A 72,089-nucleotide genomic window follows, 5' to 3' on the forward strand; every position below is an offset into this window, starting at 1 on the left:
AAAGACACCTGTCAGCTTGAACTGGATGTTTTTGTAAATTTCTTTTAAGAATAACATCCACATTTAGGAAGAAAGAATGGCATAGATGGTGGAGCTTTCTTCATCCCTCAGGAGACCAAATCAAAGTCATGAGAGAAACATGGAGAAACAGTAAACAAAGTCCCCTGATATTGAAATGAAGAAGCCCTACAACACTGGAGACAAATAAGAAATCACCCTGCAAAGGGAGAGTTAGGATGGGGCGAGGACATGAGGCTGTCTTGTCTCGAGCAGCTGACTGAGAAGGAGTGTGCAGCACCTGGCAGCTGCATACCTGCTAACAGGGCCATGTCTGTAAGCAGACTTTTCCTGCTCCACTTGAGCACCAGCACTGAGTCAGCTCTGTGGCAGACACTAGGGACGTAGAGGGAGACAGAGAGCTTTCGGAGTGTAGGCCAGAGGCGAAGCTCTCTTGAAGACAGAAATATGTGGATGTAGCACCTCCAACGCTGAGATTTTATCAAACAGAATAACATCGCTCGCTCTTCAGGGGACTTCTTGAAACTCTGCATCCCCCAATTTGTGGCCCCACCCAAGCCACATACAGTTGTGTCCTCAGCAAATTAGGAGTTTATTGCTCAGCAGGGCCAAGTCTCACACAAGTAGCACCTAGTCTTGGTTTCTGGTATGTTTTCTTGAGGCAACTATCAGCACAGCGTCTGTTGATTGCTTGCTGAATCTTAACAGGTGACCATGGATGGGTCCCAAGTTCAGCTGGAGCTAAACTTGGCCTGAAGCAGAAACCCTCTCAGGACTATGCCATGGGACATCTACCATACAAAGCCATTCTGATAATACCAGGACACTTAAGAGCTTTGCTTAGTACAGAGAGACAGACACAGAAAGGCAGCCAAAATGGGAAGACAAATAAGCAAACCATATGAAAGAACAGAGCAGAACTCCAGGAACAATGGAGTGAAGCCATCTAACAGATGCAGACTTCCATACACTGGTTATAAAGATGCTCAATGAACTTAGGGGTAGTGTAGATGCATTTACCAGGAACTTTAACAAAGTAATAAAAAAACATAAACATGGTAATGGAAATTATAAAATGGAACCAGTCATAAATGAAAAACACATTGTCTGAGATGAAGTGTTTATTAGGGAGAATAAACAGAGTGCATAAAGAAGAGGGTCAAAGCACCAACACAGAGGATGGAGAAGCCAAGGACACTCAGTTAGAATGGCGAAAAAAAGGAGCCAAGTCTATAATAATCTATGGATCCTATGAGACACAATTAAATGTAAAATTATGCGTGCCATGGGGGTAACTGAAGGAAAACAGAATTTGAAGAGCTATTTGAAGAAGTAGTTATGGAAAACTGTACTAACATGGTGAAGGAAATAGACATACAAGCCAGGAAGCTCAGAGAATCTCAAGAAACAGGGATCCAAAGAGGCGCACCCCAAGACATATCCTAATTAAAATGACAATGGTTAAATATAAAGAGAAAATTTTAAACGTAGCAAAAGAAAAGCAGTTACTGACCTATAAGGGAGTACACAGAAGACTGGCAGCTGATTTCTCAGAAGAAACTATGCAGGACAGAAGGGCTTGGCACAAAATATTTGACATGATGAAACCCCAGGATCTACAACCAAGAAAACTTGATCAAGCAAATCTGTCATTTAGAGTCGAAGAACAGATAAAGAGCTTCCTAGTAAAACAAACAAACAAACAAACAAACAAACAAAACCAAACAAACAAACAAACAAAACCCTAAAGAAATGTATCAACACCAAGCCAGTATTACACAAAATGTTGGAGAGACTTTTTTAAGATGAAAAACATGTATCAAAAACAGAAATGGTGATAACCACATTCCTACTAATAAGTATCTCAAATGGAAAAAAATAAAAGTAAGTGTTCCAACGAAAGATAGAGTGCCTGAATAGATAAGAAAACAAGATCCTTACATGGGCTACCCACAAGAGACTTACTTCACATTAAAAGACACACAGTCTAAAGAGAAGGGGAAAGGAAAAGATATTGCTTTCATGAACCTAGAGGGTATTGCACCAAGTGAAATGGGTCAAATAAAGACAATCATCACATGATTTCAAGTACATGTGGAGTCTAAGGAACAAAATAAACAGTAACAAATAAAACAGTAATAAACTCATAGAATTTGAGGGCGACTAGATTCAAGGGGGCTTGGAAGGACAGAAAAAAAAGGCAGAGGGTTTAAGAGGTACAAATGAATAGTTGCAGAATAGATATGGAGATATAGAGCATAGCATGGGGAAGATGGTTAACAAAGTACTAAATATGTAAAAGAGAAGAAAGTTACTAGATTAGCGAGCTGATCATTTGGGAGTCATGTGGATCTCTGATTACTATGATGTACAACTAAAAAAAAACTATAATTGAAAACATACTTACTGAATTGTACAATGTAAATGTGAGTAACAAATTGTCTCTTATATTTCTATAAGGCCAGGAAAAAAAAAAAAAGAATCACAGCCATAGCCATTGTTACCTAATGTTTCTGAGAGTCAGGAATCTGAGGATGGAATAGCTGGATTTTCTGGTGAAGGTTTCTCATTAGGCATCAGGAATTATCTCAGAGATTGGCTGTTGGAGCATTTGCTTATAAAATTGCTTAAAATGTTATTTGCAAGCCTTTTTTTCTATGGATATTGAACCTCAGTCTCTCAACGCCTATTCTTCATAGGTTGTCCTCAGTTCTTTGTATCATGGTTTTCTCTATAAGGACAACTCACAATATGGTAGATTTGCATTATCAGAATAAGCAAATAGATGGTGGTCAAGAAACAGTCCATCTTTTCTACTTTAAGAAGTACCATCACAGCCTGTTTGCTGTATTCTGGAAGCAAATCATCAGTTCCAGGTCACTCTCAAAAGACTAGAGTACAGATTGACAGAGCTAGAGAAATAGAAATAAATTTTTGAGTTTCTTAGTGAATAGACATTTATATAACTTATGAATTGATCACCAGTATGTATAGTATTCACCTGACACCATACACAGTTATTACAGTATTACTGACTATAATCCAATGAGACAACATAGGTGAACCAAGAAGCTGTTATGCTAAGTGAAATATGTCAGACAGAGGAAAGCAAGTGCCACATGATCTCACTTACATGTGGAATCTAAAGACAAAGTGAATGAGCAAATAAAACAGAAGCAGACTCATAGATACAAAGAACAAACTGATGGTTATCAGATAGGGAGGGGATTGGAGTGCTGGGTGAAAATCAGGAACGGATTAAAAGAACAAATCAATAGTAACAAAATAGTCATAGAGTTGTAAAGTACAGCATAGAAGTGACTACTTAAGAATAAAACATTTCTTTAGAGTGATACATACGTCTTGGAACTAAATAGAGATGACAATTCCTCACTATTATAAATATGCTGAATGCCACTGAACTGCAACACTTATTTTCCTTCCTAAATCTTGTTTCTTTTTAATTTTTAAAATTAAATGTATAGACTTGACATTAGTTAATACAATTGATTGTTTCAAGTGCACACTTCACAAATACAGCACTTGTTCAGTATCCAAAGTTAAATTTCCTCTACCATCAAATTTTGACCTCTCTATCCCTATCTGCCTCTCCCTCCCCTTCTCCTCTGGTAAGCACTAAACTGTTGTCTGTCCATAAGTCTCTGTTATCATGTTTGTGTGTTGCTTCAGATTTTATATTACATGTGTGAGTGAAATACTATGGTTCTCAATATTTTTTATCTGACTTACTTCACTTAGTACGGTGATCTCAAGACCAATTCATGTTGTTGCAAAGTCAGTAGTTTGTCTTTTCTTGTGGCTAAGTAATATCTCATTGTAGATATGTACCAACTATTCTTTACCCAATCACGTATCGAAAGGTACTTTTGTTGTTTCCATGTCTTGCCCACCATGAATAATGCTGCCATGAATATTGGGTGTACATATCTTTACAGAAGAATATTTTCAAATTTTGGTAGATGGAGACCCCGAAGAAAGGTTCCTGAGTCATAGGGTAAATCTGTTCTTAATTTTGGAGGATCCTCCTTACAGTTTCCATAGTGGCTGTACCAATTTACATTCTTCTCAGCAGTGTATACGGGTTCCTTTTTCCCCACAATCTCTTCAACACTTGTTATTAACAGACATTCTTACATAACCTAAATCTAGTCTGGTCCAAAATTCAACACTAATCCTAAATCTCACCTTAATTATAACCCTAAGTCAAAATCAAACCCTGAATCACTGTGGCATGACATCAAGCATAACATTTGCATCATAGAGTAAAAGAGAGAGAGCAAGAAATTAAAAACCTATTTGAAGAAATAAAAACTAAAACTTTTCAAATTTGGTGAAGAAAACAGATATACAAGTCCAGGAAGGGCAGAGAATCTGAAGCAAGATGAGGTAAAGAGGCCCACACCAAGATAAACAAATGTGGGTGAGAATGTGGAGGAAAGGAAGCCCTCAAACACTCTTGGTGGGATTGCAAGAGGGTACAGTCTCTATGTAAAACAACATGTAAGATCTTCAAAAACTTAACAATTTAACAACCCATTGCCCCAGTAAGTGCACTTGCTGATGTTTATCCAAAGAAAATCAGAACACAATTTTGTAAAGATTTACGTACCCTCCTATTCATGGCAGTGTTATTTACAATAGCGAAGATGTGAGAGCAACCTATGTGTCCATAATCTAAGATGGGATAAACAATTTATGGTACATATTCACAATGGAATTTTATTCAGCTATTTTAAAAACTGAAATCTTACCATTTGCCACAACATAGATGGACCGAGACGGCATTGTGCTATGTGAGATAAGTCAGTCAGAGAAAGACAAATACCATATGACCTCACTCATACACAGAATCCAAAGAACAAAAGATACAAACAAGCTAAACAGAATCAGACTCACAGATACAGAAAACAAACTGGTGATTGCCGTGTTTCTAGGTATTTCCATAATGTCATATCATCTTCTATGTTCCCATGGATTTCCTAGTCACAAAATTATTTACAAATTCAAGGACCCTCTCTGCCCTAAACTTTGTTGTTAAAATTGTACTTTAAAATAAAACTTCTAATAATGATAAAAAAGAAATAAAAACATTTAAATTAGAAAGGAATTAAAATTATCTATTCACAATTACATAATTTTACATGTCCCAATTGATAAAGAACAAAAACATTTGTTAATAACTAACAAATAGAATATGTTAAATAGGTAAATTAACCTACAAAAATTATTCTTGTACACTAACAATGACCTTTCTAAAGAACAAATTTTTTAAAAAGGCCAACTTACAATAGTACCCACATGAGTAAATATTAGAAATATTTTTTTTCAAAGAAGAAGAAAGGCTTGTATACCAAATACAGATAGAATAATTTTTTAGTCAAACAAAAATGAAAAGATACTCTGAATACATGAATTAGAATATGTGCTATGGTTAAAATGCTCATACCACCCAAAGTGGCCCACAAATTTAATGCATTCCTTGTCTTTCATTTTAAAAATACATTCACAGGATTTAGAATGCTATGATACCCTTTTTTGACATTTTAAATACACAACCTGTGGTTGTATGCTTTTGACAAGATTGCAGTAGTTGTTTTCTCCATTCCTTTGTAAAAAAAAAAAAAATAGTCCGCATCTACTCATCGTGATCTTAATTCGATTATCTCTGTCTCTGACTTTCACCATTTTAATACTATTTGAGTGTGTATGAGTTTATTTTGTATGATAGCTTTGTTTATTAATTTTTCTGTTGTTTTGTTCTTGTTGTCACCATTTTCTCATTTCCATTTGATTCTTTCTTTTAGCTTCCATCATTTGGCTGTAATTACCTATGGTCTGTATAGCTTTTCTTTGACTGTTTAAACATAGTAATCAATGTAATTTTTAATTCACTGTTTAGCAAACCCTATACCTGTGTTACACACAAATGTCACTTTGATTTTTTTACTAATTTTTAAATTTACAGTCCACACAATGATAATATTAATGTCAGGTATACAACACAGTGATAAAACATTAATTAACAAAGTGATCACTCCAATAAAGCCGCTCTCTATCTGACATCATACATAGTTATCATGATATTTTCTACTATATTCTCTTTGCTATATTTTACAACCCCATAACTACTTTGTAACTACCAGTCTGTACTTTTTAAACCCTTCTCTCTTCTAACCCTCCCTAACTCTCCATCCCATCTGGCAAGGATCAAAATATTTTTCTATCAATGAGTCTGTGTCTGTTTTGTTTATTTTTTCTTTAGATTCCATATGTAGTGAAATTATACAACATTTATCTTACTTCATCTCACTTGTACTACTCAGCACAATACCCTCTAGGTCCTTCCACATATTTAAGGATGGCAAGATATTATTCTATTTTATGGTTCAGTGATATTCTGTTATATATGTGTATCACTTCTTTACTCAAATCTGTATTGGTGGGCATTTAGCTTGTTTCCATATGATCACTATTGTAAATAATGCTTTAGTAAACAGAAAGTGCCTTAATCTATTTTAATTATTGTTTTAGGATTTTGAAAATAATTTCCCATTCATTTGATGTAAGATTGCTATGCCAGCTTTTTGTTGTTGTTGTTTCCATTTTTATGAAATATATTTTCCATCGTTTTACTTTCAGTCTGTGTGTTTCTTTCAATCTGAAGTGCATCTCTTGTGGGCAGCATATGTAAGGGCTTTGTTTGCTTATGCTTTGAGCCACCCTATGTCTTTTCATTGGAGCATTTCATTTACAATTCAAGTAGTGTGACATGGTGACAGATGTGTAATTATTGCCAGTTTATTATTTATATTTATATTTTCTTTCTTCACTTTCTTCTTTAAAAACTTTCTCTAACATTTCCCATAATACTAGCTTGGTGTTGACAAATTCCTTTAGCTTTTCCTTGTCTGAAGAGCACTTTATCTACTCTTTAATTATAGATCATAGATTTGTTAGGTAGAGTATTCTTGGTTGTAGGCCCTTGCTTTTCATTACTTTGAGTATTTTGTGCTAATCTCTTCCTGGCTTGCAATGTTTCTTTTGAGAAATTAGCTGACAGTCTTATGGGAGTTCCCCTGTAGTTAACTGTGTTTTCTTTTGCTGCATTTAAGATTCTTTCTTTGTCTTTATCCTCTAAAATTTTGTGTCTTGGTGTGCATCTCTTTGGTTCATCTTGTTTGGGACTCTCTGCACTTCTTGGACTTATTAGGAAGCTTTCTTGACATTATTTCTTCCAAAAGGTTTTCAAATCCTGGCTCACTTCCTTCTCTCTCTCGAGCCCCTATGATGCGAATGTTGGTATTCTTGATGTTGTCCCAGAGGCCTCTTAAATTATCCTTATTTTTGGATTATTAGTTCTTTGTTGCTGTCCTAATTTTGTGTTTTCTGCTACCTAATTTCCAAACTACTGATTCGGTACCCTACTTCTTTTCTACTGATGATTCCCACTAAAGCATTTTAATTTGGGTTATTGTATCTTTTATTTGTCAATAGTTGTTTTTGTGTGTGACTAGATTCATATCCTTTTCTATGTTTTCTATATATTTTGCTCAACGTTGTACAGAGAGCACTGAGCATTTTTATAACTGGTGCCTGAATTCTGCATCTGATAGATTGCTTGTCTCCATTTTGTTTAATTAGTTCTCTGAGCTCTGTTCTGTTCTGTGTGTGTTGTTTTTTTTTTCCATCTGGGATATGTTTCTTTGTCTTTTCATTGTTGCTGTCTCCCTGTGTATGTTTCTATGGATTAAGCAGGGCTACTTGGTCTCTCAGTCTTTGTTGAGTGGCCTTCTGTAGTAGGTATTCCTGTAGGTCTTATTGGTGTAGGTTTTCTGAGCTGGGTGTTCCAACTCTGTCTCATGTGTGAGTTGTATGTGTTCTCCTGTTCTTGCTGATCTTACTTGCTCTATGCTCATAAATGGAATGGATTGACCCTCTGGCTGATCAGTTGTGAGAACTGGCCATGACTACACAGGAGCTGTTGTGCCTGAGCTGTCTCTGGGGAAATTTGCTTTAGCAGGACAATGATGCCAATCGTGTCTGCCCTTAGGATATGTCATATGTGGAGGTGGTTGAGTGTTGCTCTGGTGTGCTTTGAATCTGGCCATTGGGCATGTTGGTTCTAGATCCTCTTGGGAGAGGCTTAGTTGCAGTCTAAGTTCAGCCCCTTCCTGTGGCCACTTGGTATGAGCTACGAAGTTACCAGCAGATGGTTGCCACTTGTGCTGGGCTGGAGATGCCTGGGAGATTATAAGTTGCAATCCAAGATAAATGCTACTAGTGCCAGGATTGGGGCTTCTTAGCAAGAGGTACAGGATATGCCATTGTCAATCTTTGAGAGGTTTTAGGAAAGTCCACATCATGAGCAGGGACAGGCAATTTGTCTAGAGAACCCGCTGTAAGCAGCTTAGTTGGCACTAAATATTGGGTCTCTGGAAATCACTAAAGCAGATTCAAGATGTTATCCAGACTGGTGAAGACTCAGATATCAAGTCTGCCTGCATCAGCATGCTGGATGTGGGGATGGTTCAACAAAGAAACTATGTCTTCTGCCAGCACTACTGTTTCAGTCTCGGAGGCAGCTTCCCCTCCAGCCCTTGCAATGAAGCTAGACAAATTTGTTTCTCCTCCTATGTCCCTGGTATCTTTTGAGCTGGTACTCCAGAGCTGAAACTCAGAGAAAGTGAGTCCATCAATGAGTAAGTCTTTCTGTGGGATCTTTAAGAGGATTGTCTGCATTCCAGGCACATGAATATCTGCATTCCATCTCACTCAGGAGCAATCTCCAATCATTTCATAAACAGAACTTGTAGAAACTTCTTTTTCTGAGCTGGGGGAGCCTCGTAGGGGCTAGAATCCTTCACTCTTCAGGGGGGTCCCTCACAGTTGAAATCTCTCCCAATTTTTAGCTGGCACAAGTGGATGCGTGAACAGCCAGTTCTGCATTTCCACCCTGCCTACCAGTCTCTATACTTTAAGAGAACGTCTGTTATAGGCAAAATTCAGATAATTTCAATAAAAGTTTTTCCATAGTTTAGTTGTAATTTTGACGTGGTTATGATTGAAGACAAAGACAATATTTACCTCCTCTGCCATCTTAACCAGAAGAGTTTTGAATGTCACTTTGAAAATAGGTCCATCAAGTTTCTCGTGTTTGTGTTCCTCATCATTTCTCTTACTTTCAGACATGCTAGGAGGTCAGTAGCTAAAGGTGTACTATTATGTTTGATTGTGTTACGTGTTATTATGTCATGGACACAATTAACTAACTCTGTGGGGCATGATCTCCCACTGGGCCTTCACTGTGAATGCCTCTGTGAATCCAGTCAGGGCTCTTCCTATGGGCTTTTGTTGCCGTGGAGACCACTGTTGAAGTTGGTTTCTTTTAACAACTTCAGAGAATTCCATTTGCTCCCTGATTCCTTGTTTATGTTTCTTCCTTGATGTGGGGTCTGTACATTCTAATCTCCTCACAGAGCATCTATTTGCTTTTGCTCTCCCAGCTGCATGACACTTGTGTTTATGTTATGATTGTTGGTGTGGTGGTGGGGCTGGGAGAGTGTCTCCATCTGACTTTTGAGCCTTGTTCTTAGAGTGTCTCTATCTGAAATTTGAGCTTTGTTCTTAGCCAGGGATGTGTCATGGGCCTGTGCTGTGTCCTTTCAGTTGTTCCCATCTCTCCTTCAGGAACAGTGTTCCTCCTGACACATGTCCCTGCCCTACCCCGTGGTAGATAGTCATCTTAGCAGGCTGTCCCTCACATGCAGTGGTTTTCCACCAGTGTCCTCAGATTCTGCTTTCTGACTTTTGCTGCATATTGTCATGTTTACATGGTAGTGGGCTCAAAAGGAGGGCTATGGACACTTGCAGACAGTAGATGCTGATCTTCTTCCAGAGACTGCCACCTAGATGGGTGGGAATGGGTGTGGATTCTCCCCAGTCCTGGAGAAACCAGCAAGAGTGTAGGCATCCCCCTCAGTCTTTGCACCCTGGCAAATTTACACTCTGACCTTAGAACACTGACTTTTTGGAATGATTAAATATTTCTAGTTAAACTTCTGATCTTTCTAAGTCTGTGATATCTGCCATAGAAGCAGGCTGATCCTTCATAGCATTTCCTGCTGCAGACATGAATATCTAGAATGGGTTTGCAGCTTTCTATGACTTTGCTTATCAAATATGCTAAGAGAATTTATTGAATTGAAGTTAGTCCAACTTTCTTGTTATTGTGCCTCGGAATGTTTTAGACAAAGTACATTTCCACAACACTTTACATCTACAAGCTGAGTAATAGCTCTCTTTGTAGTAGCCAGAAACTGAGGATAATCCAAACACCTATCCACAGGTTAGTAGAAACACAATGTGGTGTACACACACATGAAAATAAGACTGTACTAAATCTGAGTCACATCGTACTATACATTCCAATCACGCTGCTGAGAGGACACACGCCTATTCGCATGTAATTCCATTAAACTCTACAAGATGAAAATTAATATGAAGAAACAATAAGAACATAGGAGCTTTCTGGGCACAGGTTGGTAGTCATAATGAAGTGGAGGGAAGAATTGCAGAGGAATTTTGGAAGCACTGAGGTGATGATTTTGTTCACCATTTGCTGTGGTGATGTTTGACAAGTGAACACATACCTGTACTCATCCAATGTAAATTTTCATTATGTGTAGTTTATTACACTGATATAGACTGTGATGTACATAGCCATAATGCAATAAAAATGGTAGAAATAAAAATGCATGTATCAGAAGAGAAAGAGTTAAGAGAAACAGATAGTAATATGACAACACAGATGAGTTAGACATCTAAAATGCATAAGTGACCCTGGCTCTCTGCACATGCTCTCAGCAAGCACTAGAAAGGAGCAAATCACACATGTGCTCATCACAGAAGTGGGACCTGCACCTCACTGGGCATGTCTACCTCTGCCTGGTGGTGGCTCAGGAAACAGTGAGAGCCAGAGGGGAAGAGCACAGGGACAGACAAATGAGTTCACTCTTACCATATTTGTGCTCTCGACACCACAACAACTCTCAAAGCTTCTGTTTGCTATTGTTCACCCATGAAATGGAAGTAAAAGTGATGGCTACATCTCATGATTTCTGTGTATACATAAAAATGGAAGAAGATGATGGGTGTTAAGCTTTAAACTCAGCACGTCTAATAAAAATCATACTTTTCCAGTGTTCTCATGGCCACCAAACTGCTCCAAGTCTCTCATACCTGCTCTGGGGCTCTGTCCTCTCTGTAGGTGCCCAGCCCCAGAATTCCGTCTATAGTAGGAGGACTTGCAAACAGGGACCCTCTGCTAGTGGGAACCAGCCAAGATCTGACCCTGCAGCTGTGGGACAGTAACTGCAGCCCACGGTTTCCCAAGTGCATTCAATGATCTGGACTGATACAGATGATGTGTAACAGAGAAAAACAGAGAATGCATAACAGTTTCCTGACCAAGACATCTCTGTATTTTCAGGCATCCAGTGCAAGGTATAGCCTTGCACATGTCTGGTGGAATATGGTGCATATGCCAGGGGTGGAGGACTTGGAGATTCTCCTGTACAGTCTTGGATTCACTCTTGGTGCCTATGACATAAGCCGGGTCCACCAAGCTCCAGGGCAGGGGCTCTATTAATACTGATGGAAGTAGCACATACTATACCAGTGCATCATCTCTAGAGAAAATGCCAAGAACCAAGTGTATCTGAAAAGGACTAGCCTGAGAGTTGAGGAAATTGTCATGTAGCAGTCTGCAAGACAATGAGGGGTAGTGTGAGTGCAGACACAAACCTCCCTGTCAGAAACAGAAGGCCTGAGCTGCTTAGGACCTCCAGGGATCACTCCAGTCAAGCATGGGCATTAAGGACCAGAAAAGGGCCACCCAGGGCCACAAGCGTGCTCAGGACCAACAGGGGCACTCAGAACCACCAAGGAGCACTGAGGATCCCCTGACAGCACTAAGGATGAGAAGGGGACAGTCAGGAAAGCCAAGGGGCATTGGATATCACTGGGAATACTCATAAACACAGGAGGGCACTCAGAACCCACAGAAAGCTCTCACAATGACCAGAACAGTCTAAGCACAACTAAGGTTGGAGAACACCAGAGATCATTTTGGATAAGTAGGAAAACTCAGCACAACTAGGGGCTTCGGGACTACCGGAGAACACTCAGAACCATTATGGTACTCTCAAGACAGAAAAAGCACTCAGGAACACCAAGAGGACCTAAGTAACCCCAATGTCAGAACCGGGACCAATAGGAAGTACTCTGGAACAACAAGGTGCACCAAAATTCACCAAGAGGCTCTCAGGAATACCAGGTGGAACTCAAAACCATCAAGGTACTACCAGCACCACCAGATGATGCTAAAATTCACCAGATGGCTCTCTGAAAAACCAGGATGCTATAATGATGACCAGAGGTCTCTCAGGACAACCAGTGAATGCTCTGTACCATAAGGAGCCACCCATGGCACCCAGAGGGCAAGAAGAACTTCCAGCGGGATTTCAGAATTCCCAGGGGTTTCAAAAGATCGCTTCCAGTACCCAGGACTTCCACTGAAAACTAGCACCAAAAGGAGGTTCACAGGAATACCAGGGTGCTATCAGGATGACCAGAAGTCATTTAAAAACAATGAGAGGGCACTCAGGTCCACAAATAATGCTCAGGATTAGCTCACAAGCACCAGAACACTCTCAGAAAGAGCAAGGGCACTAAGGTACACTAAGAAACAAACAGGATTAACAGGGTGTGCTCAAGAACAGTAGAGAGTATTTTGGACAGTCAGAGGGTCTCAGTACCACCAGTGATGCTACTAGGACACATTTGGAACCATTACTATGCTATCAGGAACGAAAAGTGCTCAGAACCACAAGGGGGCTCAGAAACACTCAGAAACACTTGAGGGAACTAAAATAGACCAAGACACTATTAAGACCACTGGGCGCATTCAGGACATCAAAGGAACAATCTGGACCAGCAATGGGCAGCTACGAATCCCACTGGGGTGTTAAGGAAACCAAATGGGACTCAGAACTAAATGTGCTATCAGAATAACCACTAAAAACCAGCAAGATGAGTTGAGAAATCGTGGGTGCTGTCAGAATAACTAGGAGACTTTCCAGACAACCAAAGAATACTTTGGACCAGCAGGGGATACCCAAAACCACTGGACGATGTTCAAGACATCCAGAGCATTATCAGAAATACCAACGTCTCTTGGGACCAACAGGGATACCCAAGATCACCCAGGAAAACCTAGAACTAGCAGCACAAAAAGGTAGCACTCAGGAATGCCAGCAGGCAATCAGCTCTACCAGGATGCACTCAGCAAAATACAGAACACTCAGAACAAACAGGAGACATTCAGGACAAGTAGAGGGCACTTAGCATCAGCAGAGTACAACAGAGCATAATTAGTTAGGTCCTCAGACCCAACAGGTTTTGATCTAGAAAACCAAGGCTCAATCAAGAACACTAGGGTGTGCTCAAGAAAACCAGGGGGCTCTCAGGATGACCAGGGAGCTTTCAAAATCACTGAGTGGTGCCCAGGAACACTGCTGGGTGCACAGAACAACCAAGAGTTGTACAGAACCACTAGGAACCAGACAGGACATCTACGGCATTATCAGGGTTAACAAAGCACTCTGGACTTCCAGAGGGCACTGAGAAACACCAGGATACTTATAACCAATACGAAGCACTTGGGACAACAGGACAGCACTCTGGACCAGTATGAGGCACTGAGAGACACCAGAGTTTGCTCAGGACTAGCACAGGGTGTGCATGATATACAGGGGGAACTCAGGACAATGAGAAGGCTTTCAGAAATATGAGAGGTACTCAGGAACATCAGGGGCTGTTAAAAGAAGGGCACTATAAGAACTGTGAGGATGCACTCTAGACTAGCGATGTTCAACATTTTTGGCACCAGGGAATGGTGCCCTAAAAGAATCTAAAGCCTGATGATCTGAGGTGGAACTGAGGCAGTGATTCTAGTTCTAGGGAGAAGCTGCAAGTATAGATGAAGCCTTGCTCGCTTGCCTGCTGCTGACCTACTGCTATGCGTCCTGGTTCCTAACAGAGCAAAAACATGTACCTTTCCTTGGCCCAGGGGTTGGGGACCCAAAGATTACAAGAATGCTATCACAATCACCAAGGGATTCTTGGTACCAATAGAAGACTCTCCAGTCTGTCGTGGGGCACTCCGAAACACTAAGGACCAATAAGCTACTAATAGGACCACCAGGAAGTACTCAGGGACATATGAGAGCACTGTGCACCAGCAAAGGGCAAGAAGGAACACTAGGGGGTGCTCAGAAATAACATGGGCTCAGGACAATCAAGAGGTGCTCAAGAATTCCAGAGGTACTAAGAATCCCAAAGGGGCACTCGTGAAGACCAGGGCATATTTAGCACTATCAGTTTGCTCTCAAAATGAACAATGGACATTCCAGGGAGAAAAGTGGCAAATGTGGAGAAACTCAGTACCACCAGCAAGATCTCAGGACATCTTGGAGGTCCTCAGAAAAACTAGGTGGCACTTGGGATTACCAAGAAGCTATTAAAACTAACAAGAGCTCCTCGGGACCACGATGGGGCATTCAGGTAGAGCTAGGACCACCCAGCACCAATGCAGGGGCACTCGGGACCATAAGGAGACATTCTTGAATACAGAGGGAGCTAAGGAACACCAGGGCACTATTAGGACTGCCACAAGCTCTCATGATCAGAAGGCAACAATCTGAATCATGGAAGAGCACCAAGAAAATCAAGAGGGCTTTCAGAACAACCAAAAAATGCTCAAGAATACAGTGGTCACTTAGGACAATCAGAGCTCTATCAGCAATACTAGGATTACTCACCACTGACATGGAAGCAAGAAACACAAGAGGGCACATAGGACCAGCAAGTCAATATCTGGATCACTAAGGAAGCACTCTAGACAAAAAGGATGCAATCAAAACAGCGGTTGGTCTTCAGGATTACCAAGGTGCTATCAGGACAACCATGGAGTGCTGAACACAAACAGGAAATATGCAGGACAACCAGATGGTGCCTAGCACAGTCAGGAGTCATTCAGGACCACCAGGGCACTCTCGCACACACTGAGATCTCTAAGTACCTACAAGGACACCCAAGTGGACAAGGGGGACCTCAGGATTGGCAAGGAACACCTAGCAAAGGGTGCTATGACGATCAGCAGGGGAGTTGTGGAAGAACAAGCAATTCTCAAGACCATCACGGGGTATTCGGGACCACTAGGTAACACTTAATTGCATCAAGATGGGCTCAAGACCACCTGAGCACTAGTGGAAACACATGGGTAGCTCTAGGCCACCAAGGCCCTTTCCAGATTATCAGAAGGAAACTACTAGCAAGTAGTCAGGACAAGAAGAGAGCATTTAGGGCAAGCAGGTGTAGCTCATGACCACCAGGACACTCTCAGAAACATCAGGAAGCACTCAGGATGAAAACAGGCACCAGGACCACCAGGAGGCATTCAGTAACACTGGGGGCACATAGGTAAACAGGGCTTTTTCAGGACCACATGGTAGAATTCAGGATGACCAGAGCACTTTCAAAGTAACCAGGGGTGCTGAAGGCCACCATGCGGCATTCTGGGTAAGCAAGGGGCACCCAGAACAACTAGGCAGTGCTGAGGACCACAAGGGGCCACTCAAAATCACCAAGGCACTATCAGATGAACAAAGCATTTAGGACCAGCAGAATGTGCAAAGATCTGCAGGGGCCAACCTTTACCCACAAAATGCACTTAGAACCACCAGTGCATTGTAAGATTAATAGAATACTATCAAAATCACTGAAGCAGACAAGAGAAAGAAAGGACTGGCATCCAAATTTGGAATGAAGAAGTCAATTGTCACTTTTTGCAGATGACATGACTCTCTATATAGAAAATGCTAAAGACTCCACTAAAAAAAACTATGACAAACTATAAGCAAATACAGAGGAGTTACAGGATACAAAATCAATGTAAAGAAATCTATTGCAATCTTATTCACTAATAATGAGTTTTCAGAAAAAGGAATGAAGAAAACAACTACTTTTGCAATCGCAACAAAATACATAAGAATAGAGCACGAGATATTGAAGGACCTACACTCAGAAGACAATAATACAGTTTTAAAAGAAATTGAGGAAGATACAAAGAAATGGAAAGATATTTTGTGTTCATGGACTGGAAGAATTAACATAGTTAAAGTGACCTACTAACCAAAGCAATATACAGATTTAATGCACTCCTCATCAACATTCCAACAAAATTGTTTAAAAAAATGAACTAAAATAATCATATTTGTAAGGAAGCACAAAACATCTGGAAGAGCCAAAGCTACCATGAGAGAAAGGAACAGGGCTGGAAGTATCACTCTGCCTGAATTCAAATTATACTACCAAGTAGCAATAATCAAAATGGCATGGTGCTGGCAGAAAAAAAGACACACAGACCAATGGGAATAGAGAGTCCAGAACTAAACCCCTGTGTATACAGGCACATGATTTTCAAAAAAATGGAGTTAAACATACACAATGGAAAAAAAGAAAGCCTCTCCAATAAATGGTCCTGGGAAAATTGGAAAGCCACATGCAAAAGATTGAAACGAGACTGTTGTCTACCACCATGCACCAAAATTAACACAAAATGAATCAGAGACCTGAATATAGCAACTGAAATAATAAATCGTAAGTGGGGGGTGGGGAAACCTAGGTACTAAACTCGGAGGTAGACTTAGAGAGGATTTTTAAATTTGACCTCAAAGACAAGAGAAATAAAAGCAACAATGAATGAATGGGACTACAGCAAACTAAAAAGCTTCCGCAGAGCAAAAGAAACGATCAATAAAACAAAGAAGCAACCATCTGAATGGGAGAATATATTTGCCCATAATGCCTCTGATTAGATGCTAGTATCTAAACTATATAAAAAGCTCATACAATTCAAACACAAAAATAGAAACAATCCAATTTAAAAATTGGTAAGTGGACTTGAACAGGCACTTCTTGCAAGAAAATATACAAGTGCCAGCAGACACTTGAAAACATGCTCAATTTCACTAATAGCAAAATGCAAATCATAAACACAATAAAATACAACATTACACCTGTTAGAATGGCTTTTGTCAACAGGACATATAAGAAGTGGTGAGAGGTTGTGAGGAAACAGGAAAACTCAAACACTGCTGGTGGTAATGTAAATTGGTACAGCCACTCTGGAGAACAGCATGGAAGTTCCTCAAAATATTCAGAATAGATCCTTTGCAGAATATAAAACTGAAAGCAAGAAACAACCAAGAGAAGCAGAGAGTCAGACACAGACAACAGTTCAGTCATCACCAGAGGGAAAGGGGGATGGGAGAGGTAGGTCAGGGTAAAGAGGGTCAAATATATGGTGATGGAAGGAGATTTGATTTTGGCTCATGAACACACAATGTAATACACATATGGCTTATTACTGAATTGTACATTTAAAAACTTATGTGATTTTATTTGTCAATGTCACTCCGATGTATTTAATTTAAAAAGAGCAGTAAATAAAAATACACTGTATAACTACACTGTGAATATTTTCTTTAAATTTCCTGAAAAAGGGCTATGTTTCCTAGTATATTAGTAAAAAACTCCAAAGCATCATTAAGAAAAGATAAAATCAAGTGACATCAGATACATGGCAGAGTGAGAAATGTCTTAGATTCTTTCTCTTTGAAATAATAATAAGCTGAACATCTAGAAGTCGAAGAAAAATACCCAAAATACACATCGGCACATCTAAGCATGATCTCTGTGCATAAGAGCTACCACAGGTCAGAATCTCTGAAGTCGGGTCGTTGACTGGTAGAAACAAATGAGCTTCAGCTTGTAGCTGGAGCTCCCTGTAGGAGGAGTGAGGAGGGGAGAAGGTGTAGCGAGTTCTCTGAGCAGTTCTACCTGGGAGAGCTATGAGCTCCACATAACCTGTGGCAGTGCCCAGGCATTAGAGCAGAAAGCATAGAAGTGGGGATGGCATAGAAGTGGAATGGCAGAGAACCAAGAGTTGATTATTCCCACCATGGTTGCAAAACTCGAGTTTGAACTGCAGCCCCCATTCCACAATCTAGACCCCTCTCCCCATATCATCTGAGACCAAATGGTTGAGCCCCAGGGGAATCTGAGCAAACTTTATGGAAACTGTCACCAACACTGACAGAGACTGAGGGTAGAGAGTGTAATCGAATCTCTAAGAATAAAATGGCATTATTCAGACTTTATATAAAGCAGGGATCCATGAGGTATAGATACCACCTACTGGAAACCAAAAGAAAAACATCTTTGAAATAGGCTAAAGAGAGATCTTTACATAATAAATCTTCTTTCTGGAAAAAAGCAGCATACACTTTCATTAAAGCCCAGGAGGAGAAATAGTCCATTAAACATTATGAACACAAAAGGTGATGAGGAACCTCAGAAAGAAAGAGAAAAATCTCAAGAAAATAAGCTTATTGACATAGAAATATGAGACTTGAATGACAGATATTTCAGGATGGTACTTCTGAAAAAAACTCAAGGGGATCCAAAACAATTCATATCAAAAATTTCAGGAATTGAAAAAACAACTAGATGAGCAGAAAGAGTTCTTAAGCAAGGAGACTGAAACCCTCAAAAAAAAAAAAACTAATTAGAACTTCTGGACATGAAGAACTAGATGAAGAACTGCAAGAGGCGAAAAATGAAGTAGAAGCTTGGGAAATAGACTTGACCAAATGGAGGATTGGATCAGTGATATTGAAGACGGAAATCTAGAAATAAATCAGAAGCAAGAAGAGAGAAACCAGAGAAAGAAAAACTGTGAAAGGGAAATACAAGAACTAGCTGGTACCATCAGGAGAGGAAACATAGGAATAATGGGCATTCTCAAAGGGGAGTAAAAGAAGCAGGGATTAGAAAGAATTTTCAGTCCAGTGTGTGATGAGAATTTCCCAAATCTAAGGAATGAGCTGGAGTTTGGAACTCAAGAAGTCAACAGAACACAATTATCTCAACCCAAGAAGGCCTTCTCCAAGATAAATTATATTAAAATTATCAAAATTCAATGACAAAGTCAGAATTCTCAGGGCAGCTAGCAAAAAGAAGGCAGTAACCTATAAAGGAAAACCCATTAGATTATCATCTGATTTCTCAGCATAAACCTTACAAGCAGAAAGGAGTGGAAACAAATATTCCAACTATTAAGTGAAAGGAAATAGCAGCCAAGAATAATGTATCCAACTAGGCTCACCTTTAGATATGAAGGAGGAATAAAGCCTTTCCAGACATACAAAAATGGAGCAAATTCTCCACTACGAGGCCTGCATTACAGGAAATACTGAAAAGGGTCAGCTCATCAAAAACAAAATGACAAAAAAAAAAAGAAAGAAAACACATAATTAAGAGTGAAGTGACTAGCAAGAAGATAGAAGCAAAGAAGTACAACCCTTACTAAGAATAGGGCATTATAAGCTTAAACAATAAGAAGAGATACACTTTAGCAAGATAGTAATGAATGTTCAGCACACAAGAGACAAACTGAGACAACAATGACTGAAAGGAGGAGGATTCTAAGATCCAAATTCTCTAAGGTGAATGGAGATAATGCAAACGCAGAAGTAAGTGGATGACTATATGTATGTAACTGTCCTTTATATATTCGTAGTAACCACATGCCAAAGATTTAGAACTGAAGTAAAGTATATAACATAAAACAAGAAGGACCAGAGGGGAAAAACTACAAAATCCAATCAAATTTAAAATAACAAACAAATAAACAAACATAACAGACATACTAGGAAAATAAAGCAATGGAAACACAGAGCTACTAGAAAGCAAAAGATAAAATGGCTAAAAGAAAAACTCATATTTCAATAATCACCCTAAATGTTAATAGCCTCAACTCACCAATAAAAAGGCACAGAGTTGCAGATTGTATTAAAAAACAAATCTCAAACATATGCTGCCTCCAGGAGACACATATCAGTTCCAAAGACAATATAAACTCAAAGAGAAAGAGTCAAAAACAATATTGTAAGCAAATGACATTCAGAGAAAAGTGAGCATAGCGTTGCTAATATCGGATAAAATAGACTTCAAAATAAAAAAGATAAAGAAAGATTCTGAGGGACATTTCCTAATGAAAAAGGGAATCATGAACAGAGAAGACATAACACTTATAAATATCTATGATCCCAAACAGGGAGCCCCAAAATATAGAAAGCAATTACTAACAGAACTAAAAAGAGAAACAGAACAGAACACTATCGTAGTAGGGGACCTACGTACACCACTGTTGGATATGGACAGATCACACAAACAGAAAATCAATAAGTAAATTACATCTTTCAATGACACATTAGATCTACTGGACAGAAGTGACATTTACGGAGCCTGTCATCCCAAAACAGACACTTATGCATTCTTCTCTAGGGCACATGAAACATTTTCCATGGATTGACCACATCCTGAGACACAGAAATAATCTCAACAAATCATACCAATCATATTCTCCAATCATAATGTTTTGAAGCTAGAGATCAGCTGTGAAAAGAAAGCAAGAAGAATCACAAATACATGGATATTAAACAACATACTACTGAAGAAAAACTGGGTCAGAGATGAAATAAAAAGAGATCAAGTGAGACATAGAAACGAATGATAATGACAGTACAACATATCAAAACTTTTGGGACATGGTAAAAGTGGTCATAAGAGGAAAGTTCATATCATTACAGGCCTATCTTCGAAAATGAGAATGAACCCAAATAAATAACCTAACATTAATCTCAAAAAAAACAAAAACAAACAAAAACTAGAAAAGGAAGAAGAAATGGAGCCAAATTCAGCAAAAGGAAAGAAATAATTATAATTAGAGCAGAAATAAATGAAATTTAAAACAAAAAAAATCAATAGAAAAAATAAATTCAACAAAGAACTGGTTCTTTATGACGCTGAAGAAAATTGACAAACCCCTGGCTATACTCACAAAAGAAAAAAGAGGACAGACGCAAGTAAACAAATTCAGAAAAGAAAACAGGGGAAATTATGACAGACACCACAGAAACACAAAGGATCATATAGAACACTATGTAAAAAACCATATAACACTAAATTTAATAACCTAGAAGAAATGGACCAGTACTTAGTGATATACAACCTTCCTAGACTGCATCAAGAACTAGAAAATCTAACTTGACCGATCAGCAGTTTAGAAATTGAGACAATAGTCAAAAACCTACCAAAAAGTAGAAGTCCAGGACCAGTTGGTTCACCAGTGAATTATACCAAAAGTTCAAAGATATAATACCTATTCTCCTCAAACACCTCCAAAAAATCAAAGAGGAGGCAGTACTTCACAGCTCATTTTATTAGGCCAAAATTACCTGACACCAAAACCTGATAAAGATAACACAAGGAAAGAAACTATACAGTCCAATATCTCTCATGAACATTAGACACAAAAATTCTAAATAAGATACACGTGATCCGAATAAAGCAACATATTAAAAAAGATTATATGCCACAGTCAAGTAAGCTTCATCCTAGAGGCACAGAAATGGTTCAACATATGCAAATCAATTAATGTGATACACCACGTTTTTTACACGAATGAAAAAACAAAAGAATCATACGATCATATCAATAGATGCAGTAAAAGCCTTTGACAGTATATAGCATCCATTTATGATCAAAACACTTAACAAAATTGATATAGAAGGAAAGTTTATTAACATAATAAAGGCCATATAGGACAAACCCTCTGACAACATTATACTGAATAGTGAAAAACTGAAGACCTTCCCTCTAAGATCAGAAACAAGGCAAGGCTGTCCACTGACACCACTGTTACTCAATATAACTCTGGAGGTCCTAGCAAGTGCAATCAGGCAAGAGAAAGATATAAAAGGCATCCAAAAAGGAAATGAAGATCAAACTGTCACTATTTGCAAATGACATGCTTCTCCGTATAGAGAATCTTATTCACTCCATAAGAACACTACGAGAACAGTAAGCAAATACAGTAAAGTTTCTAGATACAAAATCAGTATTCAAAAATCCATAGCATTCCTCTATACTAATAATGAATTGTCAAAAAAAGAAGTAGAAAAAAAAATTCCTTTTGCAATTGCAGCAAAAAAATAAAAAATAAAAAAATAAATACCTAGGAAAAAATCTAATGAAACATGTGAAAGACCGATATAATGAAAACTATAACACCATATTTTAAAAAATTGAAGAAAATACAAGGAAATGGAAAGATATTCTGTGTTCTTGGTTTGGAAGAATCAACATAGTTAAAATGACCTCATTACCTAAAGCATTATACAGATTTAATGCAATCCTCATCAATATCCCATCAGCATGTTTTAAAGAAATAGAACTCAAAAATAAGTGTAGTTGCCAAAGCCGTCCTGAGAAAAAGATCAAGGCTAGAGTCATGACTCAGCCTGACTTCAAAGAATACTACAAAGCAACAATAATGAAAACTGCATTGTATTGGCAGAAAAATAGACACATAGACCACTGGAACAAAATCGAGAGTCCAAAGTAAACTCACATTTATATAGACAAATAATTTTCAACAAAAAAATACAGTGGAGAAATGAAAGCTTCTTCAATAAATGGTGCTGGAAAACTGGAAAGCCACCTGAAAAAGAATGAAATTAAATTATTATCTATCACCATACACCAGAATTTACTCAAAATAGATTAAGGACCTGAATATAAGACCTGAAACAGTAAAATGCATCAAAGAACACTTAAGAACAAAACTCAAGACGTTGGACATAAAAAGGACTTTATGAATTTGACCTCAAAGGCAAGGGAAGGAAAAAGCAAAAATAAATGAATGGGACTACATCAAACTCAAAAGCTTCTTCTCAGCAAAAGAAACTGTCAACAACATAAAGAGACAACCATCCAAACGGGAAAATATATTTGCAAGCAGTACTTTTCATAAGGGCCTCCTATCCAAAATATGTAAAGAACTCATACAACGAAATAATATATATATTATCAATTCATATATATATATATGAATTGATATATTTAATATCCCATGAAGCAGGGATATTAAATGCACTACTATGAAATTACAACACTGAGGACCCCCATGCTTGCTTCTCTAGGCCTTCCACAATTCCAAAACACGGTGCTTCGAGCCCTCATTTGAATCTTGAGCCACGTGGAAACCATCATGCTCTTTGAAAGTACGTAGATCTGAAATGGCACCCAGGTTTTGGTTCCTCTTTGGTAGCAGGTGTGAAGGAAAAGCCTAGCCTATGGGGTCTTCCTTGGCTTCTTGTGTTGAATTTAGCTGAGACCATGTCCATGTTCCTGGCGGTGACAGTGTTAACTGCTGCTCTTCTGCTCTGTAGCCTTAGCGTATCACCAGTAGGAAGGCTATCTTCCTGAGCCCAGTGCAGAGAACAAGCAGCATTAATACAGGGGCCCTACAGCCCTAGACAGCATTTATGGCAAGTGTGTGTACTTCACAGTTTCTTGCAATGTGTGCCCCTAGGTCTACAGACCATGTTGCCACTTAGGGTGCCAATTTTTAGAGTACCTATAGGAAGTAGTATTTGAGGATTCTGGGGTGGAATTTTGGAGTCTTTTGTGGGGACTACCTATGTAAAGTAGGGTTTGGGGACATTTGGAGTTCTTACCATTCATATTTGAATAGCATGCAACACTTGGGGTGCTCTCTCCAATGGGTAAGTAGATTTGGATGGAATTTGAAGTTTCCCACCAAGGCAAGATTTTAGGAGAATTCATGTTCCTAAGGGTCCTGGTGAAAATGTCTGGGAACTTGCCAGAGTGGCATTTGGGACCAAGTTTCACGATGCGTTCCTTTGAGCACTTGGGGCCCTCAGACAATGAGGCTGGACACATCGGGGTCCACAGTTTTGTTTTGGGTTTTTTGGTTTTTGAAAAATAGTCTCCAAATTGGGCTGAAAAGACACTGGAGCAAGGTCCTGAGTTCTTTCCAAGAAGCAGGTTACCATCAGACCTTCATTGGCTACAGCTTTATTCATCATTCAGGAGGTGATGGGCCTCCTTTTCAGAGAAAGAGGAATAGGAGTTGTGCTGCATGAGCAGAGATATTTTTGTGCCAAATTCCATGAACTGGTTATTTGTGAGGGACAGCACAGTGTAAGGAGAGTAGATCTTCAATTTAGAGAGGCCCTTTTTAGGGCAGTTGTACATATGTCACAAAGATTATGGTCTCTGCTTACCCATGCATGTAAATCATGTGTATATTCTTCTTACACATAATAGAATTTTAAGCCTTGCATTCAGAGAAGGAGTGGGGCCTTCCTATATATATGAAGAACAAAACCTTCTGGTCTAATACATTGATTAGCTGCAAAGGCTCTGAATTCAAATTCCAGGCTTATTCTTTACCAGCTGTGTGATCTTGAGTATTTTTTTTTTGTAGTACCCATAGGTGGACATGAGGATAATGGTAATAACAAGAGTAAATACTCATAAGGCACTTTACAGTGGGGGAAAGTAATCTTAGGAGATGAGTCTTAATTAGATGTCATAATTCCATGCAACTTAATAATAATGTTACTATAATGTTAATTATGGAGCACTTATGTCATGGGATATCTGAGCACTTTATACATTTGTAGCTGCTGCTCTTCTGCTCTGTAGCATTGGCCTATCGCCAGCAGGAAGCCTATCTTTTGTGCCCAGTGCAGGGAGCAAGCAGGATTAATATAAGTTCTCTACAACCCTAGACAGCCTTATGGCAAGGGTGTGTATTTCACGGGTCCTCGCAATGTGTGCACCTGGGTCTACAGGTGCCTGGGTCACTTAGGGGTGCCTATTTTTGAGGGTACCTATAGGATTCTGGGGTGGAACTTGGGAGTCTTTTGTGGGGACTACCTATGTAAGTGATACTCATTCAATATGTATCACTAACATTACTCACATTTTATGGAGGAGTAATCTGAGGTCCCCAGTTCAGTGTCCACTCACAGATCACACAGGGAGGAACTAGTGGGCAGGTATGATTATCATGAGGGTCCAAGACCTCTTTTGGTCACTTGTAAGCAGAGACCTCTTTTGGTCCCTCTGTTTCTTCCTCAGGAAGAGAACTGATAAGTTATGCCAGAAAGTGGGAGTGAGGACCTCCACCACAAAACTCCAGAGTTGTCAGAATCAGCTTTCGCAAAATGCTGGCATTGACAAAATTTTGAAGAGGCCAGGAAAGTTTTCATTTAAACAACCAAAAACAAATAAACATATAAATAAAAAAAGATATGTCCCAATCATGGTAACAGCACCACGCTTCATAGATGTTAACTTGTCCTAATCTTATCTGCTTTTTTTCTGCTTTGTGGTAGCCTTGAAAAATAATATCTGGCATTTCTTTCACAACCTCATGTCAAAGATTTCATGTGTCTGAGATGTTCCTTGGAAGATCCCACATGCAAATATGCCTGTAGTTGTCTGGATTTGGAGCTCACTCAGTGCAAAGAATCTTCTCCCTGAGGAGTTGCCAAATCAATTATAGGATCAGGAGTAAAGTTTGAAAACGTAATGGCAAGAAACATCCCAAATATGATGGCCAAAAATGATCTATATATCCAACCAGTTAAAAAAAAAAAAGATAAATTCAAAGAGATGTATAGCAAGACATATTGTAATCCAACCATTCAAAGCCAAAGACAAAAGGAGAAACTTGAAAGCAGCAAGAGAGCAACTCATCATTGCATATAAGAGATTCTCAATGAGATTTACATCTGGTTTCCCATGAGAAACCATGCAAGGCAGAGGGCAGTGGGGTGGTTTACTCCAAGTCCTGAAAGAAAATAACTGCCGACCAAGAATTTTATTACCAAGAAGTGTTTTTAGAAAATGAAGACAAAATTGGGATAAGCTCAGATTTTTTTAAAAAACTGAGAGAATGTATTGCTAACATATCTGCCCCTGGAAGGCAGAATTCCTAGATGGGGCCCCTCAGACTAAAACAAAACAATATTTGACAGCAGTTCAAAACTATAGACGGAAGGAGCATCAGAAAATGTAACTCGGTACATAAATACCAAGCACATTTTAAAGGTGTTCTTTGTCTGAATCATGCTAGACAGAATAATAGCTACCACATATGTCCACATTCAAATCTCCAGAATTTATGGATTTTATTTTGTGTAGCAAAAGAAACTTTGAAGGTATTATGATTAAATTCAGAGCTTTGAGCTGAGCGAATGAATTCTGGAATTGCCTGCATGGGTCCAATATGCAAGAAGAGTCAGGGTCAGAGGAGAAAGTTAGTGTGTTATCAGAAGCAGAGAACGATGTATTTGAATACAGAGGAAGGGGCCACTAGCCAAGGGATACAGGTGGCCCCAAAGCAGGAAAGGCCAAGGGCATATTTTAAAACATGAGAGTCTCCAGTCGAAGCCACTCCTGCCAGTATCTCGCAACATCTTGACTTCAGCCCAGCAAAATGGAGTTTGGATTTCTGACATCCAGAACTGTAAGAGAATAATTTATCTTATTACAGCCATTACATTTCTGGAAATGTATTGCAGCAACAATAGGAAACTAATAAGGTGACTTCCCCTCCCCACCTCCGATTTCTGAATTCAAAGACAACTGCATAGAGAAATCATTGTAAATCTGTGCTAGTTGGAACACAGTGTATAAAGATATGGTGTGTGATAATATCCCCTCAAAAAAGAGGGGATAAATTATACAGGAGCAAAATTTTATCTATCACTGACAGCTGGTATCAATTTGAACTAGATTGTTATACATTAAAATGTCTACTGTAATATCCAGAACAACCACTGAGAAAATGACTCTACAATATATACACAAAGAAAGAACATTGTTATTTAAATGGTAGATTTTTAACTAGAAGATGTCCAGTTAAAAGATGATTGGCAGAACAGATTTTTTTTAAAAAAACATGACCCAACTACATACTATCAACAAGAAACAAATATATTTTAAGTAAAAATATGTAAAACATATATGTTTTCCCATGCAATCAGATTGTTGCTATGGCTATACTAAAAACAGACAGATGATATTTTAAGTGGAAAAAAAAGTGGAGATCAAAAACACCTTACAGAGTGACAAGTCAACTAGTCAAACGATGTAAGAATTATAAACATCTGTTCACTTAACAACACAGTTCCAAATACCCCAAAGAAAAAAGTGATAATATTTGAGAAAAAGATAGTTTAAAAACTTAGTCAATAACATATGATATAACAAAAGGTCCATGAGCAACCACAATACCTGAACAACATTATAAATTACATGGATCCAGCAGACATATAGAGAACACTGCTACCATCAAGAGCAGAAGAGATATCCCTACCAAGCAAACGAAGAACACACTCAAGAATAGACCACATAATAGGCCATAAAACAGATTGAAAATTGAATAGTCATTTTCTGTGACCACAAGTGGGTGAGGAAGGAAATGTTGGAAATTTGAAAATATGTGAAAACTGACACATATAACCAAGAGTTAAAGAGGAAATCACAAAGATATTAGAAAATATTTTCAAGGGCATGAAGAAAGCAGCATAGTCAGTCCTCAAATATTGTCTTTCTGTTAAGAGGCTGATGAGCTGTGATGAGTCACTATAGAAACTTTACTGTTGTTTATATCAATGAGCCCACAGTAAAATTAGTTTCATTATATTGTGGCAGTGTGCCCCGGCCTGGCCATTTCCTGCTTGAAGGAGATTGTTCCTGACTGCCCTTCCCGACATCATGGTCTCTCCAAGTAACGTCTGTTTTTTCATAGCTTGCCAACAATTAATTAATGTTCTTCCTTACATCTATAGTTCTGTAGGAATGGCAAGAATGTATAGAACTGCTGTTGTGTTACAATCGGGGCTCAGCTTCTGGATGAGAGTCCGCTGAGCCAGCGCCTGCATCAATAAACGCTGCCTACTGCTTATAGCCTGTGTGTTCCGTCTCTCCATTCATGAATCCGCAACATTTCATCTTTCACAGAGAGTTGAAGATCCCTTTAACGGCAGTAGTGAGGACTTACAGTACCTAGAGGAAAATTTATCGCTGTGAATTCCTACCTACAAAGAAAGATTTCAAATCTCTAAGAGTATCCTTTCATCTTGACAAACGAGAAAACAAAACTAAGCCCAAAGCAAAGAAGAAGAGAAAAATAATAAAAATTAGTGTGAGAAAATTAGTGTGAGAAAATAGAGAAAATTAACAAACACCAAAACTTAGTTCTTTGAAAAGATTAACAAAATTACCAAGACTTAGACTGAACGAGGGAAAAGGAGAGAAGACTCAGGTACTAAGCTGGAAAGAATGAGATAACACTAACAACCTTATAGAAGGAAGGATGATAAGGGAGTACTATGTGAAATTACATGCCAGCAGGTTTCACACCATAGATGGAATAGTCAAATCAGTAGAAAAACGAAAGCGACAGAAACTAACTTAAAATAATAGAAAATCAGAAGAAGCCCATTGTAAATAAGGAGATGGAGTTTGTAATGAAAACTTTCCACCGAGAAAAGCCTGAGATCTGTTGGTTTCTCTGGCCAATTCCAGGAAATGCTCTCCTGAGGATGTCAACCGCAATATGTGAAAGACTCAGGGTGTGCCACATGGGAGCAAGTAGTTGATGTGACTTTTTATCATTATTAAACAGAAATGCATCAGGGGATTACAGTGTACCTAAAGCTATGGGTATTGGTATCATGGGCAATCTGCTTTGCAGTGTCCCTCTGGTGTTTCAAAGCATCCTTTAGAAATAACAGCCCCAAGGGATTTTTTCAAGTGCATGAGGCATGTCTTCACTCCTAACTGATTTTATATTAATATAAAAATACATATCAAGTTATCAATTTAAATTAGTAAGGACCTGCATTTAACGCATGCTGTTTTCTGCACCCAAGGCAGTGTGCTAAACTTATTACACAGCACGGACCTTTAATTTTATCTTACTTCCGTGTGACTAGGATTTCAGATTTTATAGTTCATATTGACATGAGTTATGAGATGGAAGCTGTCCTCGCAGGGGTGCGGAAGAGGAATCGGAGGCAGCGGTGGGCCATGAAACAGCAAGATCAGGAGTGCAGAATGGAAATCAGGCAGCCCTGGTGGCATAGTGGAAATTTCACAGCCTGAAACCAGGCTCTGTTAAGGAATCACGAGCAATTCCCTCTGCCTGTGGCTCCATTTGCCTCTGAAGCGAGACGTTTCTATCACGAACTCCCAAGCTCCCAGCACCCTGGTGTCCTGCACAGCCCTGAATGAGGAAGAAATTTCAGGATTTTCATTAAAAGCTAATTAGATTTTTTGTTCTGCTTCTGTAAATATGCTTACTGCATTCAGGAGCTCACTGCAGAGCTATTTTGCACCTTGTCCTACTTACCTTTTGCTCAACAAATGTAGCTATTTATACTGTCTGTACTCCCAGCAGCTCCCACATTCTGTAACAATTTTTACCTGTCGGCGGCTTGTGAAAGCTCCCCTAGTTACCAATGTAACTGTTTGTGATCTCCATGGCAGTCCCCCACCGTTTGTAACAGTTTGAATTCAGACTGACCAATTAGTTTATGAAAACTTCTAGTATATTAGAAAAGTTGCAATTGAGCCCAATTCTCAGATCTTCAGGCACTAGCTCCTCCGGGACCATGCGTAAGAAACCTGAGTTCTCCTTTATCTCTGAGTTACTGATTGGTGTTTCATTGGACTGTTTGGGGATTTTTCCACAACATTTTTGAAGGCTCCAGTGAGATTTCAACCACATAGGCTCTTTCAACTGCTGGACCAGTCGCTCGGCCTGGCTGAGGTGGAGGGGAGCTTAGACGACTGCGGAGGTGTGCCACTTGACAACTAACTATTCATAGGAGGAAAGGATCAACTCAACAGAAACGGCCACAGGTGGAGGAGTTACCAAGGTGAGATCAAAGGGAATACGCTCACTGAGTTGGATCCTGAGACAGCTCCTATTCAGGTTTCCTTTGTTGGAGGGAAGAGGTGTTCTGGGTGTATAATCCTTTGGACCTTAAAGCATGAGAAATCTAGTGCAAGGTCAATGTGGCATTTGTGGCCCAGTCCTTCACTGACATCCTCCACATGCTTCAAAAATTAGAGGGCTTTGTTGAAATGAATGCCACCCAGCTGCTGGAGGTTGCAAACAAGGTATTTGCAAACCATGACCAGGAGGCCCAGAAGGTAGCATGTAGATGACCTACTAATGGCTAGCCCCAACCCAAAGAGATTGCTGGAAAGGCACCAAAGCCTCGCTGGCCCATTTTCTACCATGGGGTGCAAGGTGTCATGAAAAAAGGCTCAGATCTGCAAACAGGAGGTCAGGTACCTTGGTTTCATTATCTCAGAAGGACGTCGGGTATTTAAACACGAAAGGAAATTGGCCATCTGCTCAATACCCCAACCAAACACCAAGAAAGGGGGCTGAATTCCTAGGGGCAGCCATGTTCTGTCGAATCTGGATACTAGGTTTCTCTGATATTGCCAATCCATTGTATGAGGCCACAGACCTGGAACTGCAGACCAGGAAAAGATCACCCGGTCTGGGGTTCCAAACAAGAAAAGTCTTTCAGAGAAATAAAGAGACTCCTAACCAGCATCCCAGCATTAGGACTACCGGACATGACACAGGACTTTAAACTTCTCATACATGAGAAGAATCACACTGCACTGAGGGGCCTCACATGGTCGGTCTATGGCAACGCCCAATTGCATATTTGTCCAAACAGCTATATCCGGTGGCTAGGGATAGCCACCACCCTTCGGGCCTTAGCTGCCATGGTAATCCTGGGCAGAGAAGCAAAATGCTGGGACATAATGGAAATGTAAAGGCCACCCATGCTGTAACTGCATTAATGAATAATCAAGGACATTAATGGCTAGCCAACACCAGAATAACTCATTATCGGAGACTGCTTTGTGAAAATCCACAAGTTCGTCTTGAAACCGTATGAACATTGAACCCTGCTATGCTTCTGCCCATTGAGAAGGGGACTCCCAACCATGATTGTGAGGAGGTCACAGATAAAATTTACTCAAGCACGCCAGACCTGACAGATGTTCCTCTTCAGGACCCAGAACTAGTTTTGTTCACAGATGGGAGCAGCTTCACCCATGAAGGACAGCGCAAAGCCGGCTATGTAATAACAACCACTGAAAAAGGTAATCAGGGCTGAAGCCTTACCACAGGGCCAGTCAGAACAGGGGGCCGGACTATGGGCACTCATCCAGCACTGCGGCAGGCTGAAGGGAAATGGGCCAATATCTACACCGACTCGAGGTATGCCTTTGCTACCTTGCACATACATGGAGTCATTGATAAAGAAAGGATTACTGATGGCGGGAGGAAAGAAAATCAAGAACAAAGAAGAATTCCTCCAACTACTAGAGGCAATTTGGAAGCCTTCAAAAGTACCAGTCATTCATTGCAAGGGTCACCAGAGAGGACTCAACCTTGTCAGCAAGGGAAGCCAACTAGCAGACCGAACAGCAAAGGAAGCTGCCCATCCACTAAATGCCGCAATGGATCCTAGACCAATCTCCAAGGTTCTCCTGGCACCAGAACTACCTCCATTCCCAAAATACACTAATGAATAACAATGGGCTTCAAGTGAAGGGGGGGAACCAGAAAGAAAGAGGGCTGGTGGAAGTTTGCAGATCAGAGACTCTTTGTTCCCGCTGCGCTGGCAGTTCAGCTAGTAAAACAACACCACGAATTAAGTCACCTGGGGAAGACTTCTTTAGAAAACCTGTTAGGCTGCTATTATTTTATACCCGATCAGTGCTAGGTGTGTGACTTGTGCATGAAATAATGCTGAAAAAAGGCCGAGGCCTAATCCAGGGGTGCAAACAACTGGAACTATGCCCTTTGAAGACCTAGAAGTGGACTTTACTGAAGTCAAGCCCTGCAGGAGCCACTGATACTTGCTTGCGCTGGTTTGCTTTACTCTGAATGGGTTGAAGACTTTCCTATGTGCACCGAACAGGCACGAGAAGTAGCGAGGGCCTTACTGAGGAAAATTGTTCTGAGATATGGACTACTCTCTCTATAGATCAGACAATGGATCTGCCTTTTTATCTGAGATAGTCCAGACCTTATCCAAAGCTCTAGGAATCAAATAGAAGCTCCACACAGTCTATAGGCCACAAGTTCAGGGAATGTCATATGTATGAACTGGACTCTAAAAACCACTCTAGTGAAACTTTGTCAAGAAACCCAGCTACCTTGGATAGATATGCTGCCTCTAGCTCTACTTGGAACATGATGTACCCCCAAGCCTTCATGCTACTCCCCATTTGAAAGTCTTTATGGGAGACCTCCTCCATTGGTAGGGAAGTTAAAAGGAGATCTAAGGTTTATAGGTGACTTAGAAATGTCACAACACCTTCAGGCCTTAGGGAAAATCTTCTGCAACATCACTTGGGAAACTTTAGAAAGAGCCCCTATCCTCTTGCAGAATTGGGTCCACCCCTTTCAGCCAGGGAATGAAGTATGGGATAAAGATTGGAAAAAGAATCCACTCCAGCCGAGATGGACAGGCCCTCACACTGTTATATTAGAACTTGCACTGCTATTAAAGTTGCAGATATCACCCCCGTGGATCCATCACACCTGGTAAAGGGCAGCACCTCCGGAAAGCCGGGAGACTTGGACTGCGGAACCTCTTCCTGACGCAGCACTCCCAGTCACAATTTGGAGGCAGCAGAAGTCCACTTGAGATTGTCATGCCCTGCTCCAGCCACAAATCGGAAGCTGGTTGGTCTATGAACAGCTGAGGCATTTCATCTTGGAACTCCTTATAATTAGACACTGGGGAGGGAAGGAAATTAGACACTGGGGGCGCGGGGAAGAGGAGTGTGTATTCTGAGTCATGTACTCGTGTTGCTGAAAGAAGTAAGACTACAGCAAAGATTGTTACACAATAGAATGACCAGTCCCTGACACTGGCAGATCAATGGGAAGATCAAGAGGTTAATGCCCTATGAAGAATCTAAGCGGACATCAGAAAGGGGAATGAAGAGGAAATTTCAGGATTTTCATTTAGAGCTAATCAACTTTTTTGTTCTGCTTCCGTAGATGGGCTTGCTGCATGCAGAAGCTCACTGCACAGCTATTTTTACACTTTGTCCTACTTGCTGTTTGCTCAACAAATGTAGCTACTTGTACCCCTAGCAGCCAGTGAAAGCGTCCACTGTTACCAATGTTACTCCTTGCAGTCTCCATGGCAGCTCCCACCATTTGTAAGGGTTTGAGTTCAAACTGACCAATTAGCGTGTGTAAAAATTCTAGTATTTGAGAATGTTGCAGCTGAGCCCACTGCTCAGATCTAGAGCAGTACCACCTCTGGGACGATGGGGATAAACCTGAGTTCTCTTTTGTGTCCGAGTAACTGCTTGGTGTTTCTCGGGTCTGGTTGGGGATTTTTTTCCACATGGCCAAAGGGCTGGATGTCTGCGCCCACCGCCTGCCTGGGTGGCCACTCAGCTTTACCATTACCGCCGGCTGCAGGTGGGCGGAGCTCCTCAGACGCAGTTCACTTCCGGCGGGCGCTGGCGCCAGACGGGGGCAGCCCCGCGGCGCACGCAGCAAACGTGAGGAACCCCACGGGGCTGAGGACGTCGTGCGTGCCTCCCTGGTGGGCGCGGGCGAACGGGCGCAGGCGCGTGCTTTGGGCTTCGGGTTCCGCGGCCGCCGTCCTGTCTCTCCGGTTGAGGTAAAGGAGGCGTCGGTGCACCGGGCTGCCAGGCGGCGGGAGGGCGGTGGCGGCCGCAGGGCTCCGGCAGCCTGTCGGCACAGACGGCGCAGTAGAGGGAGGGCGGCGTCCGCGCTTGGTTTCCGCCCCCTGAGCGGTGGGCGGCGGACAGGCCCCGGAAAGCGGCCTCGGTACCACACGGCCTTTCTCGGTGCCGCGCCCGGCAGGGGTTTCGGGAGCGCTCGGAGGGGCGCTCACTTGCCGTCCCTGGTCGGCTTCAGAGACCTGACCTTGGGCTCCAGGACACCACAGCCTGCCTGCCTTTAGCGTCTCCGGGCCGACGCCCCCAGCCGGGAACCTTTTCCCTCAGTGACCTGGCATCCTGTGTCACCAGGTTCCCCGTCAGTGTGCGGTCAGTGTGCTCTAGGGTCATCTGTCGGCCCCGGGTCCTCGTCCTCGCAGCTCGCAAGGTAAGCCAGAGGAGCCCTGGGAGGGTGCCTGTGGCCTTTGCTTCCCCTAGAAGAGAGCTGTCTTCCACATTCTCCTGACATCACTCTCCTCCCCGCCCATCTGCTCCTGCAGTCACCTTTCAAGGCGACGAGAGGGACCAACCAGACCCCGTGAACGAAGGCCTGGGCCTGGCTCTCTGTCAGAGGCCCCTACCTCACAGCCCCCCTGGGACTGTAGCCTCTTCTGTCAGGGGGATCCCTGGACTGGGCCTTTCTGTTCAAACATCCGCCCCTCCCTTGGCCTTGAGGTAAGGCCTTCAGCACCTGCTTTTCAGCACGTCTTTCTTTCTCGATGACCTTGGAGACATCTCTAGAGGAAGCATTTGTACTCAGTGCCTCACCTTCTGTGTCCACCTTACTGCCATCCACCAGAAACCACTGTAGTTCCAACGCGTGCTAGAGACCCGCTCCCAGTGTCTGCTTTTGGAGAGTCCTCTGTTTGTCATGGTGCCAGTGTCATTGTCACGGTACCCCCAGTTATCTTCCCTCAGAACTTAACCGTGGGGCCAGGTACCAGGCGGGACTTGTGTGGACAGGGATTCCCACCTCACACATGGTTCCCCAGCCCCACATCCTCTCCCACCAGCATCTGCCCTTGTACACCCTCTCATATTTTACTCCTAAACGCCCGTACCGGTGACTCTCCTTGCCAGCCTCACCTTGGTCTCTAAGTCTGCATTCAAATGCGAACTGACAAGGTTCCTTAGCTCTGTGCCATTCTTCACAGCCTGCCCTCGGAGCCTTTCAAAGTCTCCATCATCTTCAGTTCTGAAAGCCCTCAGCTTGTGCTACTCAGCTTCTGTGGGCCCCAGCCGGCGTTGCTGGTCAGAGTCCCAGCCTGACTTCCGCATTTAGCTACTGTCTTCACGGTCAGTCTTTAGGCCTAAACTGCCTGAGGTCAGACTCCTGATTGTGCCCCCTCAGAAGCAGCCCTAGTGGCAAGCACATTTTTCCCTTTCTTCCTTTCAAAATGGTGCTACTAGTTGTAAGTATTTGTTTTCCCCAAAAGAGAAGCCTACCACATCTGCACCATCTCTGACCTCTCAGATGTCCAGTTTGCCACCATCCAATAAGCTGTGTGTGTCTGGGCCGGATTCAAAACCAAGTTCTCCCTGTGCCTCTGCCTATTCTGTGATGTTCAAAGGGCCCTCAGGCCCTGGCAGCGTGAGTGTCTTTTCCCTGGAGACGCCTAGGCAAAGTGGTAGGGTGGGGGGCAGGAAAATGTCTCGGTCACCTGCCTAAGCTCCATTTCTGCTGTGCCCTTGAAATTTTCCTTTTTGCCTCCATTCTTAGGGAATGCCAAAAAAGGGCATTGAAGCAGACCTACACGAGGGTCTCTACTCCCGTCAGCTGTGAGTATGCCTAAGCCTTGGGATGGGACGTGGGACAAGGCATAGGGTTGGTTGGGCTGAACCTCGACTCAGGGTCTCCTGTAATGTGTCAGGTATGTGCTGGGCCATGAGGCAGTGAAGCATCTCCAGACATCCAGTGTGCTGGTGTCAGGCCTCCGGGGCCTAGGTGTGGAGATTGCCAAGAATATCATCCTTACTGGGGTCAAAGCTGTCACCCCGCACGACCAGGGCACTGCCCAGTGGTGTGATCTCTCCTCCCAGGTACCTCTTTGTGACTCTCTCCCCCTGCACGGGGCACCAGCCCCGCTGGATTCTGCATCCACTTCACTTCTTTTCTGCCTGTACCCTCTTGTAGTTCTACCTGCGGGAGGAGGACATGGGTAAAAACCGGGCGGAGGTATCACAGCCCCACCTTGCTGAGCTTAACAGCTATGTGTCTGTCAGAGCCTATACTGGTGCCCTCGTTGAAGACTTCCTTAGTGGTTTACAGGTACCTTGGAGCCTCCTGATTTTCTCAGGTCCCATTACTGGCCTGTTTGTTTAGAATTCATTTACTGGGCTAGCCTTGTGTGTCAGATTTTGTCCTGGGAGGCTGAGGGGCAAGGACCTGGACTTGTCCTTGTGGGAACACACACCATTTCAGGAGAGAAGACGTGTCTTGATAGAGTGGTTACAAACCCTGAACGCTGAAAGCCAAACTGCCTTGGTCTGTGAGAGCTCTTCTGGTTGTATGACAGTGAACTTAGTTTTTCTATCGGTAAAACAGGAACAATAGCAAAACCGATGAGAGTGTCTATGAGTGTTAAAGTTAAACACTTAGAATAACAGTTGGAAAGCTTCATATAGGTATTTATTAAATAATTGGATGGGAAGGAGGAGCTGTAGGTGCCGATGCGCTGCCTGGGTTTTCCCAGAGGGTCAGGGTACTGGAACTTGTGATGTTGGAGTGGGAAATTATCCTGGTGAATGAGGAAGTAAACTCAGACATCCCTACACATTGGGGCTACGTGTGTGGTGTGTTTATTTTTTGATTTAAATTGGGGGTGGCGTTTTTTGCTTATTAGCTTCCAGTACACAGGGCAGTACTTAGACATTTATATAATTGATGAGGTAATTCCTCCAATCAGTATCCCCAGCACCATGCACAGCTATTACAGTATTCCAGGCTACTCTGCCTTTGCCGTACTCCACATCCCCATGACTGTTTCAGGACTACTAATTTGTACTTCTTCACCGCTTCACCTTTCACACCCAGCCCTGCAACCGCCCTCTCTTCTGAAAGTCACTGATTTGTTCCCTGTACCTGAGTCTGTTTTTTTGTTGTGTTTGTTCATTTCTTTGGTTCTTAGCGTGCACTTATAAGTGAGAGCGTATGGTATCACGGCTTCTCTGTCTGATTTATTTCACTCAGCATGACATCCTCTAGGTCCATGTGTGTCATTGCAAATGGAGGCAAGTGAATGTGGGTTTGGAGGGCAAACCTAGGCTTGGAGCAGAAGCAGAGTGTGACTTATTTTTCTTTGTCTCCTAGAGTTTAGGCAGGAAAGGATGAGTGTTATTCCGAGAAGTTAGGTAGTTGGTCTCCAAACTCTGTTCTCTTGGTACCTCTGTACCTTTCTTGTCATAGTCTGAGGATTCCTCTTTTTCATTGGGTCTTTCACTCACCTAGTATGACACATATGGATACTTTACAAATAGTATTTCTAAAAAGGGGCTGAAGCAGCAGAACTTGAGTCTTGACACCTCACTCACCCCAGCGTGCCTTTCTCCTTCGTTTTCTTCCACCCCACCCAACCCCAACATTTGGCCCTGTGTACAAGCTCTCTTCTCTTTATAGATGGTAGTCCTTAGCAACACACCCTTGGAGGAACAACTGCAGGTGAGTGCATTCTGTCACAGCCATGGAATCAAGCTGGTGGTGGCAGATACACGGGGACTGTATGGGTGAGTGCCATCTTCTCCCTTCCCTTCCAACACCTGACAGGCCCAAACCCAGAACCCCTGGCTCCCACTACCGTCATGCCCACCCCAACCGGCTAGGTTTTTGATTTTGCATGTTCAGCTCTCCCCAGGGGGCATGAACAGTGCCTGGTTGCCAGAAGTGATGGGCTGTTTGCCTAGCCAGAGTTCAGTGCATGTTAGAGGGCACTTGGAAAACCTGTTTGCATGGGTCTCAGGCAGCAGTACTGTTGTCTCCCTCGATAAGCAGTTGTTCTGTGTCTTTGGCAAAGAAATGATCCTCACGGATTCCAGTGGGGAGCAGCCTCTCAGTGCTATGGTTTCTATGGTTACCAAGGTAAGGAGATTGTCCCCAGAGTTCCTGTCAGGGAAGTGGGCAGTAGTAGTCATTCCTGTCCTCTTCTGCTGCCCTGAGCCTATCTCTGAGGCTCACTTCTCTTCCAACCAGGACAGCCCTGGTGTCGTCACCTGCCTGGATGAGGTCGGGCATGGATTCAAGAGCAGTGACTTTGTCTCCTTCATAGAAGTCCAGGGCATGAATGAACTCAACGGCACCGGCCCCATGCAGATCAACGTTCTGGGTAAGCCAGGGCTGAGGGCAAGGACAAGTTGCTTAGAGCAAATGAGAGGTGACTCTAGCTTGTGCGCTCACCCAGAGGCCAAGAGGTGACTGCATATCGGTAGCCTGAATTGTGCCAAAGGCCAAGTGGAGTGGCCTCTCTGAAATCTGAGCTAGGACTTAGGAGGACTGTGTTCATGGGACTTTACGAAAGAGGTTTGTGTTGAACCAGTGGCCGAAGAGATTTATACCACTGGCGTTTGATTTGATTTCCATTTTGGTGTCTTGCTTGTATCTCTTTTAAGTACATGTGTAAAAGGGCCTCACAACACAATGTCCAGGTTGTGGTTCACCATTAGCTATTGTTCATCATTGTTGTCGTGGGTCTGAAAATTGTCAATACATTGGTTTTGTCTCGGTATTTAACTTTCTAAAGCGATTTAAAGAAGAAAGAAGAAAATTTATTTTTACCCACATGTCACCATTTCCAGTGTACTACTTCTCTGTAGATCCGGGTTTACATCCGGTATCATTTTCCTTCTATAAGAGGGATGCCCTTTAACATTTGTCATAGTGTGGGCTTTTCTGGTGGTGAGTCATTGAGCTTTACAGTTTAAGCTTGAAATTGTCTTTATTTTGCGGGTGTGTTGAAAGATATTTTTTGCGGGGTGTAGAGTTCCAGATTGACATGTTTTTCATTGCTTTAAAGATGTTGCTCGCATTAGTATCCGTAAGAAGCCTGCTGCCATTCTGGTCCTTGTTCCTCTGTAAGTAACATGCTGCTTTTCTCCCTTGGTTGTTAAGCAATGTGATTATGGTGTATTTTAGTGTAATTTTCTCCATGTTTGTTTTTCTGCTTGTTTATTGAATTTATGTTCTCTGTGGGTTTATGGTTTTATCAAATTTGAAGTTAGTGGTCACAATTGTTTTCACTTGAGTTTTTGCTTTTTGACTGTTTGTTGTATATTGGGTATTTTCTTTTAACTGTGTCCAATTTGTTCATCTTTTGATGTGTTAATTTGTTAATACATCCATTGTATAAAATCAGTAGAGCAATAACATTAAAAGTGCTGTTTGAAATATGTTCATGTGACACAAAGAATCTCTAGAATATTATGACTACATTAAGGAGATATGTGGAAGATATTAAACACACACATTTCTATGTGTGAAAACTGCACATAGCCAACCAAGTTATGGGGCTAAAACAAGTTTTGGAAACAATAATGGCCCCCAAATTTATAAATTTCTTGAAAATTTAAGGCACAGACCCAGGGACTGGGAATTTTTTTTAATGCGTTTTTTTTTAAATGCTATATATGTATATATTTCTTAACATTTTTTTTTCTCTCCGCCTCTGCCCTCCCTCTACCACTAGTCCTTTGTTCATGTCCATGAGTCTCTATTCTGTTCATTTGTGCTTTTAGATTTATACCCCACGTATGTGATATGTGATTTTCAACCATTTTTGTCTGGCTTATTTCACTTAGCTTGATTATCTCGAGGTCCATCCATGTCACAAATGGCAGTATTTCATCTGTTCTTATGGCTGAATAATATTGCATTGTATATATGTACCACAGCTTCTTTAGCCAATCGCCTATCATAGGACATTTTAGTTGCTTCATCCTGGTCACTGTGAATAATGCTGCTATGAGCATCGGTGTGTCAGTATCTTTTCAGATATGGTACTGAGGCCTAGGGAATTTATTGTGTCTGCAGTAGGTCTGGAGCAGAAGGGATAGGGGTTTCTGATGTCCGAACAGGGCTTAGAGCCAAGGTCTCCAACATTTAAGCTGTGGGAGGACGGCTTTTACATTGTTGGTGGTGGTGCTGTTGATTTGGAGGGGGTGGGTAGGGCAGGAGAGTTAATGAATGGACTAACAGATACCCGTCTGTCGTGTTCATTCCCCTAGGTTCCTATGTGTTCAGTATCTGTGATACCTCCAGCTTCTCTGACTACACCCACGGAGGCATTGTCAGTCATGTAAAAGTACCTAAGAAGATGAGCTTTGTGAGAATGTGTCGGGGATGAGCATTAGGGTTGCAGGCACATGTAGGTCTTTCACTTCTCAGAGCCTGATATCTCTCCTTACAGAAATGCTTGCCAGCCTCACTGGCAGGGCCGCACTTTGTGGTAACAGATTTTGCCAAGTCCTCTCGCCCTGCTCAGCTGCACATGGCTTCCAGGCCCTGCACCAGTTCTGTGCTCAGCACAGTCATTCCCCTCGGCCCCACAATGAGGTTCGTGGGTGGGTGCCCTCGGTCCAAAGCCCCACCATTCTTTCCATCTGTCTACTTTCCCATCCATTTCTCCCTGTCCCCACAGTTGCCTAACTGGTTCCCTTTTGGTCCCTTCTGCCCTATAAGGAGGATGCAGCAGAACCGATGAGCCTGGCACAGACCTTGAATGCCCAAGCCATGCCAGCAGTACAGCAGAGTGACTTGGATGAAGAGCTCATTGGGAAACTGGCATACGTGGCTGCTGGAGACCTGGCACCTATGAATGCCTTCACTGGGGGCCTGGCTTCCCAGGAGGTCATGAAGGTTGGTGTGGGTAGAGAATAACAGGGCTGGGGATGGGCCGGATGCTTCCCTGTCTTGTCTTAAAGGTTTAATTAACTGGCAACCACATGTCCTTCCTCTCCCTTCCCCGGGTCTGGTCTGGGAAGTTTATGCCTATTATGCAGTGGCTGTACTTTGATGCTCTTGAGTGTCTTCCTGAGGACAAAGAGGCCCTCACAGAGGACCAGTGTCTCCCGGTATGTGGGTGGGACCCATGGAGAAGACATACTATTGCGGGTCTGTGTAATACAGTTCTTGTCTGACCTTCTTCCTTTCATGTGACTCAGTGCCAGAACCGTTACAATGGGCAAGTGGCTGTATTTGGCTCAGACTTGCAAGAGAAGTTGGGCAGGCAGAATTACTTCTTGGTGAGTGACCACGATGGGCACTAGCTACCTTCATCTCTCCTAGACTCCTTTGGACTTTATGGCCCTGGGACCTCACTGTGGAGTATTAGTCTCACTAACCAGCCTCTGTCTCTCTCCTTGTGCACCTCCTAGGTGGGTGCAGGGGCCGTTGGCTGTGAGCTGCTCAAGAACTTTGCCATGGTAGGTCTAGGCTGTGGGAAGAGAGGGACAGTCACTATTACAGACATGGACATCATTGAGAAGTCCAACCTGACTTTGCTCAGTTTTTGTTCCGGTCTCGGGATGTCACGGTGAGTGGGGCAGGCATGGCGAGTGGGTGAATGCTCCTCTCACTCTTTCTCCTGTCTTTTTGTCTTGTTATCACAAATCTTCACAAATCTTTCTTTTGCTGTTCCCTCAGTTTTTTCTCTACCATGTAATTCTTGCTTCCAGTGCATATTTTGTTGCGTACTAAATACATATTTTTACTTCATTCGTCATTGTTCACTTCCCTCATCTTTTTGTTGTCTTTTGACTGTTATCGCTGATGTGGGCCTAGGGACTATGGAAGCATGGTTGGTTATAGACGGATCTTATCTGGGAAGGATTAGTCAAGTTCAGTGTCATTTCCTCCCCTTTTATCATGTAATTAAGAGGTACTTTTTTATAGACATTTGGAATACATAAGGTCACAGAAGAACAGTTCCTACCCTTGTGTAGCGGGAAGACACAGACTAAATGAGAGGTTCTCAGAATGTGTGTGAGGTCATCTGAAGGTCCACGACACACTTTCATGAAGTCCACAAGATGACAGTCGTTTTAAGAGAAATTAAGACATTATTGGTGTATTTCATTATGAGGTTATCAGGTGAAAGTGGAATTGTTCACTTCACTTTAAGAAGTCTTCACTAACTCAGTGACACAAACTTTGGCCAACGACCGGTTCATGATGATGCTAAGGATCTGTGCACTAAGATCATTTCAGAATGCAAAATAAAGCAGTATGAATTCCAGATTCTACCCTGCAGCTAAGCTTTAAAACATTATCATTTGTTTGGCTTTGATGTGTTTTTTAAATATCAGCACTTATTTGGAAGCAGTGTTAAAATATTCTGTGAGATGGAAATCCCTGTACGCTGCAAGAAATGACAGATCAGATTAATTGCAGTGACAGTGAGGAGAATCCAGCAGTCCTGAGAGATTGTATGACTTAAAGCAGATTTGCAGAAGTGTTAATACGGTTTGACTGTTGTTACCGAAGTTTTGTATTGTGCAGTTGTTTCTCATGTAATGGGAAAATTCCACTTTCAATTAGACTAGTAATATTTTTAAATTTTCTCAATTGAAATTTCTAATGCAGGCAATATTGGTAGCCGAACCACATGAACAAGAAGCTCTTTTTAAGACTTATGTCATAGAATTTCTGCATTGGAAAGTAAATAGGTTAGTAAAGTATATCATTAACACTGGAAAGTTAAAAAGTGCTATAAATAGCAACAGTGAAAAATGAAGAGTAGAAAGTGGGATGGAGGGCAGTTTGCAGTGTAGTGAAGGAAGCCCTCATTGGAAAGGTGACATTTCCACAAAAGCTTGCGATGATGTAGGAGAATAGGAAGATAGAGAAGAATGTACCAGGCAGAGTTAGCGGCCTGAACAAAACCCTGAGATGGTTATAGTTGAGGAACAGAGAGATCAAATGGAGGAGACCACGGTAGGAGATAAAGTGGGAGAAGTAGCAGAGCCCCATTTATTTCACCCTGAGCAAAAGTGGTAGCCAGCGGAGGGTTTTGAGCAGAAAAAGAAGGAACCTGACTTGGGCTTTCACGGAGTCTATATGTTCTTGTACTAGGATCTTGGTTTCCTTTGTATGAATGTACCCTAACTCTGGGTGCTGTTAAGTTAAAAAAATAAGTTGGATAGGCAACAGAACAGATATCTGACTCACTCTCTTGTTTGTGTTGTTGTTTCCTTTTCTACTCACCCCCTGCCTCATTTGTCACATTCCTCAGCTGTATGGTATTTGACAGTCCTATCTCTTCTACTAAACTAAGGGCCTCCTGTACTTAGAGTCTGGGTCTTTCCCATCATCAGATAAATCAGTCCTCAGGACAGCTTTGCACAGGTTGGTTGGGGCTCTGCCCCAAAGCAAAACTAGTATTGCAATAAGCCCCTCAATTTATAAAGATTTTTGTAGCTGCATAGGTGTAATTCACTTGATGGCTTAGCTAAGTCAAGCTTGATGGTGTCTACTGTTCTGTCTGGCTAGTCATCATCACCAGCTATTACACACATGTGAAGGCAGGCATGTTTGTGGGACTCAATGGGAAAACTTAGGGGCCAAACTCAACTCACGGGGTATTTGACTTTATAATCCTAGCCTACCTGAGGCTGTTGTCAGTCAAGTAGCTGCTTCATCATGAAAAATTACATCTGACATTTCAAAAACATTCTTCTTTGGGTCATTAATTGTGGGAAAAAAACCCAAAACATCAGCAGATGACTGGCCAATGTGGATAATTTTGAATATGCCCACTGTAAGTCCCACTGTCTGATGAGAAAGCTAGAGTGTAGCTGCTGATGCAGACGACTACCTGAACCCTGGATTGTTACTGTATATGACAGCACAGCCATCATCAGAGTTCAGGTACACAAACTGAGAAACTCTATGTGGTTTATGTAGAAGTAATCACAGAATGCAAGACTTGTGACTCCTGATGAAAATTGCTCCATTTGACCCTTAGTCCTAAAGATATTAATATACGGGATGTTGTCACTGCTTAACCTGACCCATTTGCTTCCTTTCAAAACAATCTAATTTGCTTCTTCACTGGTAACACTTCTTCAAGCCACAATACCACTTTTCCCAGCTGATTAACAGATTTTAGCAACACAATGGCGCTTCAAAGCCTCAGTATCTCTCTGCATTTAGATATAATATTTTATATTCTGATAGTGCTGCACCTTTTATTTTAAAGCAATGTGAGAAAGTCAAAGTATTTCATGGATGTTCCATATTCCCTAACATATGCAGACATTTGATATTGTTGCACTTTGAGCGTATTTCTAACACTCCCACCTCGCGGGCCCTCCATCCACATATGTTAGTAGATAATTTGATTAATAAATTCAACTATCTCAAATGAGGGACTATGTCCTTTTGGCTACTTCCTGGGTACAGATCTAGTGAAGAACTGGCTGTGTGACATAAAGAGACCTATTCTGAAAAATGTATGATTCTATTTGGACCTTTTGGATGAAGGTAAAGTCTAAGTAGTGCAATAATTGAAGCACAATAAATGTATAGGTATGGGGATGAGAATCATTAATAGGGGAGGGAATGAAGACACAGTAACAATTGCAGAGTATGGGAAGAGATCTATTTTGACCTCTGGGGTATGAATTCAGGAACAATAATTAACACTCTCTGTCCCTAGGCCTAGCACAACTGACTAACTCGAGCAGCAACCGTAGCTGTCAATCTATCCCACTGACAATGAAACCAGAAAACTTGTATTGAAGAGTAAAGACCAGCAAGTAATAGCTTGAAGACAATGGGAAATTTGCTGTTTTGAAAAATAAAGTCGATTTTAATTAGTGTAAGACAAAATTTAATTATTGTTCATTTAATAAATGCCGCGTCCTCTTTCTACCCTACTGCATGACAAGGTCCGGAGATGGGGACAGAGGCTTCAAGGAATGCATCGTCAAGAACGAGGACGTGGCATGTGTTTAGGGATAATTGGTTTCTTAGAAATGATCCTATTAAGAGGGGGAATTTGTGTAGCACAAATTCTAGTAAGTGTAAACGCTATACAAATGGATTTCCTCAAAATTGGCTCTGAGGAAAACATAGTAAATTCCCCGTGTATGGAATCAGCTCTAGTCACCCTGACGTGTCCAGAATGCGTAAACCCTTTATTTGAACAATTATTAAGGGAAATTCCTTTTGACGCGCCTCTTAAAGATATTATGAATAAATTATAAAAAGCTGAATTACTAGAACCAGTTTATACTCCTGTTCCCACGCAGTTAGTAGAAAAATTAGTAAGGATAAGAAATTTACTCATAAGCCTGTGCCTACTATAGAAAGGCCTCCTTTTGTGGCCTAGTGGATAAATAGAAAACTCTGGTATCCACCTAGCGGGGCTAATAGTATGAAAAGATTACCTGATCTTCCTTTGCCTTATTCAGAAGCTTATAATAAAGATAGTATACATGTAGTGAATAAAGATAGAATTCATGTGCCTTATAGTAGTTTAAGTTTCATAGAAAGGCTGGTTAGGTCAGGATCTCCTTGGTGCTTAAAAACAAAGGAACAGAAACTTAGCTTATGAAAGCAGCTTTGTAAAACTGGTTTTTATAAATATTTTCCTCATTACTGCACCAAGGAAACTTTTGAACAGCTATGAGAAAGGTTCAGCTTGAACTTTAGATATAGCATAAATCAAATAGCATTTAAAAGATTTCTTCAGGCAGAAAGAAGAACAATGTCTGCCCACAAGCCAATACCTGCTGTTATGAATACATCTATCTATCACCTTTACTTAAATCAAACTGTATCTTACGTAATAGATATAATAATTAAAAGTTTAGAATGTTCCATCAGGTAGTTCTGTTCTAATGATTGAGAGAAAAATGTACTAGTTAATCATGAACATTAATAATAATATACTCTATAAGATTTTCTGCTCCGCCTAACCACAGAAATTTAACTCCCTGCTACCTTAACAACAAAGTATAATCAAACGCCAAATAAAAAGTATAAAAGTTGTACTCAAATCACAATAAAACGGAACAGTGTCACACCGCCTCTGAGCTGTGTAGTCGACTGTCTCCGGCGCCGACGCCTTGCCCACCTTCGGGGCCCCCTGGATCCTGTCATGGCTGGACCGCGGCAAATAAATATTGAAATATATCATCTGGCAGGCTCTGTGCCATATCTCTGACAATGTAGACAAGGAAAAGTTGGTAGGAAATATCTGAAAGAGGATACATCTGTGCTAGGACGGGTTCAGCAGTGTATAAAAGAGCAAGAACAGGGCCTTTTCAAGCTGGGAAAGAGTTAGGGCAAGATTGTGAGTTGGTCACATGCATGACTGAGAAAAGTTTTCTCACATGTATCTCTGGACGGATAGTGGATGAGAAAGGTATGGAAGGGAAGATAGGGAAGAAACACAAAAGCCAGATCTTCAAGAGAGTTGCTAGCCATGCTGAGGCACTGAGCATAATCTAAAAGTCAGTCAATGCCAGAATAAGATATTAAATCTCTCTTTCAATAGAACATAAAGCCATTTAAAAACATGCATTAGAAAATTGAAAGGCAGTGTTGCAGAAAAGTTACAAAAACTCAGAGCAGCACCCGAAGGTTTGGAGTAACTCAATTGTATTATGCCAGTGGTCCCAGGAGAGCTAGTGCTCTGAAAATCTTGGCCCCAAACTTAGGTATATCAGATTTTATTTTTATATTCGCGTTGTTACAGTTGGCATGGGCTGATTACAGACCTCAGAAGTTGCTATAGGCAGTTATAGATCATAGGGTTTTCTATGTAACAAGCACTAAAATAATACATCTTTTGTAACAAGCACCAAAGCAATATATCTTTAGGGGAAGATGAGTTCTCCATTGACCTTGAGATGTCTGGCTTTGCAACAAGCATGATTACAGAAAGAGCTGTTCAGAAATTAGACTAATTGAGAGGGAAATTCCTCTTCAATGGACTCACAAAGGGAGGAAAGAAGGGCACAATAATCTTGAATGCTTTGAGGGCAGTAGAAGAAAATGAGACATCTGAAATATTTGTAAAATTCTGCATGTGCTGACAGTGATGAAATCTATGAGAAGAGCATATGATCTTTCCTATTTTAGTGAGGGCATCATGTTAATCATGATTACTGAGCTAGTTAGAGTATGCTATACTTTTAAGTGTGAGATGCATTTGCATGAAGACAACTTCTGCCAACTGAAATCTAAGGTCTCATATTTTAAAATCACAGGAAAAAAGTAATGAAATTGAGACAATGCTAAAGTAAATACAGCATGAGCATCTTTTCTAGATTTGATATGCATCTATCCCTTCCTGTCATCCCAAGATAGGCCTTCATTTGATTCATCCTGTACTGTACCAGATATCACTTAAGTCAAGTTTCTTCATTTGCTTTTCTTTCCTTGTTCTCTACCTCTTTAAACACTTAATTAGATATAATTTACTTAAATGTCCATAAAGACCAAAAGGTCCAAATACTAAACAATAGTATAGAGTCTACCATGAACAAAAGCATCATTTTACTCTTAACTCTTTCAAAAATAAAGGAATTAACACATAAGGTGAACATATAAGTTTATCGTTCAAAGGAGATGGTTGCATGCAGTGTGCTGATGCTTGCCAACATAATTTTTAATGTTTGTTATTTTGCATAGTGTGGTAATCCATTGATACATCACCTGTAATTAGAGTGATGCATTCGCCTGACGGAGGTGGTTGGCGAGATGACCTTGAAAAAGTGGCAGCAGATGTATCAGCTTTCGTTGGCATGGGGAAGCATGAGATGCCTGCTGGTTGAAAGTTGGAACAAGGACCGTCATTGACTGATAAATCAGGATATCTAGTTGGAAAAGTAGAAGGCTCCATCCTTCCAAAAGAACTTCTCTGTAAGGGAGATACGATATAGTGAGAAGTAGAAGTTGTGCTTGTAATAAAATTCATGATGTGGCCATTTGCTTGAGTGTAGCTGCCAGGTGAGCGCATTTGAAATGTGGTCATCTGATTCAAAACAGCTTGTTGGTCCATTACAGTTTGTCCTGATGGTCTATCTAAAGTTGATGATGGAGGATAAAATTCACTTCTGGTTGGAGCAGTTGTATTAGCAATTGTCTGGCTGGTAGCAGGCTTGCTCATTGGTGGCACATTTAAATTTATGGAAGTTGGAGCTATTTTTTCTCCACGTGTATCAGCAACAAAAGCAGAATGATGATTACCAATAATAGTCTCTGTTCCAGAGAGCTCCTTGTTGAAATTTTGAGCTTTTGAAGCTGCTGGAGAAGCATTTTTGATCCCAACTCTTCTTTTCATTCTGAGTAAAAGTTGAGGACAGCCTCGTTTAAAATTTGGATTTTGATAGAAGTGTAACTAAAACCGGAGGAGAAAGTTATTTGCTGACACAAAACTATAAGAAACATAACCTCTAAATCTCAAATATCAATGTTATTATGCCAAGTTAATGTCATCAAAATATGGACATTGCTAAGTATTGTCAAAAATCGCTTATTGCGAATAAAAACTTAAATAGCATGGCCCTCAAGTGAAAACAGTTTTTAGATTTAAAGTAACACCGAATGCATTCTTTAAAGTGGTTTCATTACCATTCCTTAAGAATTCACTGATGAGATTCAACGTTGCTAGGAACATTTTTTATAATCGTGAATGATCAACCCATTCTCAAATTGTTAAAAAAAAACTTATTAGTTTTTATATTTTTATGAAATATAATATATATGTGTGTGTGTATACATATACATATATATGTATGTATTAACCTATTATAAGGGGTAATTAAATTTTGTACTACCTTGCTTAAAATAGAGACTTCTTCCTCTTCTGCCAGAATATCTGCTAGACAAGCAAATCTTTGAAAAGTCTGTTGCACTTTACTAAATCCATAAAGATTAAGCTGTCGAACTAAACTTTTCATACTTGTAGTTTCAAATACTCTGAAAGGGGCCTTTCTTTCCAGAACTTCTTTCTTAAAGAGTTCTTCATTAATCACTATACAAGTTCCAGTCCCATCCCAACAAATTGACTGAAATTGATCGCTTTCAACTATTTTCCAGAGTTTCCTGGGAAAGGTCATAGATCGAAAATCATTATCTTCATCTGGTCCAGAAACGCAAAATGTGTGACAAGTTCTTCTTATCAAGGATAGTGAAGAAAAAGTCTGAAAATCATTTTCTGTGGATACAGACCTCAAGTCCAAGGCCCCAGTCAATGTGCGATCACACAACGGAGATCTAAAGGAGGATGCTGAACCAGTTGCTTCATCTTTAGAAGAATCATCTTGAATTTCTGAGGAATCATGTGCCATGTCAAATAAACCTTTCTTCACCTACTTTTGTCACTGATCTAGTTTTGAATACCACAGCTCCAAATGCTGCCTTGGCAGACCTACACTGATAAACTACCCAGATCATCACAATGGTGCTCCATATGAGTAGCTATGACATCACAAAATGACTGGTCTCCTAGCAACAAAAAGTAACATGCAGCCAGTGTTTCCATTTCACTCTGTAAATTTTATTCAGGTAACGTAAAATTAGAGTGATTATTTACATGGTGTAATCTGCAAAATCTTATTGTGGCAGATTTTTTTTTTTTTTGGCCAGGCCACATGTTTATTTGCTATGGGCAATATTAGAAATCTAAGATCATCTTTACTGTAGAAAATGAAATGTCATTTTGCAAATTAAAAAATATACAGATATCTTTTTTTTCTGGGGAGGTAGTCACAGACATTTATTTATTTATTTATTTTTTAAGATTATGTTTATTGCAGTAACATTGGTTAATACATGATATAATTTTCAGATGTACACTGAATTGATGTACACTAATTTGATGTCTATGTATTCTATTGTGTGAATACCACCAAAAATCCCATTTCCTTCAACTACCACGTATTTGATTCCCTTTACTCACTTCAACTTCCCTCAACCCCAGTATATTTACCTGTTTTTGTGTATATATCTCTTCCCTCCTCTCCAACCCCCTACACTTTGATAACCACTAATCCATTATCCATGGCCCTGAGTCTCTCATTGTCCTGTTCATTTGTTGCTTTTAGGTTATATCCCTTCATATAAGTGATATTATGTGTTTTTCTACTTTTTCCTTCTGGCTTATTTCGCTTAGCATGATTATTTCGAGGTCCATCAATGTTGTCGCAATGGCAGTATTTCACCTCTTCTTATGGCTGAGTAACATTCCATTGAGTATATGTGCCACAGTTTCTTTATCCAATCATTTAATGTAGGACACTTTGGTAGCTTCCATGTACTGGCCACTGTGAATAATACTGCAATGAACAATAGTGTGCAAATATCTTTTTGGATATGGGTTTTCAAGGCCTTGGGGTAAATATCCAATAGTGAGATTGCTGGATCATATTGTAGATCAAGTCTTAGTTTTTTGAGGAACCTCCATACTGTTTTCCATAGAGGCTATACCAATTTGCAGTCCCACCAGCAGTGTATGAGGTTTCCTTTTTCTCTGCATTCACTCCACCATTTATTGCATCTCTTGTTGACAATAGCTATTCTAACAAGTGTGAGATGGTATCTCATTGTGGTTCTGATTTGCATTTTCCTAATAGCTAGCGATGTTGAGCATCTTTTCATGTTTGTAGGCCTTTTGTATGTCCTCTAGTGAGAAGTATCAGTTCAGGTCCTCTACTCAGTTTTTGATTGGACCATTTGTTTTTGTTGTTGTTGTTATTGAGTCATACGAGTTCTTTGTATATTTTTGAAAGGAGGCCCTTATTGGTGGCATTGCTTGCAAATACATTTTCCCATTCAGATGGTTGTCTCCTTATGTTGTTGACGATTTGTTTTGCTAAGCAGAAGTTTCTCAGTTTGATGTAGTCCCATTCATTTATTTTTGCTTTTCCTTCCCTTGGCTTTGAGGTCAAAATCATAAAATCCTCTTTAAGTCCAATGTCCTTGAGTTTCATTCTCATGTTTTCTTCTATGAATGTTATTGTTTCAGGTCTTATATTTGGGTCCTTATCCATTTTGTGTTAATTTTGGTGTGTGGTGATAGACAACAGTCTAGTTTCATTCTTTTGCAAGTGGCTAACCAGTCTTCCCAGCACCATTTATTCAAGAGGCTTTCCTTTCTCCATTGTATGTTTTTGGCTTCTTTGTTGAAAATTATTTGGCCGTATAAATATGGGTTTACTTCTGGACTCTCGATTCTGTTCCAACAATCTGTGTGTCTGTTTTGCTGCCAATACCATGCTGTTTTGATGACTGTTGCTTTGTAATATAATTTGAAGTTGAAAGAGTGATGCCTCCCACCTCGTTTTATTTTTCCATTTTTTCCTCACGATAGCTTTGGCACTGCACAGTTTTTTGTGCTTCCATACAAAGAAGCCAAAAACATACAATGACTTTTGTTCTATTTCTTAAAAAAAAACCCATGAGATTTCAATTGGCATTGCATTTAATCTGTATAACGTTTGAGGAAATATGGTCATTTTGACTATATTGATTCTTCCAATTCAAGAACACGAAATATCTTTCCTTTTTTAAAAAAAATGTTCTTTGATTTCTTTTAACAGGGTCTTCTAGGTTTCATGTTATAGGTCCTTCACATGTTTTGTTGAATTCATTCCTAGATATTTTATTCTTTTTCTGCAGTTGCAAAAGGAATTATTTTTGTCAACTTCTTTTTCTCATGGTTCATTATTAGAATATGGGAATGCTATGGATTTTTAAACATTGATTTTGTATCCAGGGACTTTACTGTATTTGCTTATTATTTCTCGTAGTGTCCTTGTGGAATGATTAAGGTTCTCTATCTAGGGAATCGTGTCATCTGCAAATAGTGACAGTTTGACTTCTCCAGGAGGAGAGATGGGAATAACTGAAAGGATACAACATAGACCCAGGACACATCACTGGCTAAGAACAAGGCTCAGTCAAAGGTCAGATCGAGACACTCTCCCAACCCCACCACCACACCAACAATCATAATGTAAACACATGGGTCATGCAGCTGGGAGAGCAAAAACAAATAGGTGCTCTGTGAACAGAACAGAATGTACAGACTTCACACCAAGGAAGAAACAGAAACAAAGAATCCGGTGGCAAATCGAATTCTCTGAAGTTGTTAAAAGAAACCAACTTTGACAGTAGTCTGCATGGCAACAAAAGCCCACAGGAAGAGCCCTGACTGCATTCACAGAGGTATTCACAGTGAAGGCCCAGTGGGACATCATGCCCCCACAGAGTTAATTAATTGTGTCCTTGACATAATAACACGTAACACAATCAAACATAATAGTGCACCTTTAGCTACTGACCTCCTAGAAAGTAAGAGAAATGACAAGGAAAACAAACACGAGAGCTTTGATGGACATATTTTCAAAGTGACATTCAAAATTCTTCTGGTTAAGATGGCAGAGGAGGTAAATATTGTTTTTGCCTTCTATCATAACGACATCAAAATTATAACTAAACTATGGAAAACCTGTATTGAGAATAGCCTGAAGTCTGCCTGTAACAGATGTTCTATTAACATATAGATACTGGTAGGCATGGTGGAAATTCACAACCGGCTGGTCACACACCCACATGTGCCAGCTAAAAATTGGGAGAAATATTTCAACTTTGAGGGATCCCCTGAGGAATGAAGGGTTCTAGCCCCTAAGAGGTTCCCCAGCCCAGAATTTCAATGCTGCGAAAAAGAAGTTTCTACAAATTTTGGTTATGAAATGATTGGAGATTACTGCTGAGTGAGATGGAGGGCGTCTGGAATGCAGGCAACCCTCTTAAAGAGCCCACACAGACTTATTCATTGATGGACTCACTTCCTTTGAGTTTCAGCTCTGAGGCAGCAGCTCAAAAGATACCAGAGACATAGGAGAAGAAACAATTTTGTCTGGCTTCATGGCAAGGGCTAGAGGGGAACCTGCCTCCCAGACTGAAGCAAATTGTGCTGGTAGAAGACAAAGTTTCTTTGTTTATCCCTCCCCATATCCAGCATGTACACCATTTCATTTACCACAAAGGGGAGTCTCTACACATCCAAAGCATTATGCATTCTGTGGCCAAAATGATCCCTTAGAACGCAAATAGACACTTCTAACTTTGTTTAAACTCTTTGAATAGTCATCAAATAACCCCAAGCACTATCACACCAAGGTCTCCAAGGTCAAGCCAAATCCGATCTCTATTTACTTCTTGATTCATCATTTACCAGCATCCCTGTATATGCTCCTCTTCTCTGATTACACTGAACTTGCAGCTTCTCAAACTGTCAAACTGCTTCCTGTATGAAAAACACTCCGGCTATCATCATTAAAATTTCTATGAAACTGCACATCTCATTTTCATCATGCTTTCTTAGCAAACTCTTCCTTAATGTCCTAACTAAGTTAAATTGCCTATATAGAAGCCTTCATTTTTCTTCCTCATTGAACATATCACAAGACAACTTTAATTTCTGGCATTTATTTCAGGTGAGTATACCTTGGAGGCATTGCACGTTCAGTTCTAGACTATTTTGATAAAGAGAATATTACAATTCAATCTCACATTTTTATGTATTTCTCAGTGCACATAGAGAAACTATTGCACTCTACGGCAGTGTTATGTCTGAAAAGGAAATATGTATACATTAATAAAATAAATTTTTGCCAACACATCTAACCATCTTCTGAGAAAATCATAATCTTTTTGCTGGTGGAGTATCTGTTCTCGATGTCGATGGCTGTTTACTGGTCTGGGTGTTAGTTGCCGAAGGTTGGAGTTGCAGCATTAATTTCTTAAAGTAAGATAACGATTACAGTGTCCATATTGGTTGCCTTTTCCTTTCATGAACAATTTCTCTGAAGCATGCAATGCTGTTTGGTAGCATTTTACCCATAGTAGAACTTTTTCATAATTAAAATCAATTCTCTCACCCACGACTGCTTTTCTTTCAGCTATGATTATATAATATCCGCAATATTTGTTGTCATTTCAACAGTCTCCACAGCATCTGCGCTAAGAGGACCTTCCATGTCACTGAACCACTTTCTTTGACAATCCATAAGAATAACCTCTTATCCTTTAAAGTGTATCATGAGGTGGCAGCAATTCAATCATAGTTTCAGGTTTCAAATCTAATTCTCATTGTCTTGCTATTTCTACCATCTACAGTCATCACCTCTACTGAAGTCCTGAACATGCAATATAATTTGTAAGGTTTGAAATCAGCATCTTCCCCACCCCTATTATTGTTGGTATCAGACTTCTTGCCATGAATCATGAATGTACAAATGGCCTCTAGCATAAGGGATCGTTTCAAAAAAGTTTTCTTTTTTCTTTTTTGCAGATGAATCACTATCTATGGTATGTCAAGCCTCATGAAATGTTCTTCTTAAATAATAAGACTTATAATCGAAAATCACTCCTTGGCTTAGAATGGATGTTATGCTTTGAGGAATAAAAAAACTTTATTAAGCTCAGCATCCATCTCCATCAGAGCTCCTATGTGACGAGGTGCATTGCGGATGAGCAGAAATTTTTAATAAGATTATTTTTCCTGAGCAGAACTCCAAAGTGGGTTTGAAATACTCAAAAACAGATGTGCTAGCATCTGTGATTGTAGTTCCATTTACAGAACACAGACAGAAGAGACTTAGCATAATTCTTAAGGCCCTAAGATTTTCACAAGGAAAAATGAGCTCTGGCTTCAGTTAAATTCATTGTCCATATTTGTACCAAACAAGAGTGTCAGCATCTCCTTGGAAACTTTGAAGACAGGCATTTTCTTTGCCTCTCTACCTGTGAATGCCCCACATGGCATCTTCTCCAAAATAGAATGTTTTGTCTGGACTGAAAAGTGCTTGTATAATGTAGCCACATCGTTAGTCATCTTAGCTAGATTCTCTGGATAAAGCGCTGCAGCATCTATGTCTGCCCTGGCTGCTTCGCCTTGTAATTTATGTTACGAAGACTGCTTCTCTCTTAAACTTCATCAACCAACCTCGGCTGGCTTTAAACTTCTCTTCTGAAGCTTCCTCATATGTAAGCCTTCGCAGAATTGGAGCAACATTGAGCCTTGCTCTGTATTAGGCTTTAGCTCAAAGGCATGTTGGGGCTGACTTGTTTGGTTTTTACTCAGACCACGAAAACGTCTTCCATAACAGCAATAAGGCTGTTTCACTCTTGTCATCCCTGCATTCACTGGAGTAGTGCTTTCAATTTCCTTCTAGATATTTTCCTTTGTATTCACAACTTATTAAATTACAGATGACTCTATTAAATGCCTCCAAAGAACTAAGTAAACAGACATGGAAAATAAACTAATGAGCAAGTGAGAAAGACTAGAAAGAAGTCATAATTTTCCATCAAGAGTCTTAAAGCACAGAAATCACAAAGTAAGAAACAAATAATGTACAGGTGAAGACACATACTTTGTGTATGTTCTGACAGCAATGACTTTCTGCATCAATTGATACACTCTAACCATGAAATAGGCGTTTGCTAAATCTTTTTTGGTAAGAGGCTTCAAAAACATTTTTCCCTATAATATTAAAAAAAATAATAACTTTAAAGTTAGACTTGGAAAATAAAAAAAATGTAAAAAGCATATGTCCATTAAATGAGACATTTCTATCAATTATATTTGATAATGATATAAATAGAAGCACCATTTATAAAAGCCAATAGCTATTCTTAATCTATACAATAAAATACTGTTAGATAATAAGAACAAATATAGTTTTGACACATTCTACAACATGGATGACCCTTAAAAATATTTTGCTAAGTGAAACCTACCAAACACATACCAAACACAAAGGGTGACTTATTACCTGATTGCATTTGTATAAGATATACAGAATAAGTACCTCCAGAGAGAGAGAGGGAGAGAGTAATCAGGTTATTGGTTGCAAGAAGATATACACAAGAAGGAAATGAGAAACGAGTGTTTAACATGTATGGCATTTATATTCAGGTAATGAAAAAGTTCTGGAACAAAATAAATGATGACAGTTGCCAACTATGTGAATACTTAATGACACTGAATTGGAAACCTTCAAATGGTCAGCTTTCTGTTTTCAGTGCTTCAGTCCAACAAAAATTTACTTAAATTAAATTTATGTTGGGATGGGCACATCAGTTTTTTAAGCATCTTCAACACCTTTTATGTTATTTAAGCATTTAAATGGGCACATTAGAGCAAATTATTTACCTTACCTAAATTACTTACCTTTACTTAACTAAATTCATTGGTTTATCTTGTAACTCCTCCAGTTCTTTCTAGGTGACTTCTTTGTTACCAGCAGAATTCTCAATCTACTTATTTGCTGAAAGGTAAAATCCGATTTGCTCAGTGTTTCTCTATTTTTCAAATGCATGTAATGGGTAGAAACTTTTCTACCCATTCTCAAGTACATTACCTGAGAATTAGGGGTATTGCCTTTCATAACAAGCAATCCAAGAAAATACATGAGTTCATGGTCAGATAATGGAAAGATAAGTAAAAGGCAAAATATATTATTTAATATTTCCATAACCTCAATGTCCTCACTACCTCCCCCCAATATGTTTCAGTAAACAAAAAATGTTAAAGATATTATGTAACATCTGATATTTATCCTGTAAATCCCCAACTTAAGAATTTGTTACACATATCCATCTGTTACATTAATTTTACATAAAAAAAAATATATCCATTTGACATATATTTTTTATCTTCCAAAAGCATTTTAATGAAACAGAAGTACTTAACATTAAATCATTATATTTTGTGGGAGCAAGATAATAAATGATCCTCTCTTTACACTTACGAGTCTTTTCTATGGATTGAAGCAATCACTAACTTTGTAATACATGACAGGCAGAGGAGTTTTTAAAGTTTTCCGTTACAACTAGGTAAAGAAAGGAATACCGTCTTCTAAAAATTATTTGATGGATCATTTCTTTTACAATCACTAAAGGCCAACCATTCAATCGAATAATAGGTCACATCTAAGGTCACATCTTAGGTCACATCTAAGACTTGTTAGATAATTTCAAAGAGATTCAAAAACAACTTTTTTTTTTCCTCCAATACAGTATGTACTCGTAAAATTGGAAACCCCAAAAACCTAGAAGCTCAGCTAGCTTGTTAGGACGTTTGTCAATAAATACTTCTAAATCTCCTTTCACAGCAACAATCTCCTTCTCTTTGTTTAGAAAACAGGGTTAATAATAAAATCAACCATATCTTTAAAATCCAAAAGTCCTTAGTCTACGGCCTTGACATATATGAGGTCAAACAAGAGTTGCCTCACCTAAGAAATGAAAATAAATAAATGTCAAAATAAAATCCAAAAGTTCTTGTATCAGTAGAATTAATAACTGTTGATACAAAATAGCTGAAAAATTAAGTGGTCAGATGTTACCATCAGTATATACCAACTTCAATCCCTGTAGATTGAATAAAGAATTAAACTTCGTATAAGAAAATTCCAAAATCTGCAATTAGAAAAATGAGTTAAAATAAGAAACATTTTCAAAGGAGAAGTTAATAAGTCGTGCAGTGATTTGGTGACTGTTACTTACAGAATAAGGAAAACTATGCTACTCGAGCGTCGAGATGAGAAAATGATGACAGATGACTAGAGAGGGTCAAATGGAAGACTATTATGATGATACAAATGCAGCATCAACATCAGAGCATCAAGGATATAAATACTAGAAGAAAGTATCTGAACTAGAAGAACCTGGAGAATATCACCGAGTATGGCAAGAGGGGAACCCTAAACTCCATACTCTTTCTTTAGAGCAATGATTAAGCTATCAAAACTGCCAGTATTAAATACTCAGAAATCTGGAATCTAGTCAGGGACTTGTAAAATCAGGATGATCGTTAATGAAGAAAGAGTCTTTAAAATTCAGATAAGAAAGAATCTTGGCACTTTAACTCAATTGGCTATGATCTCATTTCAACAGCTTCAATAGTCTAAAAGAGTGAAAGGGAAGCGACTCATCACATATGATAGATCCTCACACACATTACAAGCTTTTAGAATGTATGGAATTGAAAGGCAAAACCAGATGGCTGGAGAAAACACGGCCATCAACATTTCAAATCCAACAAAACTGTTCTTCAAAAGTGAAGGAGAATTAAGAAATTACCAACTAAACAAATGTTGAGCAAGTTTTTGCTAAGAGACATTTCCTACAAGAAATACTTAAGAGAGTCCTTAGGGTTAAAAATAAAGAATAAGCCAATAATGTGAGCGACAAAGACATTTTTAAAAAAGCACTGGCCAGTGAATTCACATGGATAAATATAAAAGCCATTTTATTTTTTTTTTATTTGTAACTACATTTTATCATATAGGGTATAAAAGAAAAATGTTTTAAACAGCAAATGGACATGCAGATTTATCGACCCATGTATAAAAGTGTAATGTGCAAATTAGGAAGAACGGAACTGTATAGGAGCAGAGGATTTTTTCAAAAATTGTATTTCTATAAATATAAAATGTTATTTGAAATCTCCCAGTTAACCACAAACACAATAATTTAAAAAGATATTGAAAGTGAAAGGATAGGGGAAACTAAGAGGTATACTAGAAATGAAGACATTCACAAAGAAAGATAGTAATAAAGAGACTAATGAACAATAAACATACATGACACACCAACAGAAATAATGAAATGCCATTAAAAGATTAAGTTAATTCTCTTTCTCTCAAACTCTGGCTTACATCAGTTAATATAGAACATCTCAAATTTTTTAGACATTTCTCCTTTTTTATCAATATCATTAATAAAAGACTGTTGATAAAAATCTGCATGATTTTAATGATGCTCAAATAGTCTTTCCACGCTCAGATGGCTTTTCACTTGCTTTGTTCCACATTGCTATTGAAGCCCTATTTCTAGGAGGATAGATCACACAGAAGATGCACATCTAAGAGGATAGGTCACACAGAAGATGCACGTCCAAAGATTATGCTACGTGATGTCTTTGGCCAGTTTTGGGCAACAAGAGCTTGGGGTTGGTCAGCAGTCACCTACTGATGATTTTAATCTTTTCAAAGTATTGTTTCTCTTGGAAAGGTCTAGGTTCAGTCGGCAAAGAAAATATGTTAGCAGAAGCTTTCTTTAGGCACTTAGTACATAATTGGGAGATGCGACATAGAATTAAAGTTTATAACATCAAACACAAGTAGAATTATTAAACTAAATTGTGTCAATTTTTTCCAAATGATAAACCTATCCCTGTTGCCACCCAACTGAAATTGTCAGTGAGCAGAAAAATCCAAGGAGTCAAGTGGTGTCCTTTCTGCTACTTCCAAAATGAGTTTCTCCTTCATGAGACACAAATGTTTAGACATACAAAACCGGATGTATTAAGTACCATGAATATACCTTCTGGTCCTGCTAACAGATAGCCTGCAGTAATTCAGTTATCTCTTAAGACCTTCACTAAAGCAACAACAGCCATTGTTTTTGGTGCTGCAATGGAGGTAACAACATCACTAGCGATGTCATCTAGGGCAATAGACAGATTTCTAACTCCCTGGTCATCATTGGTTCAGACAAACATATTAACTAATAATTGGAGTTTAGAGTCTTACTGAAATTAATAAATGGAGTAGAACTGAAATTGGAACAGAATGTTTTAGTGAGTCAGTATGACTATGATTGGTATGGGGCTTAAGGAAATCACACTCAACATCTTGTAAGAAGGTCAATAGTTGCAATCGCCTGTGAAATTCTGATGAAGAAATTAGCTGTCCGTGCCTGAGTAAGGCCAACCATCACAACCAGTCGATACGTACAAATCACCTTCATAATAACGATGGTGACTTAAAATGAGGAATCAAAACACAAGGGAGATGACAGGCATGAACAATAGTGAATCTAGAATTATCAGAATTCCTAAGAACCAGATTCCTATGACAAGTATAAAGTAAACATAAGAATTATGCTTAATAAAGTTCAATATTTAAAGGTGATACTTGCTGGGTCCAGACTCTAGGGTGGAAGCTGATTTTTAACAGGTGTCAGTAACTTTCCCTTATGGTCAGACACACTTGATGTCACAGGATGATGGGCTGCGATTAGCTTTTTTTAAGTAGAAAACATACATTCAAGACTCAATTCCCCAGAGCTTGGCTGCAGAGTAGTTCACAAAAATAAGAACCTGGAAAATACCCTTCTAGAGGGATTTGTCCTGGGTTCACATTTCCCACCGAAATAAAGGCTAATCACCTGAATGGATGATGCTGAGTGGAGAGTAATATTCTACAAATTTCACCTGCTGCCTCACTGGTGCTGCATGTAATAATGAGGTGAGTAAAATTTCCACTGCATGCGTAACATAAATGGCTAAGAATGTGCCTGCAATGTCTTCACAGTATAATTGTTCACCGTAATATTCAAAGACAAAAATATCCTTTCTGCTTTTGTGTATGTACCCTCCATGCAATGTCACGTTGTAGGAATAGACAAAAAGGAAGCCATAGTTTAGGTAACCCAGAGCTGGTAGACTGTGCAAAGTTCAGTAAAAATGCTTTATTCATTGACTTTTGAAAAGTCCAGTGGTCATTTGTTGGACACTTGCATCACACCCACGTCTTGTCTATTATAAGTAATGTGGCAATAAAATAGTAGTGCATATATTTTTTGGAGTGAGTGTTTCAGATTTCTCCAAACAAATAATTAGTGGTAACATTTCTAGGTCACTAAGTAGTTCTAGTTTATAGAAAGTTATTTTTAACTAGTGTTGACATTCCATATTATATTAGTTTCAGGCATATGGCATAGCGTATAGATATTTATATAATTAATGAAGCAATCCCCTGATGAATCTAGCTCCCACCTGGCTCAATACACAGTTATGACAAATTATTAACCATATTCCCAATGCTGTATTTATCATCCCCGTGCCTATTTTGTAACTTTCAACTTGCACTGAATGTTGTCCCCTTTTCACTCAGCGTCCAAATTGGCCTCCCATCTAGTAGCCATCAGTTTGTTCTCTGGATCTGGGAGTCTTTTGTCATATTGTTTGTCCAGAATCTAAAGGCAATTTTTCTTCTTAAATTTTGAGGAATGTTCAAACTGTTTTCCACAGAGGCTATACTAATTTGCAATCCCATCAACAGTGCACAAGGCTTTCCTTTCTCTGCATCCTCCCCAATGCTCGTTTGTTGTTAATTTATGGATGATGGCTATTCTGACAGGTGAGAGGTGATACCTTCTTCTGTTCCAGTTTGCATGCCCCTGTTGATTAGAGATGTTGAGCTCTCTATATGCCCTCCTCAGAGAAATGCCTATTCAAATCCTTTGCCCATTTTTTAGTCAGATGGGTTTCTGATGTCAAACTGTATGAGTTTCTAATATATTTTGAATATAAACCCCTGTTTGGATATATCATGTGCAAATATTTTTTCTCACTCAGTGGGATATCTTTTAATTTTGTTGATGGTTTTCTATGCTGTGCATCATTTTTGATATAGTTTGATGTAGCACCATTTGTTTATTTTCCTTTTGTTTTCCTGGCCTGAAAATGTATCTCAGAAACTAAAACAACCAAGAGTGATTTCAAAGAGTTAACCACCAATGTTCTATTTTAGGAGTTTTATTAATTTGTATCTGACACAAGTCCTTAATTTGTTTTGAGTTTATTCTTGTACATGGTACAAGAAGAAGGATCTGTCCAGTTTTTCCAAAGCCGCTTATTAAAGAAAATCCTTTTGTATCATAGAATATTTTGCAGATTACATGGCCATAAAGGTGTTGGTTGATTTTATTCTGTTCCATTGATTCACCTGTCTGTGTTAATGTCAGTAACATAATGTTTTGATTACTCAAGCCTAGTAGCTTAGTTGATATCAAGTATTGTAATGCCTCAAACTTTATTCTTCTTTCTCAAGTCTGCTGTGGCTACTGGGATCTTTTGTGGTTTCATATAAACTTTAGACTTTTTTGTTCTAACTGGGAAAATGCCATTGGCATCCTGATAGGAATTACATTGAATTTACTTTGTATAGAATGGATGTTTTCATGGTGCTGAATGTTCCTATTCATGAGGACGGTGTATGTTTCAGTTGACAATCTTACGGTAGCTTCCCTATAGATAACCTAACTGCTTTTCTGTTGGAGCTTTTAAGATTATCTCTTTCTCTTTTAACTTTGGCATTTAAAGTAAAATCTATCTTGGTGTTGTCCTCTTTTAGTTCATCTTGTTCGGGACTCTGTGCTTCCTGGATTTGGAAGATGATGATGATGATGATGATGATGATGATGATGATGGCGACAGCGGCGCACGGGGCACGATAGTGATGGTGATGGTGATGATGACAACGACGATAACAACGACGATGATGACGATGACGACGATGATGATGATGAAGATATTGCCAGGTTAAGGAAGCATGCAGTGATTATTTCTCCAAAGAAGCTTTCGCTTTGTTACTGTCCCCTTCCTTTTTCTGATACCCCTATTATGCAAATGTCATGATGCTTGACACTGTTTCAAAGTCCTCTCAAACTATCCTCATATTTAAATGATCTTTTTTTTCTCATTGCTATTCTCATTGGGTATTTTCTGCTACTTTTTCTTCCAACCACAAATCCAATCTTCTGTTCATTTTCTCTCTCATTGACCCTGTTAATGTATTTTCTATTACCATTTCTTTATTTCTGACTTTTTTTTTAAACTTCTACCTCTGTTTTGGTTTGTTTACTGTGTCTTTGTTTTATATCTTACTGAGTTTATATACTCTTCCTCTAAGTTCATTGAGCATGCTTATGAGTATTTTGAACTCTGAATCTGGTAGGTTGCTTATTCCATTTGTTTAGGATACTTCATAAAGTTTTATTTTTTCTCTTTTAAAAATTTGGGATCTGTTTATTTCTCTTCTTATTTTACTGCTGCTCTGTATTTGTTACTTCATGTGAAGTATGCTTTCAGCTTTCCAGTTTGGGTAGATAGATAGATAGATAGATAGATAGATAGATAGATACAGATATATCTATATCTAGATATCTATATCTATCTATATCTATATCTATATCTATATCTATATCTATATCTATATCTATATCTATACATGAATTATACATATATATCTATAGATATCTATATCTATATCTATATATGAATTATATATATATATCTATAGATATCTATATCTCTATCTCTATCTATATATATATATATATATAATCATACCACATAATCTTCTTACCCCTAAATAAATCTCTGTCTTGATTAAGGGAAGCATTTTCCAACAGCTGTTGAGGCACCCTGATGTCTCTCACATGTCACAGACTGGAGACAGCAGCACATATATAAAATGAGAGCAATCATAAAAGAGAAGTGAATAGCTCACTTCCTCTTCTGCTCTCAGGAGAGTTTAGAAGAAAGTCTAACCTTTCTCTAACAAAGTCCCCCTCAAAGGCCCCTGAACAAACACACTTCGTGGCCAACTTAACACATCAGAGTATCACCTGATTAACTTTACAAGCAGGTACCAGAGCCCTCCTAGGGTGAAGATAAAGGAAAAATCAGCCCTCATACAGCAGCTTGTGTGTGGTAGTATGGCAAGTCCTCAGAATTAGTTGACTTGAGGTGCATACAACAGACAAGGATAAACTGCAACAAGATGATATACTACTCTCACAAGGGACACTATTGAAGCATCACGTTCAAGTGATCAGGAAGATTATACCTATGGGCCCTACAGCACACCTACTACATAAGGACATTCTGCCCAAACTGGAAAGCTGAAAGCATACTTCACATGAAGTAACGAATACAGAGCAGCAGTAAAATAAGAAGAGAAATAAACAGATCCAGTGAATGCAGGAAGACGGATTTTAAAGATATGGTTGATTTTATTATTAACCCTGTTTTCTAAACAAAGAGAAGGAGATTGTTGCTGTGAAAGGAGATTTAGAAGTATTTATTGACAAATGTCCTAACAAGCTAGCTGAGCTTCTAGGTTTTTGGGGTTTTCAATTTTACGAGTACATACTGTATTGGAGGAAAAAAAAAAGTTGTTTTTGAATCTCTTTGAAATTATCTAACAAGTCTTAGATGTGACCTTAGATGTGACCTATTATTCGATTGAATGGTTGGCCTTTAGTGATTGTAAAAGAAATGATCCATCAAATAATTTTTAGAAGACGGTATTCCTTTCTTTACCTAGTTGTAACGGAAAACTTTAAAACTCCTCTGCCTGTCATGTATTACAAAGTTAGTGATTGCTTCAATCCATAGAAAAGACTCGTAAGTGTAAAGAGAGGATCATTTATTATCTTGCTCCCACAAAATATAATGATTTAATGTTAAGTACTTCTGTTTCATTAAAATGCTTTTGGAAGATAAAAAATATATGTCAAATGGATATATTTTTTTTATGTAAAATTAATGTAACAGATGGATATGTGTAACAAATTCTTAAGTTGGGGATTTACAGGATAAATATCAGATGTTACATAATATCTTTAACATTTTTTGTTTACTGAAACATATTGGGGGGAGGTAGTGAGGACATTGAGGTTATGGAAATATTAAATAATATATTTTGCCTTTTACTTATCTTTCCATTATCTGACCATGAACTCATGTATTTTCTTGGATTGCTTGTTATGAAAGGCAATACCCCTAATTCTCAGGTAATGTACTTGAGAATGGGTAGAAAAGTTTCTACCCATTACATGCATTTGAAAAATAGAGAAACACTGAGCAAATCGGATTTTACCTTTCAGCAAATAAGTAGATTGAGAATTCTGCTGGTAACAAAGAAGTCACCTAGAAAGAACTGGAGGAGTTACAAGATAAACCAATGAATTTAGTTAAGTAAAGGTAAGTAATTTAGGTAAGGTAAATAATTTGCTCTAATGTGCCCATTTAAATGCTTAAATAACATAAAAGGTGTTGAAGATGCTTAAAAAACTGATGTGCCCATCCCAACATAAATTTAATTTAAGTAAATTTTTGTTGGACTGAAGCACTGAAAACAGAAAGCTGACCATTTGAAGGTTTCCAATTCAGTGTCATTAAGTATTCACATAGTTGGCAACTGTCATCATTTATTTTGTTCCAGAACTTTTTCATTACCTGAATATAAATGCCATACATGTTAAACACTCGTTTCTCATTTCCTTCTTGTGTATATCTTCTTGCAACCAATAACCTGATTACTCTCTCCCTCTCTCTCTCTGGAGGTACTTATTCTGTATATCTTATACAAATGCAATCAGGTAATAAGTCACCCTTTGTGTTTGGTATGTGTTTGGTAGGTTTCACTTAGCAAAATATTTTTAAGGGTCATCCATGTTGTAGAATGTGTCAAAACTATATTTGTTCTTATTATCTAACAGTATTTTATTGTATAGATTAAGAATAGCTATTGGCTTTTATAAATGGTGCTTCTATTTATATCATTATCAAATATAATTGATAGAAATGTCTCATTTAATGGACATATGCTTTTTACATTTTTTTTATTTTCCAAGTCTAACTTTAAAGTTATTATTTTTTTTAATATTATAGGGAAAAATGTTTTTGAAGCCTCTTACCAAAAAAGATTTAGCAAACGCCTATTTCATGGTTAGAGTGTATCAATTGATGCAGAAAGTCATTGCTGTCAGAACATACACAAAGTATGTGTCTTCACCTGTACATTATTTGTTTCTTACTTTGTGATTTCTGTGCTTTAAGACTCTTGATGGAAAATTATGACTTCTTTCTAGTCTTTCTCACTTGCTCATTAGTTTATTTTCCATGTCTGTTTACTTAGTTCTTTGGAGGCATTTAATAGAGTCATCTGTAATTTAATAAGTTGTGAATACAAAGGAAAATATCTAGAAGGAAATTGAAAGCACTACTCCAGTGAATGCAGGGATGACAAGAGTGAAACAGCCTTATTGCTGTTATGGAAGACGTTTTCGTGGTCTGAGTAAAAACCAAACAAGTCAGCCCCAACATGCCTTTGAGCTAAAGCCTAATACAGAGCAAGGCTCAATGTTGCTCCAATTCTGCGAAGGCTTACATATGAGGAAGCTTCAGAAGAGAAGTTTAAAGCCAGCCGAGGTTGGTTGATGAAGTTTAAGAGAGAAGCAGTCTTCGTAACATAAATTACAAGGCGAAGCAGCCAGGGCAGACATAGATGCTGCAGCGCTTTATCCAGAGAATCTAGCTAAGATGACTAACGATGTGGCTACATTATACAAGCACTTTTCAGTCCAGACAAAACATTCTATTTTGGAGAAGATGCCATGTGGGGCATTCACAGGTAGAGAGGCAAAGAAAATGCCTGTCTTCAAAGTTTCCAAGGAGATGCTGACACTCTTGTTTGGTACAAATATGGACAATGAATTTAACTGAAGCCAGAGCTCATTTTTCCTTGTGAAAATCTTAGGGCCTTAAGAATTATGCTAAGTCTCTTCTGTCTGTGTTCTGTAAATGGAACTACAATCACAGATGCTAGCACATCTGTTTTTGAGTATTTCAAACCCACTTTGGAGTTCTGCTCAGGAAAAATAATCTTATTAAAAATTTCTGCTCATCCGCAATGCACCTCGTCACATAGGAGCTCTGATGGAGATGGATGCTGAGCTTAATAAAGTTTTTTTATTCCTCAAAGCATAACATCCATTCTAAGCCAAGGAGTGATTTTCGATTATAAGTCTTATTATTTAAGAAGAACATTTCATGAGGCTTGACATACCATAGATAGTGATTCATCTGCAAAAAAGAAAAAAGAAAACTTTTTTGAAACGATCCCTTATGCTAGAGGCCATTTGTACATTCATGATTCATGGCAAGAAGTCTGATACCAACAATAATAGGGGTGGGGAAGATGCTGATTTCAAACCTTACAAATTATATTGCATGTTCAGGACTTCAGTAGAGGTGATGACTGTAGATGGTAGAAATAGCAAGACAATGAGAATTAGATTTGAAACCTGAAACTATGATTGAATTGCTGCCACCTCATGATACACTTTAAAGGATAAGAGGTTATTCTTATGGATTGTCAAAGAAAGTGGTTCAGTGACATGGAAGGTCCTCTTAGCGCAGATGCTGTGGAGACTGTTGAAATGACAACAAATATTGCGGATATTATATAATCATAGCTGAAAGAAAAGCAGTCGTGGGTGAGAGAATTGATTTTAATTATGAAAAAGTTCTACTATGGGTAAAATGCTACCAAACAGCATTGCATGCTTCAGAGAAATTGTTCATGAAAGGAAAAGGCAACCAATATGGACACTGTAATCGTTATCTTACTTTAAGAAATTAATGCTGCAACTCCAACCTTCGGCAACTAACACCCAGACCAGTAAACAGCCATCGACATCGAGAACAGATACTCCACCAGCAAAAAGATTATGATTTTCTCAGAAGATGGTTAGATGTGTTGGCAAAAATTTATTTTATTAATGTATACATATTTCCTTTTCAGACATAACACTGCCGTAGAGTGCAATAGTTTCTCTATGTGCACTGAGAAATACATAAAAATGTGAGATTGAATTGTAATATTCTCTTTATCAAAATAGTCTAGAACTGAACGTGCAATGCCTCCAAGGTATACTCACCTGAAATAAATGCCAGAAATTAAAGTTGTCTTGTGATATGTTCAATGAGGAAGAAAAATGAAGGCTTCTATATAGGCAATTTAACTTAGTTAGGACATTAAGGAAGAGTTTGCTAAGAAAGCATGATGAAAATGAGATGTGCAGTTTCATAGAAATTTTAATGATGATAGCCGGAGTGTTTTTCATACAGGAAGCAGTTTGACAGTTTGAGAAGCTGCAAGTTCAGTGTAATCAGAGAAGAGGAGCATATACAGGGATGCTGGTAAATGATGAATCAAGAAGTAAATAGAGATCGGATTTGGCTTGACCTTGGAGACCTTGGTGTGATAGTGCTTGGGGTTATTTGATGACTATTCAAAGAGTTTAAACAAAGTTAGAAGTGTCTATTTGCGTTCTAAGGGATCATTTTGGCCACAGAATGCATAATGCTTTGGATGTGTAGAGACTCCCCTTTGTGGTAAATGAAATGGTGTACATGCTGGATATGGGGAGGGATAAACAAAGAAACTTTGTCTTCTACCAGCACAATTTGCTTCAGTCTGGGAGGCAGGTTCCCCTCTAGCCCTTGCCATGAAGCCAGACAAAATTGTTTCTTCTCCTATGTCTCTGGTATCTTTTGAGCTGCTGCCTCAGAGCTGAAACTCAAAGGAAGTGAGTCCATCAATGAATAAGTCTGTGTGGGCTCTTTAAGAGGGTTGCCTGCATTCCAGACGCCCTCCATCTCACTCAGCAGTAATCTCCAATCATTTCATAACCAAAATTTGTAGAAACTTCTTTTTCGCAGCATTGAAATTCTGGGCTGGGGAACCTCTTAGGGGCTAGAACCCTTCATTCCTCAGGGGATCCCTCAAAGTTGAAATATTTCTCCCAATTTTTAGCTGGCACATGTGGGTGTGTGACCAGCCGGTTGTGAATTTCCACCATGCCTACCAGTATCTATATGTTAATAGAACATCTGTTACAGGCAGACTTCAGGCTATTCTCAATACAGGTTTTCCATAGTTTAGTTATAATTTTGATGTCGTTATGATAGAAGGCAAAAACAATATTTACCTCCTCTGCCATCTTAACCAGAAGAATTTTGAATGTCACTTTGAAAATATGTCCATCAAAGCTCTCGTGTTTGTTTTCCTTGTCATTTCTCTTACTTTCTAGGAGGTCAGTAGCTAAAGGTGCACTATTATGTTTGATTGTGTTACGTGTTATTATGTCAAGGACACAATTAATTAACTCTGTGGGGGCATGATGTCCCACTGGGCCTTCACTGTGAATACCTCTGTGAATGCAGTCAGGGCTCTTCCTGTGGGCTTTTGTTGCCATGCAGACTACTGTCAAAGTTGGTTTCTTTTAACAACTTCAGAGAATTCGATTTGCCACCGGATTCTTTGTTTCTGTTTCTTCCTTGGTGTGAAGTCTGTACATTCTGTTCTGTTCACAGAGCACCTATTTGTTTTTGCTCTCCCAGCTGCATGACCCATGTGTTTACATTATGATTGTTGGTGTGGTGGTGGGGTTGGGAGAGTGTCTCGATCTGACCTTTGACTGAGCCTTGTTCTTAGCCAGTGATGTGTCCTGGGTCTATGTTGTATCCTTTCAGTTATTCCCATCTCTCCTCCTGGAGAAGTCAAACTGTCACTATTTGCAGATGACACGATTCCCTAGATAGAGAACCTTAATCATTCCACAAGGACACTACGAGAAATAATAAGCAAATACAGTAAAGTCCCTGGATACAAAATCAATGTTTAAAAATCCATAGCATTCCCATATTCTAATAATGAACCATGAGAAAAAGAAGTTGACAAAAATAATTCCTTTTGCAACTGCAGAAAAAGAATAAAATATCTAGGAATGAATTCAACAAAACATGTGAAGGACCTATAACATGAAACCTAGAAGACCCTGTTAAAAGAAATCAAAGAACATTTTTTTTAAAAAAGGAAAGATATTTCGTGTTCTTGAATTGGAAGAATCAATATAGTCAAAATGACCATATTTCCTCAAACGTTATACAGATTAAATGCAATGCCAATTGAAATCTCATGGGTTTTTTTTTAAGAAATAGAACAAAAGTCATTGTATGTTTTTGGCTTCTTTGTATGGAAGCACAAAAAACTGTGCAGTGCCAAAGCTATCGTGAGGAAAAAATGGAAAAATAAAACGAGGTGGGAGGCATCACTCTTTCAACTTCAAATTATATTACAAAGCAACAGTCATCAAAACAGCATGGTATTGGCAGCAAAACAGACACACAGATTGTTGGAACAGAATCGAGAGTCCAGAAGTAAACCCATATTTATACGGCCAAATAATTTTCAACAAAGAAGCCAAAAACATACAATGGAGAAAGGAAAGCCTCTTGAATAAATGGTGCTGGGAAGACTGGTTAGCCACTTGCAAAAGAATGAAACTAGACTGTTGTCTATCACCACACACCAAAATTAACACAAAATGGATAAGGACCCAAATATAAGACCTGAAACAATAACATTCATAGAAGAAAACATGAGAATGAAACTCAAGGACATTGGACTTAAAGAGGATTTTATGATTTTGACCTCAAAGCCAAGGGAAGGAAAAGCAAAAATAAATGAATGGGACTACATCAAACTGAGAAACTTCTGCTTAGCAAAACAAATCGTCAACAACATAAGGAGACAACCATCTGAATGGGAAAATGTATTTGCAAGCAATGCCACCAATAAGGGCCTCCTTTCAAAAATATACAAAGAACTCGTATGACTCAATAACAACAACAACAAAAACAAATGGTCCAATCAAAAACTGAGTAGAGGACCTGAACTGATACTTCTCACTAGAGGACATACAAAAGGCCTACAAACATGAAAAGATGCTCAACATCGCTAGCTATTAGGAAAATGCAAATCAGAACCACAATGAGATACCATCTCACACTTGTTAGAATAGCTATTGTCAACAAGAGATGCAATAAATGGTGGAGTGAATGCAGAGAAAAAGGAAACCTCATACACTGCTGGTGGGACTGCAAATTGGTATAGCCTCTATGGAAAACAGTATGGAGGTTCCTCAAAAAACTAAGACTTGATCTACCATATGATCCAGCAATCTCACTATTGGATATTTACCCCAAGGCCTTGAAAACCCATATCCAAAAAGATATTTGCACACTATTGTTCATTGCAGTATTATTCACAGTGGCCAGTACATGGAAGCTACCAAAGTGTCCTACATTAAATGATTGGATAAAGAAACTGTGGCACATATACTCAATGGAATGTTACTCAGCCATAAGAAGAGGTGAAATACTGCCATTGCGACAACATTGATGGACCTCGAAATAATCATGCTAAGCGAAATAAGCCAGAAGGAAAAAGTAGAAAAACACATAATATCACTTATATGAAGGGATATAACCTAAAAGCAACAAATGAACAGGACAATGAGAGACTCAGGGCCATGGATAATGGATTAGTGGTTATCAAAGTGTAGGGGGTTGGAGAGGAGGGAAGAGATATATACACAAAAACAGGTAAATATACTGGGGTTGAGGGAAGTTGAAGTGAGTAAAGGGAATCAAATACGTGGTAGTTGAAGGAAATGGGATTTTTGGTGGTATTCACACAATAGAATACATAGACATCAAATTAGTGTACATCAATTCAGTGTACATCTGAAAATTATATCATGTATTAACCAATGTTACTGCAATAAACATAATCTTAAAAAATAAATAAATAAATAAATGTCTGTGACTACCTCCCCAGAAAAAAAAGATATCTGTATATTTTTTAATTTGCAAAATGACATTTCATTTTCTACAGTAAAGATGATCTTAGATTTCTAATATTGCCCATAGCAAATAAACATGTGGCCTGGCCAAAAAAAAAAAAAATCTGCCACAATAAGATTTTGCAGATTACACCATGTAAATAATCACTCTAATTTTACGTTACCTGAATAAAATTTACAGAGTGAAATGGAAACACTGGCTGCATGTTACTTTTTGTTGCTAGGAGACCAGTCATTTTGTGATGTCATAGCTACTCATATGGAGCACCATTGTGATGATCTGGGTAGTTTATCAGTGTAGGTCTGCCAAGGCAGCATTTGGGGCTGTGGTATTCAAAACTAGATCAGTGGCAAAAGTAGGTGAAGAAAGGTTTATTTGACATGGCACACGATTCTTCAGAAATTCAAGGTGATTCTTCTAAAGATGAAGCAACTGGTTCAGCATCCTCCATTACATCTCTGTTGTGTGATCACACATTGACTGGGGCCTTGGACTTGAGGTCTGTATCCACAGAAAGTGATTTTCAGACTTTTTCTACACTATCCTTGATAAGAAGAACTTGTCACACATTTTTCATTTCTGGACCAGATGAAGATAATGATTTTCGATCTATGACCTTTCCTAGGAAACTCTGGAAAATAATTGAAAGTGATCAATTTCAGTCAATTTGTTGGGATGGGATTGGAACTTGTATAGTGATTAACGAAGAACTCTTTAAGAAAGAAGTTCTGGAAAGAAAGGCCCCTTTCAGAGTATTTGAAACTACAAGTATGAAAAGTTTTGTTCGACAGCTTAATCTTTATGGATTTAGTAAAGTGCAACAGACTTTTCAAAGATTTGCTCGTCTAGCAGATATTCTGGCAGAAGAGGAAGAAGTCTCTATTTTAAGCAAGGTAGTACAAAATTTAATTAGCCCTTATAATATGT

At 39.4% G+C, this 72,089-nt stretch overlaps 3 protein-coding genes across 3 annotated transcripts in view; 2 read left to right on the forward strand and 1 right to left on the reverse strand.

The window, feature by feature from the left end:
- Positions 1 to 15,245: 15,245 nt before the first annotated feature.
- On the forward strand, positions 15,246 to 41,408 carry LOC120594113 (ubiquitin-like modifier-activating enzyme 1). The gene is given in 18 exon segments (XM_039852121.1): positions 15,246 to 15,318; positions 29,232 to 29,318; positions 33,512 to 33,797; positions 34,171 to 34,246; positions 35,579 to 35,637; positions 35,730 to 35,898; positions 35,993 to 36,127; positions 37,475 to 37,585; positions 37,847 to 37,933; positions 38,045 to 38,177; positions 40,072 to 40,169; positions 40,254 to 40,332; positions 40,335 to 40,399; positions 40,526 to 40,701; positions 40,812 to 40,917; positions 41,008 to 41,088; positions 41,221 to 41,343; positions 41,346 to 41,408. Coding segments are annotated over 18 exon segments (2,007 nt in total).
- Positions 41,409 to 47,462: 6,054 nt separating this feature from the next.
- On the reverse strand, positions 47,463 to 49,146 carry LOC120594112 (heat shock transcription factor, Y-linked-like). The gene is made up of 2 exons (XM_039852120.1): positions 48,634 to 49,146; positions 47,463 to 48,194 (listed from the first exon to the last, which is right to left on the reverse strand). Exons 1-2 carry the CDS (start codon positions 49,144 to 49,146, stop codon positions 47,463 to 47,465), a joined length of 1,245 nt encoding a protein of 414 aa, XP_039708054.1.
- A 22,396-nt stretch (positions 49,147 to 71,542) lies between these two features.
- The window catches only part of LOC120594114 (heat shock transcription factor, Y-linked-like), a 1,636-nt gene continuing 1,089 nt past the window's right edge, over positions 71,543 to 72,089 (forward strand). The window contains 1 exon segment of the mRNA XM_039852123.1: positions 71,543 to 72,055. Within this exon segment, the coding sequence (XP_039708057.1) occupies positions 71,543 to 72,055 (513 nt within the window).

The sequence above is a fragment of the Pteropus medius genome, unplaced genomic scaffold (genome assembly GCF_902729225.1).
Source record: "Pteropus medius unplaced genomic scaffold, Ma_sr-lr_union100, whole genome shotgun sequence".
NCBI classification, from domain to species: domain Eukaryota; kingdom Metazoa; phylum Chordata; class Mammalia; order Chiroptera; family Pteropodidae; genus Pteropus; species Pteropus medius.

Coding starts and splice junctions, on each gene's coding strand:
- LOC120594112 (XM_039852120.1), bottom strand. CDS start 49,146: ATGGCACATGATTCCTCAGAAATTCAAGATGATTCTTCTAAAGATGAA. Junction 48,195..48,633: donor AAGTCTCTATTTTAAGCAAG/GTAGTACAAAAT, acceptor CTCCGGTTTTAG/TTACACTTCTATCAAAATCC.